Here is a 72,089-nt window from a genome sequence, read left to right as displayed (position 1 = left end):
AAAAGGTGATTTATTTACATTTCTTTGATCTTCACAACCATCCTGAAAAGGCAAAGTGTTATCCCCATTTTAAAGACAAGAAACATAAGCTCAGAGTTGTCTGGTGATTTTCCTAAAGGCATTGAGCTGTGCTTGATTTGCTTTAGAGTTTCTGACAAGCTTTGGAACACACTCTGATATGATAGGTTCATTCAAATTACACCTATTGGAAAAATTAATAACCAGAGTCTTGTTTGTTTTTTAATTTAATTTTTAATAGAATAGGCTTCACTTATTTCTGTTAGGCCTTCTAGGACTATCCAGATGGATTTCCCTGATAGGTTTTATCAAGCTGGTATCCTGAATTCAGGAATAATTTGCCAGGTTCAACTAGACTAGAAAACGTCTGTGTCCCAACTTGTAACGTATTTAAATAAAGGCAGCATCACTGTGAGAAGGGGCAATTGACTGTATGCAACACATGGAGAAAGAAGGTTAGTTTTTACATTTCATAAATAACAATTAAGACTGAAATGTATGCCTGTGGCGGATTCATTTTGATATTTGGCAAAACTAATACAATTATGTAAAGTTTAAAAATAAAATTAAAAAAAAAAGACTGAAATGTGCTTTCATTGTAGAAAAATAAAATTTTTAATAAACCTTCCTCAGAAAAAAAAAAATTGATTGTCTTTGTGATCATGGTATGATTAAATAGACAGTGGTGACATCAGTGGGAGAAATAAAAGATCTGGACTCCTTCACTGTTCAACTGCTTGATCGTTGAGCAGAGTTAAATTTAAAAAGGTATTTTAATATTTGCTTCACTAAATCCCCTCCATGTTTTCAATTAAAGAAACAGAAGTACAGGTGTGGATGTGCTGTGTGTTCATTTGTCTTGCTCTTTGGGGGCTGGCTTTTAAGATGGAAATATTCATGTAATTGTGTTGAAATGAACAATGAGGAAGTACAGTAGTTCAGGAATGAAAATGTTAAATTAAATGGACCATGTTTAACATTGTTGTTGATCCTGAGGAACAGTTTTTCCAGTATATGGAGCATTTCGATTCCATCCAGCATATGTTCTCCACAGTTTTCTCTGCTCTAATTCATCTGTGTTTTTCGACAGCTCCAGATGGCGTGCTGCCTCCGAGGCTTTCATCTGCCACTCCAACCAGTCTTCAGGTTGTCTGGTCTACACCAGCTCGGAACAACGCCCCCGGCTCTCCCAGATACCAACTCCAGATGAGGCCTGGCCACTCCACCCATGGGTTTCTAGAGTGAGCATTCTACTTGTCCATCCTTGTGTCATCTGGGTTATACAGTTTTGCCATTCATTCACTTTACCTTAACTTTGTAACAATAGGTAGGTCAGTTCTCATTTGCAACAAATAAGTCCCCCTTTTAAAAGATCCAATAAACACACACACGCACACACACAAACATCCAAGCAGTACCCTAGGAGATAATTATTTGCTTTGCCAAATAATTATCTTATTTGCTTAAAATAAGATTACTTCAGCCTTTTCATGAACACATGTATATGCCAAAAGCAAGTGTATACCAGAACCCCACAAAAACTGCTGCCTAATTATGGCTACAAAATTATAATACTTATTCCACAAATTCCATGTGGCATCAGTCTCAAGAGTAGAATTTACTCCATATTAATAAAATTTCCATTTCATATAAATGGAATTATACAAACCCTTAGCCAAATAGCTACTTATTTTAAAAGAGATATCACGTGAAGACAGAAAATTGCAGAGCTGAGAGGTACATTGACATCCCCTGAAAATTCTTTACAATAAGAATTTACTTTTGTTAAAATTCCTTTGAATGTCTCAGCCTTCCTAATTTTAGGATTTCATTTTTCATATAGGCTATTTTCCAATCCTTCTGCATCGTTAAACTACGAAGTGAGAGATCTCCAACCATACACAGAGTATGAATTTCGGTTGGTTGCCTCCAATGGATTTGGCAGTGCCCATAGCTCTTGGATTCCGTTCATCACTGCAGAGGACAGTAAGTGGTCTGAAAAACACACAGCTGAATATCTTCTGCCTTAGCACATCTTAAAGTCTTTAATTTTTTCCAAAACAAAGAAATAAGCCTCCTGTATTCTCTTGATATTGAGTGACAGTAATCTTTTCCAGGACCAGGGTGGTCAGAGTCTCCAGAAAGAAGAAAAATGTGAGTTTGGAGGGTTGGAGAGTTAGGCCTACTGACAGGAAGACATAATTCACAGTAAATTATGATATGGCCCCATGCAGTCCTTCAGGGTAATCTAGGTGTCCTGAAAGGAAAATGTTATCCTTGTCTATTCTATGGCCAAGTATTGCAAGTGTTCTCTGCAGAAGAACATGAAATATGGACCCTACTTCATAAGGATGCTTAGAGGTCATTATAGATTGGGATTGTCTCATTCAACCAATACAGGGAATTTTCTAGATTTTTATGGAAGACTTACATTTGCATATATATATATATATTTTTTAACTAGGTTATATAGAGAAAAGAAATACATGGTTATCATATTGAGTTTTATACAAATTGCCTCTTGAAAAAGCATATATATGGAAGTATAACTTTTTAGAAAAGTTAGAAATTAAATCAAGCTATACAGAGTGAAGGAGGACACTGTATCTTTGAACAATGAGGTTTTTAGGGTTAATCTTGTCAAGTCTTTTAATCAGAAGCTTCTTCAAAGATGTTGCTCTGTTGGCCAATTGCCATTCTAGCTCTATATTCAATCAGGACCCAAGTGACTTTCAAAAGGCTGGATATTAATCTCAAAAGGCACAGTATATGAAACAATATCAATTGTATATGAGATAGATTCTTTTATGTCTACAATATCCTTAATTATATTATTTTAGTGAGAATAAGACCTTAAATGAGATAGAATCAGAACTATCTGCCTTCCTTAATGCTTACTTAAAAAAAAAACACACACACACATGAGCAATAATATATAATACTTCCTTCATTTCTCCCAAATTGTAATTACTCCCAGGAAACAGGCTGGGTACTTCACAAGGACACATCCAGGCTGGGTACTTCACAATGACACATCAAGGGTACCATTTAGTAAATTATCAGCACAGTGCAGTAAACGACACCCACGGTCCAAAAAGCATAAGTGCACCACTCAAGGTACCTACACCTCTTTTAGTGAGAACATTACATGCACTCTGGCAAATCTGACAATATGAACACCAACTGTATACAGATGTCTGAACCAGAGAGCTCACAACCAAACCAGATTTCTGAAGAAACATTTCTTTTTTAAATCAGCTGAAAAAAATATTTTTACTATCCTTAGCGCATTCTTAATGGCATGTGATGGAGGTTAACTAAAAATAATTTGCCCACCGCAGAGGTGATGACATCATAGAACTCCACACTAGAAGAGGAGAGAAATGACTCCTTTTTGGCACCCACCATTTCTGTTTCGATAAATTCTGTTCCGATAGAGAGGGGACAGCACTTTTATTTCCTCCGTGGTGATCGTTATTGAATAGGCGCCAGATTCTCCTACCTACAGGCAGGAAGTTAGCGCATAAAGTCCCAGACATTGTAAAGACCTAGTTAGCACAGCGCCCTCTGTTGAGCAAACTTCTCTCCTGCCTCATCTTATCATGAAACAGGTTTTACAGACAGGTTTGACAGTGTTTAGAATTTTCATGCACGGAGACTTGGGCCATCTCTGTGGCTTTTAGGGCCTGAGATCAAAGTGAATAGTGTTACCCTTCATCTTCCTTCATTAAGAATTAGTAGCAATTGATTGTATAGCAGGTCCTAACTAATGAAACCCAGTCATGATTTTCATTGAAATCCTTTCTCTGAAACAATGACCTCTTCCTTCTTCTGCTTCACCTGTGATGTCACATACACCAGCAAAGGACTAAAGGTCGGCCCGTTTGCCCCTCCAGGTTAACTTACCAGGCATGCTCACCCCTGAGACATAATGACAGTGTCCTATATATTTTGGGTGTCAGTGGAGATGGATACCATCTCTGAAAGGAAGTGCAATTGAGTTGACAAAGACTGAGGGATTGGCACTTGGCACAGGCAGTTTTTCTGTCAAGGCTTCAAAGCCTTGATTATAAAACTACCCATGCTGACAGCCCCATGCCAGGATCATACTTCGTACTTGGTTCTAACCAGCAACTCCCATTCAGCAAAGTGCAATTTCCAATGTAGAAATTCTGCATATCAGCTTACAGAATGAAACACAGAAGTCCTCTCATACCCACATTTAAATTTCATACTATCAGTAGGCACCTTTCCACATCAGCCAAAGCCCCCAAACTTTCCAGCGCCAAAGAAAGGTCACCAGTAGCAATATTTTTCATATGATACTGTGATAGTGTGATTTCATCAAGTCTGTGATACAGCTGAAAGCAGAAAGAGAAACCTAAGCAGAAAATGACCTAGAGCTAGAGAAACAAATGCTTGCATGCTAAAACAGGTTCTCAGAGATGGAGAAAGAGGTGTGAAGAATTTTAATAGATTTTTTTTTCAAATAATTTGTCATTTACATCAGTGGGCCACCAATATCCAGTTCCATGCATTTTTAAAAATCTAGTGTGCTTATGCCAAATAATAATAATGCACATTTCCTATGAATATTTTAAATCCAGTTAAACTTGTGTTAATAAAAGATGTTTGTTCCAGCCAACTTGGTCAGTATAGTGTTCGACTATTTGTAACCAGATAAATACAAACAACGCATGATTTTTTTTTTTAACATGCTGCTGGCAATCTAAGTACCCAACATGCCTGCAGTCTACAAAAATGCATTAAGATTGTGATAGATTTAGAAGCATGGGATTAATAACATGAAGACACTTACCTATCAGCTGAAACTTTTTGATGTCTATTAATAAGAAATAGCTATCTCTTCTGATTGTATTATTTGTCCCTCTCTCAAGTATCTACAATTGTTTCCTGTACAGTATAGGCTGTAAAAATGGAAGTTGGCTAGAAGGGAAAATTTCCTCCAACTTCAGTTTAACTGTGCATGCCTTCTTCTGCCCACAAAAACGTAGGCAGATTTTTGTAAAATATGAGATAACTCACTTTTCTTTAAAAATATGGATTCCCTAGACTAGTAAAATTCAGCTTTCTCCCAGCGTTTCTTGGCTACCAAGATCAAAATATGAAATATCTCTTTATTTGAATCATTTAAATAATGAACTTGTATACACAAACAGGTCAATCTGATGAAAATGAGATTCTTTTCTAAAAATCACTTATCTACCTCTAAAACAAAACAAAACAGAAAAGAAAAATTTCTTCCAGAGTTGACCATTTAGTTGTCATATATTTTTTAAAGATGAAAAATTGAATGACTTTGCTAAATTTATAGTTTAAAACTCCACATATATATTTTTAACCATTCATCTAAGATGCATTATTAAGTAAAATTTGTGGGATTTGGCTAGTTTATTCTATAGATTTATTTAGATGATTTTTTTCATGTGTTCATTATTTTGCTAACAGACTCATTGTTCATGATCTTTGACTGAAATCTGCTAAAAAATAGAAAGATATATCTTATTACGAACACAGTGAGATTTTCAGTACTATTAACATACTGTATCTACTTATTATATTAGTTCTTATTGTTATTTTTTTCCCACACTTTCAGTGCGCTGTAAACAAAGGATGTAGTGTCTGGATCCTATTTTACTTTTCTCATTAGCATTTTTGAGCAGGTTTCCCCTCTCATTCATCTTTAAGATTCTCATAGCAATTTACAAAGCAATAGTCTTTCTTCTGAAGTACAATAGAATGACCTTGTGACATTCATTGAAATCTATATCTAGCAGAACACTTTTCTGCCTTGTTTGTTGTCTAACAAAATTCTACTCATCCCTCGAGTTCCAGTTCAAATGGTACGTTCTCTGCGAAGCCTTCCCTCCTCATTTCTACCTTAGGATTTTGGTTTATATCTACTTGTGCAACGTCAATATCTCTTTCTGAATTGTAATTTCTTAGGATCTAGGATTCTGTCTCATTTGTCTTTGTAGATCCAGTGCTTGGTGGTGGATCTGATATAGAACAAGTGCCCCAAATTTTTAAAGTACTGATTAAAAAGAGTTTCATATAAACAAATCCATGAAACTACCGACTTCCCTGGCGGTTCAGATGGTAAACTGTCTGCCTACAATGCCTACAGTGCGGGAGACCAGGGTTCAATCCCTGGGTCAGGAAGATCTCCTGGAGAAGGAAAGGGAAACCCACTCCAGTATTCTTGCCTGGAAAATCCCATGGACGGTGGAACCTGGTAGGCTACAGTCCATGGGGTTGCAGAGTCGGATTTGACTGAGCGATTTCACTTTCACTTTTAAGCAAGCAAATCTTAACTGGGTACCTACTGTGCTGAAAGGACTGAAAGTTACAAGGATGAATAGGAAAGTTCTTGACTTGAGTGGTCCACAGTCTGCTGGGAAGACATAATAAAACAATAAAGTACTGTGATTGAAGATAAGGGCAAGCTCGGAGTAGAGCTTCTCCCAACAACACCGGGTGTCAGGAAAGCCTTCCCAGGGGAGAACACAAGGAGGGGAAATAAGAATGATTTCTATTTGGGGATCACATCAATATCAGATTTCCAATTTACTTCCTCGCCATTGGTCCAGGCGAGGAAAGCTAATGCTGTAGGAGGTGCCCACTGACACAGGAGGTAGGGCAGCTTGTAGAATTCTCTGCCTGTGATGTCAGCCTCTGAATATGAGACAAGAAGGGTGAGGATGAGAGGCAGATGTTAGAGAAGGAAATCCCAAAGGCGATCCTCATTCTTTGCCTTGGTCAGAGGCAGCCTGCTGGCTGTCCCTGTGATTCTGTCTTGACCGGGATAATGAATGTTCTAATCAGAAAGGTCTCTGCTAGCCCAAAACCATGTGCTACTTCAAAAGGGAGACAGATATATACAAAGAGAATTCCAAAAGGAACACGTATTTTCTTCTTATTCTCACAAACTGTAATGAATAGAATACTGAGTCCTGGTGACAGAGAGGGGAAGTAAAGCTTTGGTATGAAACGTGATCAGTTGATGATGTTATTGTACTTCTAGAGGGGGATTTTCCAATCATTTAATAAGTGTCTTTGTGCCTTTAAGAGTACTTACATTTTACAACTAATATTGCATGGGAGAGATCTTTTTATTAGTGTGTTTTAGAATTTAAAGTCAGTCTGCATTTTAAGAGTTTTCTATGTGAGAGAAAAACAGAAACGTTTGTAAATGAGGGTGGCACATATTTATATCGGTAGATTTTATTTTATTTAATGAAGAACTGTGAGCAGTAAGTCTCAGTAGTGCTGCATGATGATTTTACTTTTCTATTCCAAACTTATTTCCTAATTGCTTTAAATATTAACTTCTGAATGCTGATATGTTTATCCTTTCAAACAGTGATATGGTCTCTATTTTACCCACAACAGAAAATCCATGATGCAAAGTAGATCATTCTGCTGATTTTGAGAGCAAAGTGGCTCTGTATATATGTCCCTACAATAGTTTATTTTCCTGTTGCATAGATTTCCCACCCCCACGAGATTCTTGCATTTCCAGAATTTATAAAACAAATTAGTATCTTTATAGTCTTATTTTTATATCCTAATATCAAAAACCAAAGTGACCAACAGAAAAATCATTTGAAAGGATGAACCAATTAATGAAAAATTCTATCCACCTGACTTTCATTTCCCTCTTGAATTCTTGAATCTGTTTTGGGCACATTAAGCCCACTGCTCTTCTAAATTTGGAACTTCTAGTTCTTTTAGGACTTTTTTCTTCCTTCATGAATTTTCACATTAAAATATTTCATTCTCTGCCCCAAACGTTCAAGTAAGAATCCACAGCCGTTCACCATACAACATGTCCCCATTCTGGAATACAAAACACTCTTCCTAACCTTCCTCCGCTGTCCTGGTCTCAGGAGAAATAGAGAAAACAGTTCCCCAATATCGGTTCACCTACTTGCGGACTATAAATTGTATCCTTTCAATTGAAGCAATCTTGTAGTCTTCAGATGTTCCTTTTATTAAGCAACGATGCCCTGTTACACAGCCCTTTTCCTATTTTATCAGTTGTCTGGAAGCTGAATATTCACATACTTGCCAAATGGCAGTGCCCATATGTAATATTTGTTTGGGGATACAATTCTCTTACCTCTGTATCATCACAAGATTAATTATTCTTTATCTTTAATTTATTGGTCCTATTACTTAAGTCTTTTATTATAAGCTGTCAAGAAAACTCCTTTTGGGAAGTAGTTGGGGTATAAATAATAAATTGATAAAAGAATTCATGATTAAAGAGGGAATGGAATCCATCACTCCACTCTTCTGCTAACATTTTCTCAATGAATAGCAAGAGACTGTACAAACAATTAGTACAGAGCATACTGCTATGTATAATTATACATCCATGTATTTGCCACTTTGGTTTTTAATTCTCTGGCAGATTTAGAGGATATTCATTTATAGAGTTAGTGTTACTGAAAAAGAGCTTTTAAGCCAAGTGAGTTTTTAGTTAAAATGGCAAAAAGTTCCTTCAAGGCAGCAATGAGGAAACATTAGGAAAACTGAGTGATTGTGGGTAACTCTTGTAGCAAACGGGTTGTAGAAGACCCATGAAAACCACTGAAAAACAGTTATATACACACAACAGATGTGTCATTGCAACTGTTTATTCTTTCAAATCATTTATACACACACACACACGCACACCCATCCTTCCCAACGTACACACCTGAGTTATAAAAACAAATAAGCAGACCCCTCTGTGAACAATCTTGTTACTCTCTTTTAGGCTGGGGCTGAACTTTTGAAGCTGATGAGTGAAATCGTTTCCCATAAAAGATAATTTCATTTGCCAAAATGAAACTACTTTCCATTATTAATGCTATAATGAAACAGCCTGAAATATGAATCAGTGATCTGAACAGAAAGGATGCTCCCGTTCCCCGCTCCAGGAGGGGAGTTCTCTAAACAATTACACCCATGGAAAGGGCTGTACGGTTGTATTTTCATCACTCGCCAGCTGAGCTGTGTGGCTGTCATACTTCCAGTCTCCCCTCCAGTGACAGCCGCATTGACAACATGTTATACTCCACATTGATTTTACAGTTAAGGAGCTGATTGTGATATATAGGGATTTTAAGAATTCAGCTGAGAGGCTGACTTTTGCCTTTTATCATTCCATTAAAATTTTATAACCATCTTTTTCATGTCATTTCATCCATGAATTCTTACTTTAGAAAGTGATAGCTACTGCTGTGAGCATAACTTTTCTCATGTTCAGAGCTTTTTATTGTATTAGCAAACTACCCCAATTATAGTTATTACTCATGTTTTACATAATTGTGGTGACCCTTTCAACCATGCAGTGGCACGCCAGTTGATTTGTATATAGAATTAGATGATTCGGCTTATCATTTTAAAGCACTAAATTGAAAGCGTGCCAGGAGTCGGGTTTTAACACTTCCTTAGCCAAAGGAGCTAATTAAGCTGCTTTCAGCATCCTCTCCTGAGTCGCCTACTTTAAGGACCCTTCCTGCCACAAGAGCTGGGAGCCTACTCAGCTAGAGCGGGAAGCTAATAAAATGTATTCTGGCTTTTAAGGGGGAAAATATCATGCAATTGAAATTGAACATCTCTTCTTGCCCAAGATAAGAGATCATCTTTAAGGAAAGGCTGTGCTCTGTAGGGGCTTGAAGTACCAGTTCATCTCATTATCCTGGATGTTTCCCTGATAACACTATCATCGTAGTCAAGAGAAATAAAAGGTTTATCCCCATCATAACAGAGAACAAACTGCATCATTGTTACTTTTCCCTGAAGAAGCTCACAGTTTGATAATGCACATATGATGAATAATTATGCAAGACCCCTGTGAAAACCCTAATAGAAAAACATTCTGATTTTTAAGTGTATATTACTCTTTTTTGAACAGGGAAGGGTGAGTTAGGGTTAGACTTGAAAGGCTCGATTCTCCACCATTGATTTTATGGACCCCAATCTCAGAGGATTTCATTTTACAAAACAACATTGATATCTTACAAGACTTGCGCTTGCTTTTCTTTAGGAAGGAACCAAATCTGGATGACAAGTATAAATAAGAAAGGATCTGTATTCCTATTTTGATATAATAATTGCTACCGCTGCTGTGTACCAGAGAGCAAAAGTAAGAAATGTCACAGTGGTTTGACGAAAGCTTCAGAATGAAAGCTAACAACAGACTAAAATGAAAACTGTGATCCATCTCAGGATCATTGTACTTTTAGGATTTTTCTCTTCAGATAGGATGCATTACCAAATTGTCAGAAATGGCTTGATTTCAGGGTTAGTGCAGTGTAACAGCTTTCCTCTCTAAAAGTAATTATGATTCTGCCATCAGTCCAGTTGGTGACAAATATGTGAATCATGTTGTGTAAAAATATGCTCCTATCTACCAGCTACGATTGTGGTCCTTGACTCCGCAAAGCTGTGGTTGCATTTAAAACTTAAACCTTGGTTATAACACTGAATCGCGCACACACACACACTCACATCATCAGTGCTGTTTTAAACAATTACTAAATCCAAGTCTATCTTTTTTAAAGATTTTCCCATAAAATCTAATGTTCACAGAAAAATCTCATAAATGTTCAAATTGCTGTGGGCAGAAAAGGGGGATATAGGATTTTTCTTGATCTGTTGTAGCAATTTATAGATTTCAGGCCGTGGTTTATAAGAATGCTAAATGTTCTGGAATTACAGCTGTTACTGATCAGTGATTGAGCCAGATTTGTGTTATTGCACCATGTTCTTGCTTGTACCTAGAGAGCAGTAAAGCCTCAATATAATAAAAAGCACCTGCATTTTAAATGAAATTTCAATTGAAAAACTTAACAGCCCTTCAAATTGCAGAATTTAACGCAGCCCAGTAAAGCTTAAATAACACTTTGCCTCCGCAGGCTGAGGGGTTTGCATTCAAGGTGACTTGAGTGTGTCGCATGGTGAAATTATTTACAATTAAGGAATTTCTCTGGAGGGCTGCAGGATATTTGCTGCTCCACAACACCTAGGCGGGCATATGGCGGGCCTTTTTCAGTATTCATGGAGCCTCCTGAACCTTTATGATAATTGAATCAGTTAGAGTGCTGAGTGGAGCAAGCATTAAACCTGTTAACCTAAAGGTCAGATCTGTGCATTGTTTATTTATCAGTAGGTGAAAGAGCTAAATCGGCAGCTTCTGTCACAGTCACAGTAAAAAATCACCTATAATATTAACAGGGAGTAGATAAATTGCAAAACATGGATTAGAATGATAAACAGACCCAGGGATAATATGGAATATATAATGAGCGATGCTGAAGGATTTTACTGGGCTATAAAATATGCAGGTTTGTTATGATAATGTTATTGATTATAATGAGTTACCAGAGTTCCAGAAAAATGGGGCGTAAGTTTGAACTTTGGTTACAGCTGCCCTCTGTGTCTTTCTCTCCTAAGGTCTTTATTTCAGAAGAGTCTTCCTGATGTTGGGGAATCCTTTAATCAAAAGAAATGATTTAATAAAGTTATCTTACAGGAGCAAATGGCAATTGAATTCAATAATGTTCAACAAGTACATCTTACACATTTAAGAGGAAAGCAGTCATGAGCCTTGTCTTTATGACACTTGGCCACTTACTCAATGGCCTTTACCACGTGCCCAGTTTCATATTCTAGAGTTAGTTAGTTCTAACTAACATATTCATGTTAGTTCTGTTCTGAGGTGTGGGAAGTTTCCAAGAGGTCTCACTACTTACTTTCTACTTTATAGAACCTGGACCTGTAGACCCTCCAATTATCCTGGACAAGAAGTCAAGAATGATGTTGGTCACCTGGCAGCATCCTTTAAAGTGCAATGGCCTCATTACCCATTATAACATTTACCAACATGGCCGCCTCAGCTTGGAAACTTCTGGAAATGTCACTAATGGCACAGTGACCCATTTACACCCACATACGGCCTATACGTTTCAAGTAGAAGCTTGTACTTCAAAAGGGTGTTCCCTGTCAGCAGATTCCCAGACTGTTTGGACACTCCCAGATGCACCAGAAGGTATCCTGAGTCCAGAGTTGTTCTCTGATACCCCAACATCCGTGATCATATCTTGGCAACCCCCCACCCATCCCAACGGCTTGCTGGAGAACTCCACAATCCAGAGAAGAGTCCAAGGGAAGGAGGCAGTTACCACCCTGGTGACTCTCCCAGGAAGTCATCCCAGGAGGTTTATTGACAAGACTTCTTCTCTTAGCCCGTGGACAAAGTATGAGTATCGAGTGCTGATGAGCACTGCTGGTGGAGGGACAAACAGCAGTGATTGGGCAGAAGTGACCACTAGACCCTCGCGACCTGCTGGGGTGCAGCCCCCCGAGGTGGATGTGTTAGGACCCGATGCAGCCAAGGTAAGAAGCTAAGTGTCTGTCTCCTCTGCAGACTAGGAATGTACCCTGCATTGACTCCGTGTTAAACAGAGCCATCTACTGACAAAATGCACACGTGTTGTTTTAGGCATTCACTGGAGAAACTGGGTTTTTGGCCTTTGGCCCAAACTCTCTCAAATTTGATGTCAGTTTTTCATTTCTCCCTGTATCCCCTTAATTATATTGTTGAGATGCTTCCATTTGCCTCACACACCTGAAATCCTTTGAATGCCACCCTGGGATGCTTAGCTTAACCACCACGTCAGATCTAAATAGATCAGAAAATGAGAAGAGGTGGGGAAATGCGGGGGAAGGGATTAGCGTATTAACAAAAGTTCCAATTACCAATATTCCGATTTTTTTTTTTTAATGATCAAAGAATCAAGAGGATGGGGGAAAGAAAGAAAAATAGCAGATTACGGGGGTATTTAGGAACTGTTCAATTATTCACTTCATTCTGCTGGGAATGAACTCTAGAGGCTAGGATAACTACCATTGTTTTGGCTTGCATACAAACTTCATTCAAGGGAAATTAGTGTAACCAAACAGGAGGGAGTTTTGTAGCTTAGAAGCCTCTTTTGTGTAAATACACACATGCTTCCGTGGATTCAGGCTTGTACTACTGCCAAAAGCATTGGTGCAGCAGCTTGCTCACCAGAGCACAAAACAAAGGACATTTGCATAACAGCAAAGTTCATCTGTTGAAATTATTACTTGAATCTCTGTTGTGTGTTCTCTCGTGCCTACGAAAAGCAAACACTGGGTGATGCTAAATAGTGTAAATCGTTGAAGAAATTTAATTGAACCTACATACTAAAATCTGTGTTTCAAAGTCTGCCTTCATTAGCTTCTGCATGAGATTGGTCAGCGCAACACAGCTTCTTGATAGAAATATCTCAAATGTATAGAATTCTGTTGATAAAACATCAAAAGGAAATCAATTTGAAGGACATGATGTATGGTGTTTACTATATGAATTGGGCAATCTTAAGAATTGTTCTTCATTCAAAGGAAAAGCAGAACAAGCCAAAGGAAAACCCCAAACAAACCTAGAGTTATTAATCATTCCAGAAATGACTTTTCTTTTTAATCCTAAGGGAATTTTGCAAAACTTTGGTAGCAGTACCAATCAATATGATGTGACATAAGCACAGTCCTTCACAAAGGCACAGCTAGGTAATGGACATTTTTTCTGGATTCTTTCTAACAAAGATTTAATAGCTAGGCAAATCTGAAAGATGACAAATATTTTCAGAAAAGTAATAGCTCAGTGCATAGTTCTGTGTGATTCAGCATTTATAAATGATCAAAAGTATTCAAAGTAAGTTGCCTGGCTTTTTCATTCATCCCTTTTTTTCCTTCCTCTTTTGATTTTGTAACCTCATCCAGAAAGTAAACAATGTGCATGGCTTGTCAACCTGCTAAAGTACGATTTAGTTTGGTTTGAGAGCAGAATCTCACAGACACTCACCAGGCCTGGAATCTAAAAGTCTCTAAGAAGGTGCTTAGAATATACAGACAACGTATTCTAGTGGTCATTTTTTAAAAAAATTCATACCTTTTACTAATCCTAACTTTATAACTAGAAAATCAAAAATTATCAATGAAGAGAGTCATCAGGATTATTTAGCTGAATCTAGTATTATACTATATGTATTTAAATAATATTAAAACAACATATTTATGCTTCAGAATTATTTACTCACCTTCAGAAAGGTTCAGAAGGATCTTCAGATGGCCAGAATCAGTGTTCTAATGACACCACTTATCTGGTAAACAGAGGTAGTGTGACAGCGGTACAGTGATTTCTTTTTATAGAAGATAAGATTTGAAAATTAAAATTGCAGATGGATAAAATCTGAGGAACAGAAGAATGGTCTTTAATATGTTGGGTAAAAGGTTCATTCAATATTTATCATATGGAATCATTCCAAATATTAGGATGAGGAAAATTGTCGATAATATTATTGACAATAATAATAATAATTCAGTTCTACCGACATTTATTGAAAATCTATACATCTTAATGAGTGCCTCTTTTAGGCACTGAGGACACGGTAAAGACAAGACAAAATCTCTACCTTCATGGAGTGTACATTTTACACAAAATAATATAATTAAATAAAATGCTCAGAAATGGAAAAAACTTGGGGGAGAAACAAGTCAGGTTAAGAGGAATAAAGACTACCAGTTCATCGGTTGAGAGATAATACAGGAACTGGACTGGCATTTCACTCTAGTTCTTAGCATTTTGCACCATCTGGTCTTTTCACCACCACTCCCCCTATAAGAACTTGCAGTCTGATAGGGAAAACAAGGAAACTTCACATACTTAGACCAACTGGAAAATAACCCAAAGTAACATCTTTGTAAGTGTAAAAAGATGAGCTATGACTTGGCATCAATATGAGCCTTAAGAAGAGAAAGTTGCATAAACAACAAGGTCCTACATAGGGAATTATATTCAGTATCCTATAATAAACAATAATGGAAAAGAATATGAAAAAGAATATATATATATATATATGAATAACTGAATCACTTTGCTATATAGCAGAAATTAGCACAACATTGCAAATCAACTATACTTCAATAAAATAAATTTTAAAAAAGAAAAAGGGGAAACTTGCACATCATATTATTAATATCTTATTTGATTATAAGGAAAACAACATATAATGTCAAAGAGGTTGTATTATCTGAAAAAGTGAAAGCCACACACTTTGATGTTATATTTATTCATTTAAGAAAATGCATTTCATTGTATAAAGTTGGTAAAAATACCAAAACCTGTAAAAGAGAGTTTAATAAAGCTCTAATTTAGAATTATGCTATAGATCCAAAACTTTTAAATAAAATAAAATATTAGCACATTGAACAAGGATACTTATTCTTAGCCCAGTCTCAGCCCGTTATATCGATCTTCATAAAAACTCTTATTCATAAAGTTCTTTTTTTCTTTGTTTTTATTTGAAGGATAATTGCAATAGTGTTGGTTTCTGCCATAGATTGCCATGGATGAGCTGTAGGTATACATGTGTTTCCTTCCTCTTGAGCTTCCCTCCCACCTCCCATCCCAGCCCACCTCTCTAGGTTGTCACAGAGCCCTGACTTGAGCTCCCTGAGACATATAGCAAATTCATATAATAGCATATATCGATTTTATATATGTTAGCTTTATGTAGTTTTAAAATGTGATTAGATGAAGTTAAAGAAATTAGAAGTAAATTACAATGTTTGTGTGTTACTTTTTTCAAGTCTGAAGCCAATCAACTAAACCACCTTCATAAATTTTTGTTTATGACCAGGATCATGCAGGTGCCTTAATTGTTTAGGGCCACACTTCAGAGATCTGAGTGAGTAGGTGAAAGTCAACAGTTCTTTAAACACCTACCCACCTGTCCTATCTTATTCAAATATATAGTAAATAAACAGAGAAATGGAAATCCAAGCAATTAAGAACCACACAAACGAAAGAAACTTTTGTGGTCAACAAAGCATCTCTGAAATAAACATTTTATTCTAAGCCATAAATGAAACTTTATTTTAAAAATTTCAGTGTAAGTCTTGTTTTAGAGAACATCTTTTGCTTATTAAGTCAGGAACATGGTCCTTAGTCTGACTTTTTTGGGCTGCAAGAATATTTTATAATCCTTCATATGAGCAATAGATAAATAAAAGGCCATGGGAAATTAAACTGAAAGTTTTAATCTCACATATTTGGCCATACTGTAATAAATGTAGTCTTAAGCATTGGAAAGAATAGAATCCAATATTTCACTAACTGGCTCCTTAAAAAGCTTGGTCACATTTATTTTTAGTAATAGCTCCAGGATGTTTTCTAGAGGATGATCAAATTAGATACCATTTCTGTTAGCCTACTCACTATAATGACAATGGCCTTCTCCACCTTGCTCTAAATTCCTTCTAAAAATTTTCTGTGAAAGTAGACTCATGTCTTCCAACTCAGTACTGTCAAAAAGATATATATTCCTAAGCCTTTAACTTTTTAAGTGAGAAAAATAGCAAATTTTTGGATGCAAACATTTATAGTAGAGAATACAGGGATTTTTTAGCTCTTCAAATGACTGTCTTCAGAGTCATTACATCACATCTCTTAATCTCTGCAGGTTGATATCTTATTCAGATTTTTATTTTTTGAATGTTTTCTTAGCCTCAATAACCAAGTTCCAAATCAATTCACTCTCAGCTCAACTGCGAACACAGACTACATCCGAAGTTTGAATTCTTTCAAGGACTGCCAAGCCTTGACCTGAACTCTCAGAATATTCTAGTTCCAGAGGCAAGTGGCATTCCACATGTGAGTCAGGTAGAACTGAGCTGTGATAACCCTTCCATTTTTTATTTGCAAGTACCAGGAAGCCCTGTAAGTTTGACCTTGACTCACTTCTCAAGCCCACAAAGAACACTGTACCACCAAAATAAATAGAACCCTATGTCTGCTTTATAAACTTTGCTTAATTTAGGCGTCTTTGATCTCGCCTCCATCCAGGCAAATCCTCTGTGCTCATAAGGAACACATCTAACACTTGTCTTCACCAGCACATTTTGGAACTCTTTTCTCCTAGAAGTTTTTAAAATCAGCAATGACTTCAAGCCATGTAGTAAAATTTCAGTAGATGTCAAGTCCTTGTTAATTATAAATTAGGACTGTAATCATCAAGCAGCTGCCCAAATGACATGTTGTTTAGTCACTCAGTCATGTCCAACTGTTGGTGACCCGTGGACTGTAGCCCACCAGGCTTCCCTGTCTTTCAGTACCTCCCAGAGCTTACTCAAGACTCAATCATGCCCACTGATATGGTGATTCCATCCAACCATCTCATTCTCTGTTGCCCCCTTCTTCTCCTGCTCTCAATCTATTTTGTCTCCAACAATTAGTAAGAGAACCCTACGAAAATCTCAGGTTAGATTGCTCCTGGAGGAAACTTTTTTCCTTTAAGACAGAAAATTTTAGTTCATCCTTCTCTGTTCTAATTTCTCTATTCTACACATTTTAGACTTTGAATTTGTATAGAACTATAAGTGCAGGTATCAATATATCACTTTGTGGAAAACTTGTTTAAATTATCAAAATAGCTGTATGCTAAGGAAAATATAATGCCATCAGCCATGACTGGAATTACTTGTTAAACTCCATCTCTGAGTATTTGGCATTAAATAACTGTACAATTTAGGCTCTGTTCTCATGACGCTTACAGCCTATTTGGGAGATGAAATATACACTCTAAAATTTAAAGAACACTGCAAGGCAAGAAAAAAAGAGACGAAGCAGAATGGCATATAAATAATGGATTTTTAATGACCTATGTGCATTTTTCTAGGGTCTTTTCCCCCTATAAGAGTGTGAGTGGGTTAGCACAATCCCCTTACAATATTTAGTCAGAGAAGAAAAAGAATATTAAACATTATTAGAAAACATTGTTGTTTCTTTCTTCTGACGTTCACGTCTATGACTTAAACAGGATCATTTTTTGCTTGCTTTTTTAAAGCTCTCCACACGTCTCTTTGCAAAAAGGATATGTTGTTATTGCCTCACTTGCTACATTATGCACTAGAGAGATTCAGAAGCTCAATTTCACATTCTCAGAAAAAGCAAAGGATAATTTTTGCACTCCCATCACCACCATCCAAAAAAAGAATAGTGACAGATTTAGAATACACACTTACAATGCAAAACAAGGAATTCTGATATTTCGTCTAATTGAGTTATAAAGAAGGACACTCTCAAATCCTGCTGCTGCTGCACTGATGCGTGTGGATGTGTGAATTCTCTCCATGTGTGTGCTCTGCCTCTTCCCGGACACCCGTGGTGGAGATGAATCACTGAGGTGTGTATTAGTCTGACAGTCTTAGAAAGTCTCCAGACTAACAGCCCAACCCAGGAAACAGCATCTCATTTAGCTCCTGGTGTACTGCTAATTGATCTGAAAACTCTTCATTACTGTCTAGTGTAAAGGGCTAAGTCAAAAGTGGGTATTTCTACAGTGACTTAGCTGAAAACGCCGGGTCCTGTGAACCTCCGCAGTTGCTCTGTTCCTATGTTGTCACATTGGTTCTAATTTTTCTTTTATTTCAGGTCACTTGGAAGCCCCCACTCATCCTGAATGGAGACATCCTTAACTACGAGATCCGCATGCCTGACCCTCACATCACGATCACCAATGTTACTTCTTCTGTGTTAAGTCATGTCGTTACTCATCTGATTCCTTTCACTAATTACTCCGTCACCATTGTGGCTTGCTCAGGGGGTAACGGGTATCTAGGGGGGTGCACAGAGAGCTTCCCTACCCACGTGACCACCCCTCCCGCCCTGCCTCAGGATCTTGGCCCATTGTCCGTGGTTCCACTAAGTGAATCATATGTTGGGATTTCCTGGCAGCCACCATCCAGGCCAAACGGACCTGATTTGAGGTAAGAGACAACAATGACGCTTTTGGATTTTGTTGTAATCTTTCTTTGGGAAGGAAGGAAGGAGGCTCTTCCTCACATATGAATATAGAACTAATTTCTTATTGGATATTCACATTTGTGACTTTTTTTTATTGCCCTAGAGTAGATTTACAATGTTTTGTTAATTTATGCTGACTGCAAAGTGATTAAGTTATACATATATGTGCATTCTTTTTTATATGATTTTCCATTGTGGTTTATCACAGGATATTGAATATAGTTTCCTTAGCTATACAATAGGCCTTGGTTGTTTATCCAATTTATGTATAATAGTTTGCATCTGCTAGCCTCAGGTTCCCAGTCCTTTCCTCCCCTACACACTCTGTGTCAGCCTTACTCATGTAACTTTCATACAGTTTCATCTTATGTATCTTGATGCATGAAACGATGAAAAGTTTATCATGGTAAAAATATCATGATATTGTAGGAACTAAAAATGGTTGAAGGGGCTTCCCAGGTGGCTCAGTGATAAAGAATCTGCCTGCCAGTGCAGGAGACGGGGGTTCAACCCCTGGGTCAGGAACATGCCCTAGAGAAGGAAATGACAACCCACTCCAATATTCTCGCCCAGAGAGTCCCATGGAAAGAGGATCCTGGTGGGCTATGGTCCATGGGATCATAAAAGAGTGAAGACATGACTTAGTGACTAAACAACAACAACAAAAAACCTTGAAACAACAATCAGTATTCTCTAATGATTCTCTACACAATCCGTCTCTTCATTTTCAAAGTATATTCTTACTATATGATAAGCAAGTTTGATGCATGTTCTAAATGACACATTTGCACAAATATACCTCAAAATTCCAAAGCATTAGCCAATAATTCTTTGGTATGTTATTACTGTCTGGAAACTTGTAAAGCATATGGTCAGGAATATAAATGAAAGAAAAGAACTGTGATTCTAAAATGGCTCCATAACAACTCGACATTTAGCCAAGACTATGAAGTCAATATGGAGAAGGCAATGGCACCCCACTCCAGTACTCTTGCCTGGAAAATCCCATGGACGGAGGAGCCTGGTGGGCTGCAGTCCATGGGGTTGCTAAGAGTCGGACACAACTGAGCGACTTCACTTTCACTTTTCACTTTCATGCATTGGAGAAGGAAATGGCAACCCACTCCAGTGTTCTTGCCTGGAGAATCCCAGGGACAGGGGAGCCTGGTGGGCTGCCGTTTATGGGGTCGCACAGAGTTGGACACGACTGATGCAACTTAGCAGCATGAAGTCAATAATATTCTCATTGTTTATAAAATATTGGTGGTAGATGTCTTAGAAAGCCACTAACTTTATAAGTTTTTGTGCTTCTAGTTTGAAACTGACAATAAAGTTTTGGTAAATCTGACATAGAAGAAACCTAAATGTCATCATTTTACTGATAATAGTAAAATGTAAATGGAGCTAATTGTTCCACTTAGCTACAGAGATGATACTTGTGCCAGAAAAAAAAGATTATCAGAAAAAAAGAATATTAAGATGTTTTCTTTATGTTTACACATACACACCACCTGCTCGTACCATGAGACAACCTGAATTTTGGTAATAATATTAGATGAGATAATCCTGATGTTTCTGCTTGTCTTTTGCTTCAGATATGAGCTTCTGAGATGTAAAATCCAGCAACCACTTGCATCAAATCCCCCAGAAGATTTAAATATGTGGCACAATATTTATTCAGGAACTCAGCGGTTTTATGAAGATAAGGGTCTTAGCAGGTGAGATTACAAAAACTATAAAAACAAATGCTGGCATTTAGTTTGGGGCATGTTGAATAGTTTAGAGAATGTGAGTGTCTTCATTGTGTGAGCAAGTTATCAGTTATGCAATAAAACATGTTGGTTATTATCAGTGGCATTAATCATCGAACTACAACAGTCAGCGTGTTTAATATTTGCCACCTTAACTGCACTCTTAAAATAAGCTTTTTGAAACTGAGTTTGTAGGTGTTTGAGTCTTACCCTCTTGCCTTTGTCACAGCTCTAATCGACACTGTAAGAGAAAAATCTGGAAATATTGAACATGTACAGAACTGGGGAAAGTTTGGGGCACTTGTAAAATGCTTGCTTATCTAGGAAGTAATTTGTTGTAACTCATTGAATCAATTCACAAAAATTATTTAATTCACAGGCTTGGGACTTGAAAGAATTCAATCTAGAGTTTGAAGAAACCAAAAAATGAGCATATAGGTAAAGAGCACCCCAAGGAAGAGAAAGGAGGGCCATGTTAGTATTCATCCTGTGCTAGAGAACTAGGCTTGCTGGCCTTGGGGGAGTCAGTAAACTTCTCTGGGCTTCAATTTTGTTGTCTATAAAATGAGGAGATTGGATGGGGTTAAGTGAAGTCTAAATCTTCATGAATCAAGAAATGTAATGAAATTTTGGAGGGTCAGAAGTCACCATGCTGAGGGCGGTGTGGAGGGTGCTGAATTCGATTTGAACCCAGGCAGTGACACAGCCCCCAGTCCTTGAGCTTCCGGGTGGAGGGTGGGCCAAGCTTCTCTCCATCCAGTGGGACCTCAAGTCCTGGAGGTCTCATCCTCCGGACCCCCCGTAGATATGCCACCCAGAAACCACCCAGCAAAGCCAAGAAGATGACCCACCCCTTTCCATGCTGCTGAAGGACTACCAGAACATCCCTGGAACTGCGAAGGTTGACGATGTCGTGAAAAGACTCCTATCTTTGGAAATGGCCAACAAGAAGGAGATGCTAAAAATCAAGAAAGAGCAGTTGATGAACAAGGTTGTGGAAAACCTGAAGGACACCAGCTCCTTGGAGGCTCGAATTGTTGCCTTGATTGTCAAGATCTGCAGTTATGAAGAACACAGGCAGAAATATTGAAAGGACAAAGCCCACAAGCACTATCTGCTGATGAGCATTGACAAGAGGCAAAAGATGCTCAGAAACCTCCGTGAGACCAACTATCCTGTCTTTGAGAAGACATGCAAGGAGTTGGGGATTGAGGACACCTTTCCCCCTCCATACCACTGAAAAGTCCACCACCACTAGGTGACCAAGAAGGCTCTGTGCATTTGAGTTTTCCAAGAGGTTCAAAAGCTGAAGAAGCAAAAAAGGGCCTTAAAAGCTGCAGCTGCAGCAGCCCCAAAACAAGGCCAGAGGAACCCAGAGAGCCCTTCTGAAGTCAGACCAGAGGCAATCAAAGAAACCCAATAAATGTTGTTAAAGTCAAAAAAAAGAAAAAGGAAATGTAATGAAATTTCAAAGAATCACAAGTTATTATTTTATGAAAACTTTTCAGACTTATTTTTCAATAACTTTTCTATCAGGTTACTTTTCTAGACTCACCACTGACTAGCTCTGCTCTGAAGTCTGTTTACAATCTGGCCTTGCCCCCCTCCCTTCATCCCTCCCCTCCCTGGCTTCTATGCTTCAGCCAATTTGTAATGTGTTGGGCACCTCTAACAAGCGACACCCACCCCTAGACTTCTCCTCTGCCATTTCCCCTCTGTCTATCATCCTTCAAGTCTTGACCTAGAAGTCGTCTAGGTCACCTCTTCCTGGTCTGATTCAGCTGCTTCTTTAATGTATTTCAGTAGCACACCCCTGATATACCACTATTGTCTTTGCACTGATTTCACTGCTTATCTGGACACCCCATTATATTGTCAGGTCCACCCTGAGCAAGGCCTTGCCTTTAAGACCTCTGTATTGCAATCCTCACCACAGTGCCTGGCACATAGTGGGGGTTCCAGTCAATGCTAAGTGAAAGAATGTGTTTAGTAATATGTAAAGGATTGATTAGTCACTTCCCTGGGCCTTGGGATTCCTGGTGGCTCAAATGGTAAATAATCTGCCTGCAATGCAGGAGACTTGGGTTCAATTCCTGGTCAGGAAGATCCCCTGGAGAAGGAAATGGCAACCCACTCCAGTGCTTAGCCTGGAGAATTCTGTGGACAGAGGAGCCTGGCTGACTACAGTCCATGGAATCACAAGGAGTTGGACACAACTGAGTGACTGATTTTCATTTTCACTTTCAAAGCATTGATTAGTCATTTCCCTGTGCCTTAGGAAGATTAACTATGGTGTTCTTATCTTTGGGGAATGGGTAAAACTAAGGAAAAGTCTCCTATTCATCTGAAAGTGTCATGGTGGGAGAACAGATATTGTGAGATACTTGAAGGGAGGAATACATAAATCTATTGAAAGAATAAAGTGAACAAAATGAACCAGATAAAATTGCCATTTTTCAAGGCAAAAATGATCAAAAATGGTATGTTATGAGCATATGCTTTTTGTTCAACCTAAATTATCATGGTCACTATTCTCCACTATATTTGATTCACTATTTACTTAATCCAGAATTGCTATAAAATGATGACTTCAGCTGAGGAAATTCATTTTATTCAGTAATTTCGTTTACTTTTACCATATGCTGAGGGACACTGTGATAAGAAACAGAAGATGAGTAGCATAGCCTTTTCCCTCAAAGAGTTCACAGTCTAGTGGAAAAAACCGCTCACACACATATACTAATTGCTATAATATCATCACAATTAACTACAGTTTCACCATCACTCCCTAGGGAAATCATATGGAAAGTAGTTTTCCATGATCTGTGAACTCTAAGTGTCTGAAATACAGTAATTTCCAAAATAAAGAGGACTTGACTATTTAACATTACTGAATGGATTTTTAGCCATGAGACATTTGGCAGAAAAACACAATAAGTCTCAGAAAGTTAATTTTGTTTCTTCATAGAAGCCATGAAAACTTATGAAAGAATTAGGACCAAAGCCAAAATTTCATTATTGAATTTTTAGTGATGCTTGTAAGGATTTTTAATGAGACATCCAAATCAAAGACTTTAGGAAAGAAATTAAGTTAAATCCCCACAAATTATACTGAAACATAAGTTGACATAAACATATTGATAACAGCTGCTTCTAGAAAAGAAGTATACCCGCGTCTCCTGCATTGCAGGCAGATTCTTTATCGTCTGAGCCTCTGGGAAGCCCACCCCAGAACAAAATGTGCTGAGGTGATATTTTGACTAGCCTCATAATACTAAACATCAAATATTTTTCCTTTGTATCTCCATGTGCAGAGTAAAATATTGCACTGATTATTCAGATAATTTAGTTTCTTATGAATATAGTAGGTAAGGGGTAATTTGTCCTGAGTTACACAACTAGTTGCCTAATTGCTGAATTTTGCTCTGCTGCTGCTGCTGCTGCTAAGTCGCTTCAGTCGTGTTCGGCCCTGTGCGACCCCATAGACGGCAGCCCTCCACGCTCCGCCGTCCCTAGAATTCTCCAGGCAAGAACACTGCAGTGGGTTGCCATTTCCTTCTCCAATGCATCAAAGTGAGAAGTGAAAGTGAAGTCGCTCAGTCATGTCTGACTCTTAGCGACCCCATGGACTGCAGCCCACCAGGCTCCTCCATCCATGGTATTTTCCAGGCAAGAGTACTGGAGTGGGGTGCCACTGCCTTCTCTGGAATTTTGCTCTATATAGACACAAATGTGGGGGAACTGTAAGTTTATACTACTTGTCATTTTCTAACTTTTCTTCCTTAATGTACGAAGTGGCCAAGTTATGGTTGTTAGGGGCACCATAACTTTGGATTTCCTGACATTTTCATCACTTGGAAAATCTGAAAAATGTGCTGTTGTCATCTAATGCTTCTTCAGTGAGTCAAGTTGGGTTTAACACACAAGGGCAGCCACCACCTTAATTTTAAACATCAGTCCACCCTTAGGATTTTCAGAGCCTCACTGTGCCTTGTCTCCTGAGTGATCTGATAAAACTTCTGCAAACTTAGTGATGGCATGCCCTCCTCTTTGTTCTGGATCTGACAAGGGAAGAACAAGCTATAAGAAATAATAGCTCTATTTCCAGTTTTTTAAGGAATCTCCACACTGTTCTCCATAGTGGCTGTACTAGTTTGCATTCCCACCAACACAGTAAGAAGGTTCCCTTTTCTCCACACCCTCTCCAGCATTTATTGCTTGTAGACTTATGGATTGCAGCCATTCTGACTGGCGTGAAATGGTACCTCATAGTGGTTTTGATTTGCATTTCTCTGATAATGAGTGATGTTGAGCATCTTTTCATGTGTGTGTGTTAGCCATCTGTATGTCTTCTTTGGAGAAATGTCTATTTAGTTCTTTGGCCCATTTTTTGATTGGGTCATTTATTTTTCTGGAGTTGAGCTGTAGGAGTTGCTTGTATATTTTTGAGATTAGTTGTTTGTCAGTTGCTTCATTTGCTATTATTTTCTCCCATTCTGAAGGCTGTCTTTTCACCTTGCTAATAGTTTCCTTTGTTGTGCAGAAGCTTGGCTGGTGCCCTGGGAGACCCAGAGGGATGGTATGTGGAGCAGGGAGGGAGGTGGGAGGAGGGTTCAGGATGGGGAACACATGAATACCTGTGGCAGATTCATTTCGATATTTGGCAAAAACAATACAATATTGTAAAGTTTAAAAATAAAATAAAATTAAAAAAATAAAGTGAAAAGAAAAAAAAAACGGAGGGTAATGATAGTAATACTTAGTAATTAGTAAAACTACATTAATGTGTGCTAATCTAAATAAATATAAAGAAAATAAAAAAAGAAATAATAGCTTCTATTTTAAGGAAAATGTTGACTTGTAGATTATAATAATTTAGGCTCCAAATCCACTGCAGATTGTGACTGCAGCCATGAAATTAAAAGACTCTTACTCCTTGGAAGAAAAATTATGACCAACCTAGATAGCATATTCAAAAGCAGAGACATTACTTTGCCAACAAAGGTTCGTCTAGTCAAGGCTATGGTTTTTCCAGTGGTCATGTATAGATGTGAGAGTTGGACTGTGAAGAAAGCTGAGCACCGAGGAATTGATGCTTTTGAACTGTGGTGTTGGAGAAGACTCTTGAGAGTCCCTTGGACTGCAAGGAGATCCAACCAGTCCATTCTGAAGGAGATCAGCCCTGGGATTTCTTTGGAGGGAAGGATGCTGAAGCGGAAACTCCAGTACTTTGGCCACCTCATGCAAAGAGTTGACTCATTGGAAAAGACTCTGATGCTGGGAGGGATTGGGGGCAGGAGGAAAAGGGGATGACAGAGGATGAGATGGCTGGATGGCATCACTGACTCCATGGACGTGAGTCTGAGTGAACTCCGGAAGTTGGTGATGGATGGGGAGGCCTGGCATGCTGCTATTCATGGGGTCACAAAGAGTCGGACACGACTGAGCGACTGAACTGAACTGAGCCACCATATAACAATTTAGCCACCATTGAGTTTATGAATGGAGGAATGTTCTAACTCCTATTACTTTCAGTTGTTTATAAATTCCTACAAGTATTTCTTTATCAATGGCAGTCTGGAAAAAGACCTTCATATAAGCATTCAAAAAATTTTTTTTACAAAATTCTATTTACAAAGAATGACTGAACTTGACTGTTTTCAAGTTTAAATGCTTAAGCTAAATATAGTGGAAAATCTAAATTTAAATATTAATGACATAGATTCTAATTTTTTGCTGTACAAAATGAAATGTTTCAAGCCATTAAAGAGGACATAGTTTCTAGAGAATGATAGTCAAAAGAATATGACATTCAATCCCCGTCTTTGTAATGAGATTCAGTCAGTTCAGTTCAGTCACTCAGTCACGTCCAACTCTTTGCCACCCCATGAACCACAGCACTCCAGGCCTGCCTGTCCATCACCGACTCCCGGAGTCCACCCAAACTCATGTCTATTGAGTCAGTGATGCCATCTAACCATCTCATCCTCTGTCGTCCCCTTCTCCTCCTGCCTTCAATCTTTCCAACATCAGGGTCTTTTCAAATGAGTCAGCACTTTGCATCAGGTGGCCAAAGTATTGGAGTTTCAGCTTCAACATCAGTCCTTCCAATGAACACCCAGGACTGATTTCCTTTAGAATGGACTGGTTGGATCTACTTGCAGTTCAAGAGACTCTCAAGAGTCTTCTCCAACACCACAGTTCAAAAACATCAATTCTTTGGTGCTCAGCTTTCTTTATAGTCCAACTCTCACATCCATACATGACCACTGGAAAAACCATAGCCTTGACTAGACGGACCTTTGTTGGCAAAGTAATGTCTCTGCTTTTGAATATGCTATCTAGGTTGGTCATAACTTTCCTTCCAAGGAGTAAGCATCTTTTAATTTCATGGATGCAATCACCATCTGCAGTGATTTTGGAGACCCCGAAAATAAAGTCAGCCACTGTTTCCATTGTTCCCCCATCTATTTGCCATGAAGTGATGGGACAGAATGCCATGATCTTAGTTTTTTCAATGTTGAGTTTTAAACCAGCTTTCTCACTCTTTCATCTTCATCAAGAGGCTGTTTCATTCCTCTTCATTTTCTGCCATAAGAGAGGTGTCATCTGCATATCTGAGGTTATTGATATTTCTCCCGGCAATCTTGATTCCAGCTTGTGCTTCATCCAGCCCAGTGTTTCTCATGATATACTCTGCATATACGTTAAATAAGCAGAGTGACAATATACAGCCTTGGCAGACTCCTTTTTCTATTTGGAATTAATTTGTAATGAGATTAGATATGCACAAATAACATTTTCTGCTTTTCGAATATGGAAACACTGGGTCAGTTCCATGACACATGTTCCTATAACATAAACATATTGAAGCTGTAGGTATTAAGTAAAGGAGTTAGCTTCATGAACATGGAGGGTGAATGGAAGGACCACCAGTGTACGGTGGATCCTGTTATTTTCTTCCTCAATATCACAGCGTGAGTACAAGATGAGTTTATAGATGAGATGGGCTTCTTTGGTGGCTCAGATGGTAAAGAATCTGCCTGCAATACAGGAGACCTATCTTTGGTCCTTGGGCCGGGACGATCCCCTGCAGAAGGAAATGGAAACCCACTCCCATATTCTTACCTAGGTAATCCCACGGACAGAGGAGCCTGGTGGGCTACAGCCCATGGGGTCGCGAAGAGTCAGACACAACTTTCACTTCACTTTTCATTTTATCAATGAAGGCCAACTCTGTTACACTGGTGTACCATCTGTTAGCAATGTACGGATTTCAAAATAAGCAAATATATATCTATTTCACGTATAATTTAGTAGAGTCACAGTGCTTTTTTCCTTTTTTTTTCATTGTTCTAAGTTTGCCTCATTCTGTCCTTTTCTAAGTGTCATCATATTGAAAACTTACCTCATGGAAAAGGAACTCCTAAATCTGAAAGGAATGCTTTTTTTCATTGGAGGCTTTATTACCTAATGTTTTCTTTAAAAAGAAATCGAGTTACTTTGCTTGCATTTCTTTTTCATGTTGATGATACAGTAGAACAGAGACAGAATCACAGTAAGGTTATCTTGGGTATAATATTCTGGTAGCAGAAATATAGATAGCTACAGGAATAGGACAGCTGCAACTTTCACTCACAATCTAAAATGTATCATAATTTTCAAGTGTGATCAGCATTACATTTCAATTTTCAAAAGCAAAAGACCTTCAGCATTTTTAGGGAAAAAAATCTTTCAGCAACAAATACATGAGGAAAAGGTATGCACCATCAATGAAAAATCTATACAGGTTTAAGCAGTGGAAATAATGTTGAATTTTTATTTGTTTGTGTATTTATTTATTCCCACAAAGGATTTGAGGATGTAAGGAATAGTATCTATCAGAGGTTTTGCAAATCCTCTAGTAGGTAAGGTTGTTCTAAAGCATGTGTTGGGTTGTGGCAGAAATGAAGAGTTAGTAGGAGGAGCAACTGAATAGCCTGCATTTTTTGGAAACATGATTTATATTGGTGACAATATTGACACGCGAATTCTGTTAGGACATCAATAAAGTTGACATGTTTTTAATTCTGATGAAAATCACCTGAGGCACTGAAGAATTTTATTGGTTCCCAAAACATCAGACCCTTTCAAGATCTAAGCTGTCCACATATTTGCCCTAAATGATGCTTCTTACTGACCAAATTACTATTTGTGATCCATAGCCCATGTTGTCTCCTCTGTGAAGACTTCCCGTCTAGATTAGGTTAAATTAGATGCTCTATCGGATGCATGTGGAAAGAAAAAGGAATAAATGAATATGTATTTTAGAGGTCCCCATTTAAAAACATGTGTCTGTATATATGTACACACAAACACACACAGACCCCAGTAGGACAGACATTACGTTCACTGTGTTTGGTATCTGGCATGTTGCTGTTGTTGCTCAGTGGCCCAGTCATGCCCAACTCTTTGCAACCCCATGGATTGCAGCACGCCACACCTCCCTGTCCCTCACCATCTCCCGAAGTTTGCCAGAATTCATTTCCATTGCATCAGTGATGCCATCCAGCCATCTCACCATCTGATGCCCTCTTCTCCTTCCGCCCTCAATCTTTCCCAGCATCAGGGACTTTTCCAATAAGTTGGCTGTTCACATCAGATGACCAAAATACTGGGACTTCAGCTTCAGCATCAGTCCTTCCAACAAGTTATCAGGGTTGATCTCCCTTAAGATTAACTGGTTTGATCTCCTCATTATCCAAGGGACTGTCAGGAGTCTTCTCCAGCACCACAGTTCGACGGCATCAATTCTTTGGTGCTCTGCCTTCTTTACAGTCCAGCTTTCATAACTGTCTGTGACCACCAGGAAGACTATAGTCTTGAGCATATGTTGGCAGAATAATATCTCTGCTGTTCAACACACTGTCTAGGTTTGTCATAGCTTTCCAGCCAAGGCATGTTAGTGCTAATAAATATTTTTTGAATGAATGAACAAATTAATTAATGAATAAAATAATGGTATATCAAACACAAGAAAGCAATATAATTTGCAAGGGAAAAAACATCTTTCTAAATTTCAGTAAGGATCATTCCTTTTTTTTTTTTTAATGTATGACCGTAATTTTTATTTATTTATTTTTTGCATTGTAATTTATTTGGGGGGGGTATTTTTATTTTTATTTATTTTTTTAAAATTTAAATTTATATTAATTGAAGGCTAATTACTTTACAGTATTATATTGGTTTTGCCATACATCAACATGAATCCACCACGGGTGTACACGTGTTCCCCATCCAGAACCCCCTCCCACCTCCCTCCCTGTACCATCCCTCTGGGTCATCCCAGTGCACCAGCCCCAAGCATCATGTATCCTGCATCGAACCTGGACTGGCCATTCATTTCATATATGATATTATACGTGTTTCAATGCCATTCTCCCAAATCATCCCGCCCTCACCCTCTCCCACAGAATCCAAAAGACTGTTCTATACATCTGTGTCTCTTTTGCTGTCTCATACACAGGGTTATTGTTACCATCTTTCTAAATTCCATATATATGCGTTAGTATACTATATTGGTGTTTTTCTTTCTGGCTTACTTCACTCTGGCTCCAGTTTCATCCACCTCATTAGAACTGATTCAAATGTATTCTTTTTAATGGCTGAGTAATACTCCATTGTGTATATGTACCACTGCTTTCTTATCCGTTCATCTGCTGATGGACATCTAGGTTGCTTCCATGTCCTGGCTATTATAAACAGTGCTGCAATGAACATTGGGGTACACGTGTCTCTTTCCCTTCTGGTTTCCTCAGTGTGTATGCCCAGCAGTGGGATTGCTGGATCATAAGGCAGTTCTATTTCCAGTTTTTTAAGGAATCTCCACACTGTTCTCCATAGTGGCTGTACTAGCTTGCATTCCCACCAACAGTGTAAGAGGGTTCCCTTTTCTCCACACCCTCTGCAGCATTTATTGCTTGTAGACTTTTGGATTGCAGCCATTCTAACTGGTGTGAAATGGTACCTCATAGTGGTTTTGATTTGCATTTCTCTGATAATGAGTGATGTTGAGCATCTTTTCATGTGTTTGTTAGCCATCTGTATGTCTTCTTTGGAGAAATGTCTGTTTAGCTCTTTGGCCCATTTTTTGATTGGGTCGTTTATTTTTCTAGAATTGAGCTGCAGGAGTTACTTGTATATTTTTGAGATTAGTTGTTTGTCCGTTGCTTCATTTGCTTATTTTCTCCCATTCTGAAGGCTGCCTTTTCACCTTGCTAATAGTTTCCTTTGTTGTGCAGAAGCTTTTAATTTTAATTAGGTCCCATTTGTTTATTTTTGCTTTTATTTGCAATATTCTGGGAGGTGGGTCATCGAGGACCTGCTGTGATGTATGTCGGAGAGTGTTTTGCCTGTGTTCTCCTCTAGGAGTTTTATAGTTTCTGGTCTTACGTGTAGATCTTTAATCCATTTTGAGTTTATTTTTGTGTATGGTGTTAGAAAGTGTTCTAGTTTCATTCTTTTACAAGTGGTTGACCAGTTTTCCCAGCACCACTTGTTAAAGAGATTGTCTTTTCTCCATTGTATATTCTTGCCTCCTTTGTCAAAGATAAGGTGTCCATCAGTGTGAGGATTTATCTCTGGGCTTTCTATTTTGTTCCATTGATCTATATTTCTGTCTTTGTGCCAGTACCATACTGTCTTGATGACTGTGGCTTTGTAGTAGAGCCTGAAGTCAGGCAGGTTGATTCCTCCAGTTCCATTCTTCTTTCTCAAGATTGCTTTGGCTATCCGAGGTTTTTTAATCTCCACACAAATTGTGCAATTATTTGTTCTAGCTCTGTGAAAAATACCGTTGGTAGCTTGATAGGGATTGCATTGAATCTTTATTGGATAGATAGAGTTTTATGTTACTAGTCAAATTATATGTGACCTGAAAGTTATGAGACTGAATGCTTTAGTAACTATTTAGTATTCATTAATTTATTTATAAAATTATCTACTCAATAAACAGATTAAAATCTTCATCATCTAAACTAGTTTTCTCATTCATTCATTTGAGTAATAACAACTGAACCTTGAAATGAGTCTTGTTCCATAAATAAGATTTTAATATGTATTATCTTTTACAAGGAAGGATACCAGAGTCATGTCTATTTTACAACAAGTTCATCATTTTCCATGTGGATGAAGGGAGGGGCTGGAGAATGATCTAAATCAATCATTTAGGGGATGACTAGTACAACAGCCTAGTATTCCTAAGTAGACCTTCAAACAGCTTGTTTTACTGGCTACAATATATACTGAATACAAGTTTTCATTTACTTTGCAGATTTCAAAAGCTATATCTTACAGGATTTGCAGTGGCACATTTTTCAAAACATACCCAAAAACCATAATTAGTATTTAGAGAAGATACTGATTGATATACATAAGTTTTGCATGAGTATATGATGTCAACTGAAGGAGCATTTTTCTTTTAAAAGTATTTTATCATTAACTAAATGGAATATCACATTTGATATCAACACTTAAGTCTATCTTAAAAAAATCAATAAACTAGAGAAAATGAACAAAATACTTGAAGCAAATGAATATTTTCTTTTTTGACATAAAGTGGGGAAATATATGCCGACCCATGTAGACAGAGGTATATGTACTTACTGACAGAGATTAGGTTTCAGATGTCATGAAAACTATATTTTAGTTCATTTTAAAGAGTTCAAGATCTTATTACTTAAAATTTTAACTGAAAAAATGAAAATTAAATAAAATACAAAAGACAAATGCATGACATCCAGTGAAATGCCTACTGATATCTCAATTCAGTAAAATAATATTGAATAGTGGAAATAATTTAATATTAAAAATGAATAAAGTACAGGCCCACCTAATCTTCTTAACTAGCTCTGTGACATTAGGCAAAGGCTATTTACATAACATTCACATTGTGATAATAATGTTACATAGTGTTTACATTATATTATGTATTATAAGAAATCTAGGCATTTAAAGAATGAAAAATATGCATATATCCTATGCAAAGATGATGCTATTTTTTATAAGGGACTTGAGCATCTTCAAGTCCCTTATATAAATAGTCAGAACTGGACGTGAAACAATGAACTAGTTCCAAATTGAGAAAGGAGTACGTCAAGGCTGCATAGTGTCATCCTGCTTATTTAACTTATATGCAGAGTACATTATTCAAAATGCTGGGCTGGATGAAGTGCAAGTTGAAATCAAGATTGCCAGGAGAAATATCAATAACCTCAGATATGCAGATGATGCCACCCTTATGGCAGAAAGTGAAAAGGAACAAAAGAGCCTCTTGATGAAGGTGAAAGTGAAAAAGCTGGTTTAAAACTCAACATTCAAAAAACTAAGATCATGGCATCCAGTCCCATCACTTCATGGCAAATAGATGGGGAAAAAATGGAAACAGTGGCAGACTATTTTCTTGGGCTCTAAAATCCCTGCAGATGGTGACTGCAGCCATGGAATTTAAAGACACTTGCTCCTTGGAGGAAAAGCTATGACAAACCTAGACAGCATATTAAAAAGCAGAGACATTACTTTGCCAACAAAGGTCCATCTAGTCAAAGCTGTGGTTTTTCCAGTAGTCATGTATGGATGTGAGAGTTGAACCATAAAGAAAACTGAGAGCAGAAGAATTGTTGCTTTTGAACTGTGGTGTTGGAGACTTTTGAGAGTCCCTTGGACTGCAAGGAGATCCAATCAGTCAATCCTAAAGGAAATCAGTCCTGAATATTCATTGGAAGGACTGATGCTGAAGTTGAAGCTCCAGTACTTTGGCCACCTGATGCAAAGAACTGACTCATTGGAAAAGACCCTGTTGCTGGGCAAGATTGAAGGTGGGAGGAGAAGGGGACGACAGAGGATGACATGGTTGAATGGCATCACTGACTCAATGCACATGAGTTTGAGTAAACTCTGGGAGTTGGTAATGGACAGGGAAGCCTCATGTGCTGCAGCCTGTGGGGTCACAAAGAGTCGGACACAACTGAGCAACTGAACTGAACTGAATTTGAGAATCCTCAAAATTTTGGTATCCATGGGGGTGTTGTAACCAATTCCCTGCAGATACTAAGAGGCGACTGTACTTTGAAAACAGGCATTCCAATTATATATATCTGTGTGGCCTAAATTTCTTCTGTGTAGACATAAATCATATATTTCATCATACCTAAATTATGATGAAATAGTTTCAAGTAACACAGGAAGAACTAAGGCCCTACAGAACTTATTTGCAATTCATCATTTTAGCACTGCCTGATGTTTTAAATTCCACTTGTAAAAAGAACCATGAAAATGATATCACTTTAAAGCCATCAAGATTACTAACTGTATCATAGAATAAACATGTAGAAGAACAATTTAAATATTGTAGTGAGATTAGGCATCCAGACTCTAGCTAAGTTTCTTTTAAGCCATTTTGGGGAACAAAGCACAATTAAAATTATTTTACCCAGAGACAGAACTAATGACAGCAAGGTCACTGGTTCAGTGCCCATGAGAGCCATTAGCTGTGTTTCATTTGACTGTCACAGACTTGCTCCCCTCTTAACCACGAATCACCATCCTTCACATTCATACTGGTGGTTACAAAGGAAATTTGGCAAGATTATTTGGATGCGTAAGGAAAAGTCTCTCCCATTTGCCATAAAAAAAAAACTCAGAGATCAAGCCCCAGTGATATGACATCATGTAGCTGACCATGGTGTTTTTTAATATCATCATCATCGCCATCATGATGATGCTGGCAATACAGCATCATGGGCAAAAGAGCAGGCTCTGGAATCAGATTGTCCAAATTTGAGTCTGTACTTCCCATTTCCTAGCTCAATAACTTAGACTGGTTAGTTATTTTCCTAATGTTCAAAGCAGGTATTATAATACTATGGTGAAGAATGAATGAGTAAATCATGTAGAAAATTCCTGATATGTATTATGTATTCAGTAAATACTGTTATTATTATCTTTCAGTTGTCATGGTCATATAGGCATTTGTTGTTATTATTGTTTAGTTGCTAAGCCATGTCCTATACTTCTTTGACCCCATGGACATAGCCCGCCAGGGTCCTCTATCCATGGGATTTCCCAGGAAAGAATACTGGAGTGGGTTGCCATTTCCTCCTCCAGAGGATCTACCCGACCCAGTGATGGAACCCAAGTCTCCTGCTTGGCAGGGGGATTCTTTACCATTGAGCCACTTGTGAAGCCTATGGACTATTTAGCACTTGCTAAAAAGCACATGTGTGAGTTTTCTACCACTGCTGGGTGGCTTAAAACAGCAGAAATGTATTCTCTTACAGTTTTGGAAGCTGAAAGTTTGGAATATAAGTACTGTCAGGACTATGTTCCCTCCAAAGTGAAAGTGAAATCGCTCAGCCGTGTCCGACTCTTTGTGACCCCATGGATTGTGGACTACTGGGCTCCTTGTATCCACAGGATTTTCCAGGCAAAAGTACTGGAGTGGGTTGCTATTTCCTTCTCCAGAGGATCTTCCCAACCCAAGGATCGAACCCGGGTCTCCCACATTGTAGGCAGACGCTTTACCCACTGAGCCACTAGGGAAGCTCATGTTCCCTCCAAAGCCTCTAGAAAATAACCATTTCTTGCCTCTTCCAGCTGTTAGTAGGCCCAGTTGCTCCTTGGCTTATGACAGCATGAAGCCAATCTCTACCCCCCATCTTCTCCCTGTGAACATTTTCTCCCTGTGTGTGTCTGTAACAAAATTTCCCTCTTCGTTCTTTTATATCAGTCTTTTGGATTTAGAGCTCTCCCAAATCCAGTATAAACTTATGTTAACTTGATCACATCTGCAAAGACCCCATTTCCAAATAAAGTCACATTTGCAAGTACCAGGGGTTAGGACTTAAACATATCTTGGTGGGTGGGGGCACAAACCCACAATAGCATACAAAATGAAAAAAAAAAGAGAGAAAAGAAGGACACATGGAGATGAGGTAAAGCAGAGTAGAAGATCTGATGGTAGTATTTATTTGGGGAAATAGATAGTAAATAGCTTAGAAAATATTAGTAAGTCTTTACCTATAGCTACAATAACAGAGCAAATGTGCCTGAGGACAAGCCCTGCAAAAATACCTTTGGGCCGTGAGTGAGAAAGTCAGGCAAGCAGACTTCTTCTGTGGGTAGTGGCAAAATTCTGTGAGCATCCTGATGTAACTCCGGCTAAGTTACTTAGCACAGTCCTGCAAATGGCATCCTCTCTTTTTTGTCATTACTGACGCAGATTCCATGGGCCCTGCATTGGATGTGATGATCTTTGAAACCCAAAGAAAGTGATGATCTGAGGCCAGCAGTTGCCCTAAGGCCTGGATACCCCCTGGAGAGGGTCTTGTGTTGTACAACGTGTTTAAGCAAGCTCTTGGTCTAAGCCATAGTCCAGTCAAAGCTTGACTGTGTCTGTAAATAGTATTTTCCTACCTGGGCAGTTTGACCCCCAAAAAAAGAGAATGTCTGATAAGTCTTCTGCCTGAAAGAGCCAAAACGGATGAGGAACTGGTGGCGTCAGCCCATCGATTTAATATATGATTTGGGAAGTCTGCATCTGGTGGCTCAGATGGTTAAGAGTCTGCCTGCAATGCAAGAGACCTAGGTTCAATCCCTAGATTGGGCAGATCCCCTGGAGAAGGGCACGGCAACTCACTCTAGTATTCTTACCTGGAGAATTCCATGGACAGAAGTGCCTGGTAGACTAGTCCATAGGGTTGCACAGAGTTGGACATGACTGAAGCAACTTAGCATGACTTAGGACATCATATCACATCACCATGTCTAGTTTTCTTCTTCTGAAAATCAGTGTTCAGCTTCCACTGTACTGACTCAAGTAAACGTGTTCTCACAATGGCAAAATGCAGTTCACCATAGCAAAACCTCAGTGGGAGTATGTTGTATACTTTGGTCACAGTTTTATAATTTAATTTAGGAGTTAATCTCTCTGCCAGTGAGATTATGGGACAGGACTACAGGTATAGGCAAAAAATGGTGATGAGAGAATCTGGTATTTGAAATGGATCCGTTTCCCAAAAGAAGAGCATAAAACTCTCTGGATCAAATTCAGATAGAAAGCTGGCAAAATGCCAGATGTGTAATTGCATCTTGAACTGAGCTGTAATCCTCACCACTTATGAAAACAATAAGGATGAGAAAAACAATAAACCACATTTATTTTGAACAATGGTATTTGCTTAGCATTTCTTGTATAATATTTCCTTAACACTTTGATTAAGAATCGAGAGTTAGAATAATAATGCTGTTTTTGTGCGAGGATGCAAAAGGAAATGTATTTGGAGGAGGGACAAAATAGTTCATTCTGCAGGGGGAAGTCTGTATATTGTGATGAAAAAGAAAATGTGTGTTGTTTTCTAGAAAGAGAGATTTATTTATGTATTTTTTAAAAACAACTTTTTAGGTTTACGACGTATGCGTATAAGGTCTTTGTACACAACAGTGTGGGTTTTACACCAAGTCAAGAAGCGACAGTGAAAACATTAGCTGGGCGTCCGGAGAGAGGAGCCAATGTCACTGTGACTGTTCTTAACCACACGGCCATAGACGTGAGATGGGTGAAACCAAGTAAGTCAGCTTCGTGCTTCTTTATTTCCCCTTCCTGTGTTTGTATCAAAATGAATTTTAAAAGAACAGATTTTTGAAATGACAGTAATGAAAAGCCAAGTTCCCTGTGCTTTTCTTTTTCAAAGGAAGTTCTTTCTCCTCCTTTCCATTCTTGGACCTTCTCTTCCTTCTTCTATTCCTTTCGGATTGGGAATGTGGTTTCTGTCACACCAGTCAATTTTGATACAAGCCTCCATGTGTTAATTTTTGTAGTAGCAATTACCACCGTTCCTATTTTTAGTGGAGTAGAGTTGGTTTATGACGCTGTGCTAGTTTCAGGTGTACAGTAAAGTGATTCAGTTGCTGTGGTTGTTCGGTCACCCCCTCGTGTCCAGCGCTTTGCGACCCCAGGGACTGCAGCACACCACGCCTCCCTGTCCCTCACCACCTCCCGAAGTTTGCCACAGTTCATGTCCATTGTATCTGTTATGGCATCCAGCCATCTCATCCTCTGATGCCCTCTTTCCCATTTGCGCTTAATCTTTCCCAGCATCAGGGACTTTTCCAATGAGTTAGCTGTTCATATCAGATGACCCAAATCCTGGAGCTTCAGCTTCACTAACAGTCTTTCCAGCGAGTTTTCAGGGTTGATTTCCCTTAAGATTGACTGGTTTGAGCTCCTTGCTTTGCAAGGGACTTTCATGAGTCTCCCTTGGCACCACAGCTCGAAGGCATCAATTCTTTGGCACTCTACCTTCTTTATGGTGTAGCTCTCACAACCATATGTGGCCACTGGGAAAACCATAGTCTTGACTATAGGGACATCTGTGGGGAGAGTAATGTCTCTGCTTTTCAGCACTGTCTAGCTTTGTCATAGCTTTCCTGCCATGAAGCATTTGTCTTCTGATTTCATGGCTGCAGTCACCATCCACACTGATTTTGGAGCCCAAGAAGAGGAAATCCATCACTTCTTCCACATTTTCTCCTTGTATTTGCCATGAAGTAATGAGGCTGGATGCCATGATCTTAGTTTTTTTTTTAATATTTAGTTTTAAGCCAGCTCTTTCACTCTCTTTCTTCACCCTCATCAAGAGGCTCTTTAGTTCCTCCTCACTTGCAGCCATTAGAGTGGTATCATCCTCATATCTGAAGTTGTTGATGTTTCTCCCACCTATCTTAATTCCAGCTTGTAACCCATCCAGCCTGGCATTTCTCAGCATATAGGTTAAACAGAGTGACAGCAGACAGCCCTGTAATACTCCTTTCTCAATCTTGAACCAATCAGTTGGTCCATACAAGGTTCTAACTATTGTTTCTTGACTTGCGTACAGGTTTCTCAGGCGACAGGTAAGATGGTCTGGTATTCCCATCTCTTTAAGAACTTTCCACAGTTTGTTATGATCTACACAGTCAAAGACTTTAATATAGTCATTGAAACAGAGATAGGTGTTTTTCTGGAATTCCCTAGCTCTCCCTATGTTCTAGCGAATGTTGACAATTTGATCTCTGCTTTCTCTTCCTTTTCTAAACCCAGGTTGGACATCTGAAAGTTCTTGGTTCATATAATGCTGAAGCCTAGCATGCAAGATTTTAGCATGACCTTAATAGCATGGGAGATGAGTGCAATTGTCTGGTGGTTAGCACATTGTTTAGTGCTACCCTTCTTGGGAATTGGGATGAAGATTGACCTTTTCCAGTCCTGTGGCCACTGCTGGGTCTTCCAGATTTGCTGACACAGTGAATGCAAAACCTTGATGTTATCATCCTTTAGGGTTTTGAATAGTTCTACTGGAATCCCATAACATCTACTAGCTTTAATTAACAGCAGTGCTTCCTAAGGCACACTTGACTTCACTCTCCAGAATGGCTAGCTCTGGGTGACTGACCACACTATCATAGTAATCCTGTTCATTAAGATCTTTTTTGTAGAGTTCTCCTGTGTATTCTTTCCATCTCTTCTTGATCGCTTCAGTATCTACTAGGTGTCTACTGTTTCTGTCCTTTATTGTGCCCATCTTTGGGTGAAATGTTACCTTGATATCTCCAATCTTCCTGAAGAGATTCCTAGTCTTTCCCCTTCTGTTGTTTCCTTCTAGTTTTATGCACTGTTTGTTGAAGAAGCCCTTCTTGTCTCTCTGTGCAGTTTTTTTGGAACTCTGTGTTTAGTTGGATATATCTTTCCTTTTCTCCCTTGTTTTTCACTTCTCTTCTTTCTCTAGCCATTTGTAAAGCCTCCTCAGGTAACCACTTTGCCTTCTTACTTTTCTTTATCTTTGGGGTGGTTTTGTCCACTGCTTCCTGTACAGTATTATGGACCTCCACCCATAGTTCTTCAGGCACATGGTTTATTAGATCTAATTCCTTGTATCTACTTGTTACCGCCACTGCATGTTCATATGGAATTTGATTTGACTCATACCTAGTGATTCCCCGCTTTCTTTAGTTTAAGCCTGAATTTTTCTATGAGAAGCTGATGCTCTGAGCCATAGTCAGCTCCAGGTCTTTTTGTTGACTGTATACAGCTTATTCATCTTCAGCTACAAAGAATGTAATCGGTTTGATTTCGGTATTAACCATTTGGTGATGTCCACGTGTAAAGTCGTCTCTTGTGTTGTTAAAAAAGGGTATTTGCTATGACCAGTGCATTCTTTTGGCAGAATTCAGTTAACTTTCACCCTGCTTCATTTTGTTCTCCAAGACTGAACTTGCCTGTTACTCCAGTTATGTTTTGACTTCCTTCTGTTACATTCCAATCGCCAGTGATCACTGGAACATCTTTTTTATTTTTGGTGTTAGTTCTAGGAGGTCTTCTAGGTCTTCATAGAACTGATCAACTTCAGTTTCTTCGGCATCCATGGTAGGGGCATAGACTTGAATTACTGTGATGTGGAATGGCTTACCTTGGAAACAAACCAAGATCATTCTGTCACTTTGAGATTACACCCAAGTACTGCATTTTGGACTCTTTTGTTGACTATCGGGGCTACTCAATTTCTTCTATGGATTCTTGCCCACAGTAGTAGATATAATGCTTATCTAGATTAAATTTGCCCACTCCTGTCCATTTTAGTTCACTGATTCCTAAGATGTCAATGTTTATCCTTACCATCTCCTGCTTGACCACATCCAATTTACCTTGATTCATGGACTTAATATTCCAGGTTCCTATGCAATACTGTTCTTTGTAGCATCAGATTTTACTTTCATCACCAGACACATCCACAACTGAGCATCGTTTCTGCTTTGGCCTAACGGCTTCATTCTTTCTGAGGCTATTAGTAGTTCTCCTCCACTCTTCCCCTGTAGCATATTGGACATCTTCAGACCTGTGGACTCATCTTTTGATGTCCTATCTTTTTGTGCCTTTACACAGTTCATGAGGTTCTCACGGCAAGTATACTGGGGTGGTTTACCATTCCCTCCTCCAGTGCAGCAGATCATATTTTGTCAAAACTCTCTGCTATGACCTGTAAGTCTTGGGTGGCCCTACATGGCAGGGCTAATAGCTTCACTGAGTTATGAAGCCCCTTCACCATGACAGGGCCGTGATCTGTGAAGGGGATAGTTGATTTACGATGTTGTGCTAGTACAGTAAAGTGATTCAGTTATGCATATATATATAAATATATTCTTTTTTATATTCTCTTTCATTATATGTTATCATAAGATATTGAATATAGTTCCCTGTGCTACACTCTGTTGTTTATCTGTTTTATATATAGTAATATCTATATTTTAATACCAAATCATAATTTATCCCTCTCCCAACCTCCCCTTTGATAACCATATGTTTATTTTCTACATATAAGAGTCTGTTTTGTAGATAAGTTCACTTTTATCTTGTTTTAAGATTCTACATGTAAGCAATATTATATGATATTTGTATTTCTCTGTCTGACTTACTGCACTTAGCGTGGTATTCTCTAGGTCTGCCCATGTCACTGCAAATGGCATAGTTTTATTCTTTTTAAGGGCTGAAAAACATTCCATTTTATATATGTAACACATCCTTGTCCATTCCTCTCTCAGTGGACATTTAGGTTGTTTCCTTGTATTGGCTTTTGTAAATAGTGCTGCTGTGAACATAGGGGAGGAGTGCGTGTATCTTTTTGAATTATGTTTTTCTCTGGTTATATGCCCAGGTGGTGGCTCAGATGGTAAAGCGTCTGCCTGCAATGCGAGAGACCCAGGTTCAATCCCCGGGTCGGGAAGGTCCCCTGGAGAAGGAAATGGCAACCCACTCCGGTACTCTTGCCTAGAAAACTCCATGGATGGAGGAGCCTGGTGGGCTCCAGTCCATGGGTCGCAAAGAGTCGGACACAACTGAGTGACTTCACTCACTCACTCACTCACTATATGCCCAGGAGTGGGGTTGTAGGGTCATATGGTAGCTCTATTTTTAGTTTTATAAGGAATCTCCATACTTTTCTCTATAGTGGCTGTACCAGTTTTCATTCCCACCAATAGTGTGGGACAGTTCCCTTTTCTCCTCACCCTCTCTAGCATGTAATATTTGTAGACTTCTTGCAGACGCCATTCTGACCAGTGTGAGGTGCTACCTCATTGTAGTCTTGATTTACATTTCTCTAATAATTAGTAATGTTGAACATTGTTTTATGTGCTTTTGGCCATCTGTACATCTTCTTTGGAGAAATGTCTTTTTAGATCTTCTACCCATTTTTCGATTGGACTACTTGTTTGTTTGTTTGTTTTTTTAATATTGAGCAGTATGAGCTGTTTATGTATTTTGGAGATTAATCCCTTATCAGTTGCACTGTTTGCAAATATTTTCTCTAATTCTGCAAGTCTTTTTGATACAGTATAATACTGTGCACTTTCCTACAGAGGTCTGTCCCCAGTCTTATCCATAACTCATCATTGATTAGCAAGATCCATTTACTAGAATTGCGGTAAAGTGATGGATCTTTCCAAGTGAATCTTCATCAGTACTGGTGATAGCCAGGGTTCCAGCTTGACACAGCCAACAAAACCTGGCCACCATCACTGAACTTGATTTGATAACACAGGGACTTACCCTTAGCCCATTTATAACATGACTTTACAGGCAGTTAGAAGAGCTCACATATGGTCTAGTCTGCTTCTGCGTCTTTGCTGCTGCTGCTGCTAAGTTGCTTCAGTCATGTCCAACCCTGTGCGACCCCATAGATGGCAGCCCACCAGGCTCCCCCGTCCCTGGAATTCTCCAGGCAAGAACACTGGAGTGGGTTGCCATTTCCTTCTCCAATGCATGAAAGTGAAAAGTGAAAGTGAAGTCGCTCAGTCGTGTCTGACTTAGTGATCCCATGGACTGCAGCCTACCAGGCTCCTCCGTCCATGGGATTTTCTAGGCAAGAGTCCTGGAGTGGGGTGCCATTGCCTTCTCCACCTGCATCTTTAGAAACCACATAATTGAAATTTCAGATATGGTTGGTCAAAAGAGTAGCATTTACCAGCTGATCTGTTAATTTTTAGTGATCCATGGTTGGATGACATCACTGACTCAATGCACATGAGTTTGAGCAAACTCCAGAAGATAGTGAAGGACAAGGAAGCCTGGTGTACTGCAGTTCATGGGGTCACAAAGAGTCAGACACAACTTAGCAACTGAACAACAAATGTCACAATCAGACAAAAACAAGACTGAATATATCATGGCACTATATATTATAATCCTTCTTAGAAGTATCACTTTTGATCTGGCAAATAGTTAATCAGAACTTGCTAGGATACTACCAAATATTAAGAAATATCTGACTTGGAAATCCCTATTAAAATATGTGTTTTATGAAAGTAAACTGTATCTATTAGGATAATCATCTGCTAGTATATAAAAAGACGAAAAATGATGCCTGGTTGGGCAATTGCAACCTTCCGATTTTGATTTTATTATAGCCTAAGAGAAATGCTTCCTATTTTATTTAGAACACCTTGAGTGAATTTGCCCCTGTTATATCAGTTATGGATTAAAACCAGTGTCAGGTGACATTAATTGTAAATTAAAATTAGCATTGGTTATGTTGATCTACATTGCTACTAAATAAGCCATTTTTATAAAAAACTATTTACTAGGGTTTTATAAGGTTGCAGATTTCTAATGATCTGTGTCACCTCTGTTGGGATCTCTTAAGCCATTTACATGGAAGAATATAAGTTAATTGATGCTTGTGATTACCTCCTGAGACACTTCTAGGAAAAGATACAAAAGTTTTTATATGGAGATGGATTTTTATGTATAATATATTTTCACTCATCTCCTTTCTATTTCGCCCTCGATACCTGAATCATCTTAAAAGCCTACTCGGGAAGGTGGATGCCCTCCCCACATCTGACATTTGAATACTTCTGTTGAGATCCAGCGACTGAATTTTCACCAATATAGTTCCTTTATGTTATAATTGCATGCCTGAAGTAAGCATGCTTATAAAAACTGACAAACCTAATAGATCTGAAGCAGCTCACTGAAGTTTCATTACCTTGGTAATCTGAACCTCTGACCTTCGGGATGTAGGTAATGCAATCTGCTGTTATTTCCATTCATACCTTAGGAATTTTTCAGATAACTATTTGTGAGTACAAAGGTTAACTCTCAGAAGAGGGTCAGCTCTGTGAAAGCGTGTTGCATTATCATTTTCTTTCTTCTTGCAACCGGCTATCCTAAGTAAATTAACAAGTCTCTCGGCTGTGAAAGAGCCACCTCTTTTTTGCAATTTTAATTTCAATTGTTTTCTTGATTTGTGGGATAAAATGGCATCTTGTCTAACATGCTAAAAGGAACAAAACTGTAAGTTGAAAGTCATGAATAAACAACGTTTATTTAATAAAAACCATAAAATGCATTTTTAAAGTATATTTTCTCTTAATTATGACCCTCCACATGCTCACACCATTTTCCAAGTAAAATATCTCTGGTAAATTTTCACCAACCACAGATTAATGGGGATAAGTTATTAAAGTTTTAAAAGTGCCCACTTTAAACGTTTACATCACTATGTGAGGTCATGTGAGGAAAATGCACCCTGCATCTGTTCAGTTAATTTTTTAGGGCAAATATTACAAACCGGTAGCACATGGGCCATATTTACTTCCCCATCCTCCACACATTCTCTTGCTGGCAGTATTTGAAAAATAAAATAATATTTTGCTGCTGCTGTTGCTTCAGTCATGTCCGACTCTGTGCAACCCCATAGATGGCAGTCCACGAGGCTCCCGAGTCCCTGGGATTCTCTAGGCAAGGACACTGGAGTGGGTTGCCGTTTCCTTCTCCAATGCATGAAAGTGAAAAGTGAAAGTGAAGTCGATCAGTCATGCCTGACTCTTAGCAACCCCATGGACTGCAGCCTACCAGGCTCCTCCATCCATGGGATTTTCCAGGCAAGAGTACTGGAGTGGGGTGCCATTTAGCAATTAGAAGCTTCCACACAAAGATGATAAGTTTGGAATTGATTTGAAAAACCCAGTAATTGATTGAAACTCTTCCCACATTGCTGAAGGGAGAATATCCCCTGACACTGGCCTCCCCTTTCTACAGGCTGCAGCCCCCTTCTCCCTGGTCCTTAGAGAAAGATGTGGTTCTTGTCCCTACTTTCTATATAAAAGAAAATAGTTCAACCTAATGAAATATGATGAAAATAAATGATTTCATTGGAGAAAATTCACATTTTTATAGGAAGAGATACAAAATATCACTTAAGTTATTCATAGAGCCCCAGGAGTTAGCAACTGCACCTTGGTGACTTACCCCAAATTACAGTTAGTCAGTAGCATTTCTCCAACGTAAGCATCCCATTTTCAGCTATTTCTCCTGCATGTGACCTTAATGGTTATTAGCACTTTGTCAAGAGTGATTTAGTGAGATCCTTCCCATTTTGACTGCTCACTCTAAAATAAATGGTGAAAAATGCCCATGAGGGAAAAGTGTAGAAAGGCAGCACCTCTTCTGAGGTCTCCTCACTAATGAGGTCATTGATGGGCAGAAAAGAGCAAGAAAATACTGGAGGTGGTGAGGAGAGGAAGGTATTGAAATAAGAGGAAATGAAAAAAATTATCCAAATACTGTCCACTTGTCCATCTGTCAAGAGCTCCCCTCAACCTTCAGACGTTCACGCTGTGGTTCATATTGGGTTGGCCAAGAAGTCTGTTCAGATTTTTCCATAAGATGTGACAGACAAACCCAAATGAACTTTTTGACCAACCCAATATAATCTTTTTTGTCCATCTCTCCTCTTTCTCTTTTCCTTCCCTCTTTCCTTTTTCTCTTTTAGTTTCCTCCCTCTCTTTCCTTTCCTTTTTCCTTCCATGAATATTTATCCTTGACTTTTTCGTCCCAGGCACTGGGAATGCAGAGATCAATGACATACTTCCTTCCTTACATTGTCTCACTAAACTCTGGAAGATTCGTAAAGTTGAAGGCATCACTTTTCAAAAAGTTTAAATCCACACAAAAAGCATATGCCTCATCTTGATCTCTTAATCAGAAACCACCAGATTTTGCAGCTAGAAGTTTGACTTTGAACTTATCCTGTTCAGGTTTTAATACATACAAATCATCCCAAAGCGCACCTCTTTTAAAAGCACCCACCATCATTGGCTCACCTTAGAGACTGCATTTACCAGCCTCCTTTGCAGTTGGTTGTATCCATGTGACTGTGTTCATGCCAATAGAATGTGCAAAGAAATGATGTGTGTCTTTTAGGGTCATAACCACGAAACACCAAGGACGTGCCTCTTGTTCTGTCTTCTTCTGTCGGGACTAGACCATATATACAGCAGTGTTCTCTGTTTAAACTCTGCAGGCATGGCCAACACCCTTACAGATCCAAAGCCACATAAGAGAAAGAACCTGGCTTCTTGAATGACCACATGGAACACAATCTGATTCACCTACTTTGAGGCTATTGTGTGAGATATAAATTAATATTTATTTCATTTATCACTTTATTTAAGGGTTCCTTGGTTACAGAAGCTTAGGTGACTAACTCCGTCCCTGTTTACCCTTATCAAGTTCACTTCCCAAGCAGGAATGTGCTGTCCTTTTTCCATTGCCAAATATAGAATAATGAATAATTAACACATTTCATATACATTTCCTTTAAATAGGATATTCCCTGGCAGATTATTGAAAGGAGCTGGAACACAATGAGAGACGGAAGGACCTGGGGGCAGGGAGGGTTGCAAATACAGGTATTTGTTTTAGTTGCATAAACTAGATAGAAGGCATCTAGATATCTTGCTGGGGAAGATAAGGAGCCTGACTTGGATGTAGCTCTGGAGAATTTTCCCACTTCTTCATGTGAGCACTTTTACCCTCAGCCAGAGTAAAAAAATTTCTCTAGAAGTGATAAAATCAAGTTTTCCAACAAGTACTTAGTTGATGACACAGAGCTCTTCCCCATAGAATTTGGGAATCTGGACTCTAAGAATCTATGAGCAAGATAAACCCTTCTTTTATAAAATAGCCTTAGTAAGGTCCTTCCAGATTTTTACACTGAGGCCAAGTTACCTCCCATTGAGCCTACTAATGAGAAATGACTGAGAAATTCAATCCTAGACAAAACTGGAGATCCTTTGAGTGGAGGGGTTTACTCTAATTGCTGGAGATTAGGGCCACAAACTTTTTTATAAAGTGCCAGACAGTAAACCCTTCAGGTTTTGCAGGCAATATACATTCTCTGTCAGAACTACTCAACTTTGTCATTGTAGCATGAAAACAGCAATATACAACTCTTCAACAAGTATGCCTGTGTTCCAATAAAAATTTATCGTGAACAGTGAGATTTCATTTTCACATGTCATGAAAAACTATTCTTTTGATTTTTTCCCCCAACAATTTAAGAGTATAAAAGCCATTCTTAGCTCACAGGTTATATACAAAGAAGTGGCAGGCCAGGTTTGACCAAGAGGACAGATTTTTACTCATGGTAAAATCCTGAGTTTGCTGACCCCTATTCTAGCTGATAAAGATCTAAAGGACATAATTAATATTGATAACAATCTCTAAAAATAATCCAACAGGGCTTCCCAGGTGGGGCAATGATATGCAAGAGACATGGGTTTAGTTCCTGGGTCAGGAAGATCCCCTGGAATAGGAAATGGCAACCCACTCCAGTATTCTTGCCTGGGAAGTGCCATGGACAGAGGAGCCAGGAGGGCTACAGTCCATGGGGTCGCAAAAAGTCGGACACGACTGAGTGAATGAGCACATGAGCTCACACAACACAAAAATAATCCAACAGCATGCACAGAGTATAATCCTTTTGCAAGAGGACTTTCAACAAGCCTGTTTAACAACTGTTTTAAATTATTTGAAAAAGTGGCATTTAGTAACAAAGATTGTATCCATGGCTTATAACCTTCTTTTTCCAACTCACTGAGATTGACCTGATGTGCTATAGTAAAGCAATACCTACTCATAAATTTCTGTGGTCTATACAATATGGACTACTCAGAACAGGATTAGAATACCTGAGAAATACTTCCCAGTGTACACATATTTAATGTAATCTCATAGGAAACCCTCATTCCATCCTGTTACTTCAAATACAATTAGTATTCATAGCTTAACTCCAAATTACATGTATAACTCTAGTTCAAACATTCACACTTTAATTTAAAAGTAAACCTGGTGGTCACAAAAACACTTCAAACTCAAGAAGTCTCCAGTGAAACAACAAGTTTCAAATCCCCCATCCCATAGTTACATCTATATTTTCTGTCTTGTTTCCTAGGATTCACACGAGAACCAAAACCGAAATCTGAATTTTATTTAAAACTTTTCCTCATCTCTTTCTAGACTCATCCTGGGTCACTTAAGGACCTTGGCTCTCTCCATTCAGGACATCCACATTCCCTTGTGCCTTGAAGTCCTTCTCTTGCTGGGAAAATCAGAGACAGTCAGAGACGGCCAACTGGTCCTTAATACCTCGGGTCAGAAATGGCACAAACTGATCACATGACTTCACTCAGATGCAAGGAGCCCAGAAAATGTAGTCTCCCTATCTGACAAGAACAGAATCACATGGGTGTTAGTAAATGTTCTGGATCTTCACCACAACTTTTATCTTCTGTAGTGATCTTTCAACTTTCATTGCTAACATTGGTTAGTGATGTCTTTCTCTACTTTTCTGAGTCTTTATATTTTATGTTTGATCAAGAATTTTGTATACTCTTACTTTCCTTGCCCTTCTTATCTGCTGCTTTCAATGTGTGGTGAATAAATTATTATATAATCATTTTTACATAATTACTGTCTCTAGTTTTGATATTTATCATCAATTCTTAAACTTCTCCAATCTTAAGTTCTGGAGCTTGCTTCATCTCTTTGTCTTTTAGATAACATTATTGGAAAATTTTTATGATTACAGTTAAATAAATAAATGAGCTACATGTTCTTTTAGTACTCGTATGGTCAGTTGTGTCTGACTCTTTGTGACCCCATGGACTGTAGCCTGCCAGGCTCCTCTGTCCATGGAATTTTCCAGACCAGAATACTAGAGTGTGTTGCCATTTCCTTCACCAAGGGATCTTCCCAACCCAGGAACTGAACCCACGTCTCCTGAGTCTCTTGCACTGGCAGTCAAATTCTTTACCATTATACCATCTGATTTTTGCTTGAATGAACATGTTTCTGCTATCTTTGTACATTCTCTTAATTTTTACCTACATAAGAAAACCTTTTTGTTATATTTGCACATAAATATAATGACTTAGATGTGTATGAAATTCTTGGATTAAAATATTTTACCTCAGAACTTCTTGAAATTTTTCCATTGTTTTCCACATTTAATGTTTCAGAGGATAAGTCTGAAAGTTGCCTGATTCTTTTTCTCCTTTGCAGATTGTCTTTTAGATTTAGTTGATTTTCAAAATGTCATAAGTTTCTGTATGTCTTTGGATATGTTGCCAGTATTTTCACTAATACTGTATATTAATCTACTCAATTTCTGGATATAAAATTTCATTTTGAGTTATGTTTTATGGGATATTTTAGATCTATGATTATTTATCCCATTTATTTTTCAAGTCAATTAGATTTTTTATTCTCTATTCTCATTATCAATAAATTTTGACTTACATTGCCTTCTACTTACTCATTTTCCTTTTTATTTTTTTTCATATTGTGCATTTTTAACTCAGTATGTTTTCTGCTTTCAGTGCAGATTTTAATTCTGAGAGGCTTTTTAGGTTTTCTTGCTTTCCTTTCTTCTTTAAGAAAGTCATTTAATATCTCTGTTTTCATGTCTGTCTTTTCATGATTACAGGTACCTGTTTTTCATAATTACAGGTACCTGTTTCCTAAAGCACTTTTTCACAAAGGCATGTCCCTTTTGTTATTTTTAAGAACACCATGCAAATGTTTTATAACACTTTCACTGATTCACATAGAAGTAGTATATGAAAAACAAATTCTCCTTTTAAGGTTCTAGAAAATGTTTCACTTGTGCTATTACATAAAGAAGCCTTGTAACTCATGTTTTTCTCTTTTAAAAAGGAGAAATATATTCAGGTCCAGTTTTTATCAATCCACAGGGAGGGTGGGATTTGCTGGGACACTTCTCATTCCAGTTATTTCAATTCTAACAGTGTTCCACTCAGAGTAGACTCGAGGTCAGCAACCTTGAATTTTGCGCTGGCCTGTAGAACTGAAGATGTATCTTCTGTCTCTAAGATGGTTTGCTATCTTAGAGCCCATGATATTTGAAACCTTTGTTTGAACCATGTAAAAGGACAGTTCTGTGCATGTACCGCTCCCAGAACTTTTCATAAAACAACTAGGAATATGAAGATCATTTAATCTGTTTAATGTATTTCTACTAGTTTTCTGTGTTTTGGCCTCTGCACTGTAATGTCAATGAAGGGAGAGAGTGGCAAGCTGAAGCAGATGTTGGTGGGAAGCAGAGTGGTGCATAAATCTGGCATTATTGTCTGGAGATGCTGCCTGCCTCTGGTTAGAGGAGCCTCTATCTCATGCAGTAAGATATACTAGTGGAACTGAATCCCATCTTTTCCTCTCTTCTCTGGGACAACAGATTTTGTTCTATTTCAAGGAGTTGACATATGGCACATGACTAAGAATGAGCATTTAATGGCATTTCATCCACATATTGATATACGATCCTCACTCATCTTGAACTTACTGTGCTAGTCCCAATATTTTCAATGTATATACGCAGTTCATTCATTGGAACTTGACAGAGGAGATTTCAGGCACATTTAATAACTGTGATTAAAGACTCATTTATATTTTTAAGTAGAATTTGAAAGTACTTCCTTAATATTATATTTTTAGGACTTGAATTTCTAAACAGCCTGCTCATGTAGCAAACTAAAATACAAGATGAACTTCAAATCTAGCACAATTTCTTTTATATCTTTGCTACCATAAATTAATGAGGAATAGTACTGTAGGGCAGCAGAAAATAATTCTAATGATAGAAGAAACTTTTACTCTCACAGAACCCAGTTGCTTTGCTACACTTGAGGAATGTTATTATTTGGAAAAACACTGAGAGATATGAATAGCTGATTCCTGAAAATGCATAATAATGACCTCATTATTAAAGGTGCTGACATTTGTGACAGCAGAGAAAAGAAACATCTCAATTCCCAGAGTTTTCCAAAGTAGTTACTAAAGATTGCTTACTATAAATTCTTTCAACTATACTGATATACCAGACCTTTCTAACTATTGCTGGATATTAGGTCAAAGCGGTAGTGCATTCAGGAAATAAAACAAAAAATCAAATCAACATTCAGTTTTTTTGCAAGGCCCCCAAGATCTTAATGAACAATGATTCTTAAAGTCATACAATCCCCCAAACCATATTCCTTTCCATGGCCATACCCCAGGATCTCATATACTTGAGACACTGTACTTTAATAACCATAAGAGAAATGCCACCTTTTCCTCCCCATCCTTGCTTAATTTTGTGGAACAATTTTAACACAAGCTTTTACATACAATTTCAGGAGCTTTCACATACAAAACTCCACCTTTGTAATCCTGATACAAATCAAGGTGATAGATCCTGCTTCACGTCTTCAAAAGCAATGTTAATGTAAGCAGAGCAGTAATAGCAGAGCTAGTAATTACATTCCTAGCTAAGAAAATATGGGTATGGGGTGTTCTATATCTTCTTTTCAGAGCTTCATGGTAGGAAGATCACAAAAAGCAGAACTTAGTGCAAGAATGGAGAAATTGTGTGAAAAGGGAAAAAGAAAACAATAGACTGAACTTTGAAAGAGCTTGTCTACATCACAGAGATACAGGAACTAGGAGGAAAGGATGAGAACTTTGATCAAAATTCAGATATCATCCTAGGATCCTTAAGGAGAGCATACTACATTACTCTGGTACATCAACAGTGCACATAATAGGGTAGCTGTCTAAGCAATCTTCCAGGTATCTATCAGCAGATTTTGTTAGCAATTTTAAAAATCCTCAAGTTTTAGCATCTGTGTCAGGACATGCCCTTGTGTATATTAGCATAGATTTCTTCTTTAGAACCATTACTTATGAACAGAGAGGGTTTTTGTTTTTTTTCCCCTGTACTGCATATTTTTACTTTACTCTTAATTTCATTTTTCAAGTACTAATCAAAGTTTTGAAGATTAGTTGAATACTCATAAGTAGCATAATTAAAATACTTAAAGGCAATTTAAAAGTTTATTTTCCTGTGAACTTAAGATTCTAGGCAATTAATTATGAGATATGGATAGAAACAACTTTGTTAACAAAACAATAATAATAAAATACAGCACTTTTCCAAGGAAAGTTCTGTAAGCTTTCCCCTTTTCTCATTCTAGGAATAGCTAATGATAGAGTGTATGCTCTGTCTTTCCCCCCCCGGGCCCTTTTATATCGGCTACACTTGCAGTGTTCTATGTTTATTGTTAACAGCTTTTCAAGACCTACAAGGTGATGTTGAGTATTATACACTTTTTTGGAGTTCTGCTACCTCCAATGAATCTCGAAAAATCCTCCCAGATGTACACTCTCACGTCATTGGCCACTTAAATCCAAACACAGAGTATCGGATTTTCATCTCTGTTTTCAACGGAGTCGCCAGCATCAACAGTGAAGTGCTGCATGCAACCACTTGCGATGGGGGTGAGTCCAGATTTCAAGGGAAACTCGGCTTCAGAGACGCGAATGAAATTGATTGATTCTTGCTGAGGTTGAGATCAGTCATCCTTCCATTATAAAATTTCCGGTGTTGGAGGGAAGGGGGTTGGAGCTAAAATGCTTAAGTGCTGGCTGTCATCAAGTGGCAGATCAATAAGTGGTCCCACAGAGACAGCTGCAAGGCTCCAATCACTGGGTATTAGCCCGGTTTGTTCCTGTTCTTTTCAGTGTGTGCTTAGTTGGGCGCTGAATTCACGTCAGTACATGGTGACATTTAGAAACATTTTTTTAAGAATTGCTTTCAGAAGCAGGATGCTTTTCACAACGACAGCCAAGCACAGGGAGGGCCCTCCCTGAGTCACCAGAAATGGTAGGTGGAAGTTCAGCCACTGAGAAAAATTGCCTGTGACTCATTTCTAAGCCAGTTAGCAAGGGGGAGGAAGCGAGGGAAGCAACTTGTGAATCTGAAATGTGTTTGGAATGGTCTTTCTAATCTTTTTGGCTTTATAAAGTCTCATTATAAACATTATAATATCATTACCTCCCAAGCAAGTGTTCCAGGTCATTAGCAGAGCACTTTAAGTGTGGAACCCATTTCCCTTCGTGGTGCCAAAGGTCGACACCTTTTGTTTATAAAATAGAATGGATCACAAGGACAATTTTTCAACTAGTTAGGATGGGCTCTTATGATAAAAATAGGTCTTCGCATAGTTATTTCTGACATGCTTGAATAATTGTGTAATTTAACGCCAAGCAAGATTTTTTTTCCTAATGTTAGATTTCATCATTACCTATGGTAATCAACATTCAAAATCATTTACATAATGACAATATTGCATTATTGCTTCATATTGCTTGAGTTACAAGCTAGTAACATCAAATGATTTTTCACGTTCCACCAGCCGCGATGTATTTGAGTTTTATTTTCTGCTTAAGGAGCAAATTTTCTTTTCTTTTTTCCTGGGAGGTATGGAGTGAAGAGATGGGAAAAGAGACAAATAATAGATATGTGTTAGTGGTGCAGATGGGTGAATAATTTATCATCATATCCCACTGGTCACATAGTATTGAAGATTAGCACTATGATGGTGGTATAAAGCATTTTACCACCAGTTCTTATGGTTTCTAACTGAGAGTATAATAAGCCAATTTACAGAGGACTACAGACTGTGATAACTTCATCAGAGGAAAGCAGATAAGCAGCAAACCCTTTGCTCGACCTAAATACTAATCGGCATTTAGTTTAACAAGTGCTTTTTCAGAGACAGCTGGAGTTTATTCAGTTTCTTCCTTTAATTCTAGAGCCTCAGGGCATGCTTCCTCCAGAGGTTGTCATCATCAACAGTACAGCTGTACGTGTCATCTGGACAGCTCCTTCAAACCCAAATGGTGTTGTCACTGAATATTCCGTCTATGTAAATAATCAGCTCTACAAGACTGGAATAAATGTGCCTGGGTCTATCATTCTGAGAGAGCTGTCTCCCTTCACTGTCTATGACATCCAGGTTAGAATGCTGTTTTCCAATGGTTAAGCTTATGGGTGTGTTAAATAAAACTTGCTGGGTTATGTCTCTTAGTGGATGCCTTCCACCTTGGTTACAGATTATTTATTTGGTGGGGAAGAAGAGAGAAAAGAGGGAAATTGATTGTTGTGGGCAAACACAGGAGTCATTGGAGAGGAGATAATAGTAATATGGAAAGTGATGGTGAGGATGGTGATGGTGTTTTCACTGGCAAAATGAAGCAGCTCATGTGTTTGCAATCAGTCTTGCCAAGCAGCTTGCCTTTGTCCTGGTTCTTTTACTGACATCAGAATCAGAGTTAGCCTATGATTAGAGAGACATTCCTTCTACTCCAGTTTCACCATTTACTAAATTTAATTGCTTTAGGGAAGTTATATAACCTCTCTTGGTGTCAATTGTCTCTTTTGTAAGAGCAAAGGACTCTATGATTTAAAACATTCTATTAACCTCTAGAATTCTGTACTTCTGGATGCAACAACAAAAATAAATGAATATGTGGCAGATAAAAATATTTAAAAATTTCATTCAAGCGTGAACGAAAAATGTCTGTTCATCCTTCAACAAATGTTCAATGACCCTCACCTGTATGAAAACAATTATATTTAAATTTTTTGCATTTGGTCCTCTTTGAGGATCTAATGAAGTCAGTGTACACTCTCCTAGAAAAGTGTGTATATATTTATATGACAAAAGTTAACACGCAGTTTTGGAGAGCCCATTGACCATTTGAGAGTGAACTCCTAGGTCTCTTTGAGATCTATTGATCTTAAAAATAGAGAAAATATAAAGGACACCAAGGCATATAAAACAAGAAACTTATCCTCAAAAAATTGGAAATCGTGTTAGAGCAGGAGAATATAAAAGATAGCAAGGCTAAATGCAAAAATTAATGATGAAAACAATGTTTCAGAAGCTCAAAGTTTATAAAAAAGGGTTGCCATTTAGTAAATTTTTGAATAAACTGAACTTCTGGGGCTTCCCAGGTGGTACTAATGGTAAAAAACTTGGCCGCCAATGCAGGAGACATAAGAAACACAGGTTCAGTCCCTGGGTTGGGAAGATTCCCTGGAGAATGGCATGGCAACCCACTCCAGTATTCTTGCCTAAAGAATCTCATGGACAGAGGAGTCTGATGGGATACAGTCCATAGCGTCAAAAATAGTGGGACACCCCTGAAGCGACTTAGCATGCATGCATGCGTGCTAGTCCGACTCTTTGTGACCCCATGGACTTTACAGTCCATGGAATTCTCCAGGCCAGAGTACTGAAGTGGGTAGCCTATCCCTTCTCCAGGGGATCTTCCCAACCCAGGGATTGAACTGGGGTCTCCTGCATTGCAGGCAGATTCTTTACCAACTGAGCTGTTGGGGAAGCCCAAAATTTATAACTTTGTAAATAATTTTCAGAAGATATTAAGCATGAAATTTTTATTTGACCATAGAAAACTTTTCACTGGCTCTGTTCATTAAGTGAACATTTCCCCACCCCCTGTTCCCCCCACATTTGAAGGTGAAACATTTGTAATCATCTAGTTACAACCAATGCATTAACCTCTCCCACTACTAGGCTTGGCATCCTAAGAAAATGACATACAAAGATATTTAGTAAAAGAAGAAAGGTACATTGCTTATTTTTTAGTACACTCCATGATTTCCATCTACCCACCTGAGTGTATCTTAGTATGGGTCAGTGAACTGCTGTTTCTCTTGATGACACAGGGGGAATCTGTGTAGGTATAGATCATTGATCACATTATAAAATAAAAATCACATTCAAAATACTTAGAAATGCAGCTTAATGGATAAATTAACATAGAAGGTTATGAAAGATTTGCTGTATTTTCCTCTTTGGAGCCCTGGTGGAGAAAGCCAGCTGAGTCCCCATTCATTTGCTTTATCAGGACTCAGAATACATCCGGGGCGGGGGTATACATAGGTGGGCTGGGGTTGGGGGTGGGTGGTTATGCTGAGATCACTGGATTCTGTGCATGCATATCCAGCGCCAGCCTTCTGACCATGAAGCAGGAGTGGATGTGTAAGCATTCCAGGCACGTTCCACTCTGACAGGCTTCACTCAGATCTGTTTGTATGAGTTGCTAATGGCCTGAAGTGAAGAGAAGTCAAAGTTGCTCAGTTGTGTCTGACTCTTTGCGACCCCATGGATTATGTAGTCCATGGAACTCTCTAGGCTAGGATACTGGAGTGGGTAGCCTTTCCCTTCTCCAGAGGATCTTCCCAACCCAGGAATTGAACTGGGGTCTCCTCCATTGCGGGCAGATTCTTTACCAACTGAGCTATCAGGGAAGCCCACTAATGGCCTGAAGAGAGTGTATTTTGATCTGATACAGGGAAACAGATGAGGAGACAAAAAACCAAATTAGAATCTAGTACTTAAATTTTGTGATTGGTGACTAAGATATTCTTATTCTTAATAACTGTAAGTATATTTTTGTGACTTTCCTCCAAGTCCTTAAATACTGTACTTAAAATAGTTATTACTGGAAATTTGATTTTTATCAAATTTCAAAGATTTTTATTTATATCAAAGATAATTGGTCTCCATTTAAAATGTGCACTTAACTGATAGGCCTAGTACTTTAAAACTAAGATTCTCTTTACTGCTGCTGCTGCTGCTAAGTCGCTTCGGTCATGTCCGACTCTGTGCGACCCCAGAGACGGCAGCCCACCAGGCTCCCCTGTCCCTGGGATTCTCCAGGCAAGAACACTGGAGTGGGTTGCCATTTCCTTCTCCAATGCATGAAAGTGAAAAGTGAAAGTGAAGTCGCTCAGTCGTTCCCAACTCTTAGCAACCCCATGGACTGCAGCCTACCAGGCTCCTCTGTCCATGGATTTTCCAGGCAAGAGTACTGGAGTGGGGTGCCATTGCCTTCTCCGTCTCTTTACTAACCCCCTCTATAAAACAGCCATTGATTTTAAAGCAGACATGTAGATGCACCACAACATCTGTTTTTTTAATGAATCAATCTGCGTAGACCTTTCTAAATGGACTGCTCATTCAAATTTTTCTTAAATTTTTTCTCTTTAGTATTAATATGTAAACCTTTATATTTGTGTTTCATCTCCATGTTATACAACATAGCTGTAACACCAGAAATATGCCCCAAAGATGGAGACTTGGAATATTACATTAGTAACAAAGTGAAAAAATATTGACACATTTATCTAAAATCAGAGTAAAAGCTTTCTAAAGAATCATTTGAATAGACCTAAGTAGTTTATCAGAGAAGGCGATGGCACCCCTCTCCAGTACTCTTGCCTGGAAAGTCCCATGGACGGAGGAGCCTGGTAGGCTGCAGTCCATGGGGTCGCAAGGAGTCGGACACGACTGAGTGACTTTCCTTTCACTTTTCACTTTCATGCATTGGAGAAGGAAATGACAACCCAGTGTTCTTGCTTGGAGAATCCCAGGGACAGGGGAGTCTGATGGCCTGCCGTCTATGGGGTCCCACAGAGTTGGACACGACTGAAGTGACTTAGCAGCAACAACAAGTAGTTTATAACTTAAAGATGTGCTTATTATTTAGATAATAAAACAATTAGGGTACAGTAAAGCCTGAATCAAATAATTTCATATCTTATCAGCTTGATCATATTCCTTCTCTGATCCCTCTACTTGCAAACTTCTGAAAACAGAATTGTGAGGATTCATTAAATTATTTGTTCAAGTACCCATCATATTTGGCACATAAGAAGTTCATTTGAGCTGATTTTGAGTTACCTCACTATGCATCATATAGTCAGATATTTCCCAATATGTGTGGTTTTATTGTCACTAATACTATTACAGCAAGTATATTCATCTACTTGTAAGTTATTTGGAATTTACTGGACATGATTTAATGTTAGCTCAGAATACTATATAGCATAAATAAATCACTCAACAGCATTATAAAAATATGCCTCAACTCCCAATTAGGTGCCCCATGAAACAAAACAACATTACCATATACAACAAATACCACACTTGTCTTTCCTCAAATGCCCATGGAAATTCAGAGAACTGCTTTGCTTTAAAGTTCAGTATTAGTGTTTAAGATTCATCAGCATGTAATATCCTCCATTTATGTATTAGATACAGAAAGTAAATCATCATTGATAAAAGTGCAGTTCCTCTTTGGTTTAACCTTTAATGGAGAGCAGAAGGGTGTCACTTTATGGATGGTCCACAAGCAATCTCTTACATGTTCATCTGTCTCTCCCCTGCTCTTGTTGAAAATGTTTTCTGTGTTACTAATGCTTGATGAACTCAATTTCTAATCTTTAGTTATTCCACCCTTCTTGGTTTTTATTCAGATTAGGTGGCAGAATTAAAGGGTGAGTGATGAGTTTCTGCTGTGATTAAGGTAGAAATACAATTGCAGCTGGAACAAATGGATATAAAATAGCTCAGCCATATTGGAAGTCTTCCCTAGACCTCATTTTTCTTCCATTAGAGATTAGCATTGAGGCTATTTGTTGTCAAGTGTCAAGGCTTCCGGAAAATATCATCATTACCCTACCTGGTTATAGATCCAGAGAGTAGTATGCAGTGATAACATATTATGCTTGCCAACTGTCAACTAAGTATCTTCCCTTCTTCCTTAGTTGTGCTCCAAAGAGATGGATATGTCTGTCTGTTTCTGAATAGTTGGAACTAGAAACTAAACATTACCATTTGAATCACTATGTCAATTATCCCAAGCTCGTTTCCAGACTCTATTTTGAGTTTGTTCCATTGGACTCAACATAAAAAACTAAGACTTACTAAACCCCAAGATGCCATAGAGAACTACAGGAAACACCTGTGAAATGAGAGTGGGTGGGTTTCAGTCCATCAGCGGTCTGTATTTTGAAAGTAGTTGCAATTATTGTTTTCTAAACTAACATTTGCAGGTTGAAGTCTGCACAAAATATGCCTGTGTAAAAAGCAACAGAACCCAAATCACCACTGTGGAAGATACTCCAAGTGATATACCGACTCCCACAATTCATGGCATCACTTCAAGGTACCAATTCTTTATCAAGTAATCTAAAGAACTGACCATAAGCAATTAAAATAAAAATCAAAGCTATCATTCCTGCCATGACAATCTCATTTAGTAGATTACTATAAATATGTGTGTAAATCAAATTTTTTATATTATTAGGTATTGATCCTCAGTGGACACATCCCCTAACATTTAAGCTTTGATTTTTCTGATTGTCCAGCTTCACTTCCTTTTACTTAGTAATCTGTGAAAAATGTTGGAGTGCATGGAAAAGTTGTCCTTCAGTAAATTCTTTTGTGAGACAAATAATACAATTTTAATTAGAATGACTACCTCCTAACTTAATCTCTTTGAAAAAAAATTAGACTTAGGTATATCAGATTTTCCTAAAGCTAGAAATAGCTGTAAAATAATTAGGGGAGATAAATTATTGGATAACCTTTACAATTGTATCAGATTCTTCATGGAATCCCTTTATTTTTGTGTACTCTTTTGTTGCTGAGCAATGACCACGGTTTGAAAGTGATCCTCTTTCAATTCAAAATTAGCAATTTAAGAGAAAAACGATGTAACATCAAGATTTCCAAGTCAAAAGTAATATGAAATTTTCACCTCTCTGTGTCAAGTCAAGGGCAGAGAAAGAAATCTGAGTATTCCCGCATCATATTTTTGCCCTAACCAAATGAATTGCCTTTCATCTACGCACACACTCGCATACAGACAATTACATCCCATATACACACATGCACACTGACTGAAACAATCAACGTTATAAAATATTTCAATTCTGAAGGATTCCTTTATGACATATTGAAAATTATCGGTCTTTTTAAAATCATTTCAAAAATAACCTATACCGATTTGGAGAACTAGTGATTGAAATAATTAGAAAAACCCAAATGATTGAATTCTTAGATGTTCAGGGCAAAGATAGTCCTTTCTTCTTGAGTATATCTTCTATCAAACACATGATGATATCTGTCTAATGTGGGGTGCATGCATGATAAGTCATTTCATTGGTGTCCTACTCTGCGATCCTATGGACTGTAGCCCTCCAGGCTCCTTTCTCCATGGGATTCTCCAAGCAAGAATACTGGAGTGGGTTGCCATGCCCTCCTACAGCTCATGTGGGATATGTTAATTAATTGATAATTCCCTCAACAGATTTTTGTCATCTATCCACATGATTGCCTACCTTTCCAGGGGAAAATGGTCAACTTTAAGGGACACTAGAGACCTTTATTTATTTTTTTCAGCAAACATACTTGTGGGTGTAATAATATAAGAGACAAAGGTAATACAAAGTAGTGTAATAAAGGGCTCTAAATTTTCACAGTTCCAGTCAACTGTGGAAGACATTACCCTAAACAAACATTTATAGAACAGAGTGAAATTCACTATAATAAAAGTTTATAATGTGAAAGAAGTGCATTAAAAAAAAAAAAAAAACCTCAGCTCTGCCCATAATTATCAGTGAAGACATCATGAAAGATGTGACATTTGAGTTCATTCTAAAGAACTCCAGGAAGAACTATAAGTAAGTAGGTGGATGTTGTCAAATGTCTTGTCTGTTAGCATCCCCATGACTCAAGCCTAGGTGAATGGCATAGGGAATATGTCTTAGATTACATATTTATATGTGGCTAAAAATATGTAAGGGTTTTCAGAAATTGGGCAAATATCCATTTGAGACTCTGTTTCTAAGATATCTTTAAGAAGATTCTTGTGGATGATAACAGAAAAAATATTTTTAGTTGGGTTTAAAGATTGCTTCTCCCCAAATATATTAAATTGGTGCCAAAAACAATTAAAAGGGCATATTTGTTTTTTTAAAAGAGCAAGAAAAATGACAAAGCAGATGAGAACAAGAGAAGATAGATTTTTAACACAATTATGAAAGCAACACTTGCCTTGGGAGAGGCACTTGCCAAAGTGGTAGTTGGCAGAGGGAGATGATGACACAAAACAAACTATTTTGCTCTGCAGAGAACCTCAGTGTCTGAGCACCTAACAGACTTTCAGGACTGTGAATAAGGGCAAGACGGAATAAAGTTCAAAGCTGAAATCGTGGGATTAGCTTAAAGTCGTAAAAAAAAAAAAAAAAGAGTGACTGAGACCTATAATTATTTAGGGTTCTCCAGGGAAACAAAACCAAATGTGAAAACTCAGGAAACCTTGGGGTCTAGTCCCAGATCCATGTCCAAAGTTTTGAGAATTAAAGGAGCTAATGGTATAAATCTTGGTCCAAATCCGAGAGTGAGAGAAGATTGATTAGATCAAGTAGTCAATCAGAGAGGAGGAATTGTCCCTTCCTTCAACTTTTTCTTCTACTCAGCCCCTCAACTGATTGGAGGGTTGAGGGTAGAGCCCAACTACACTGTGAAGAGCAATCTGCTTTACTGAGCCACAGATTCAAATGCTTACCTCATCAAAAACAACCCTGCAGACACACCTAGAAATCACTTTTAACCAGATGTCATCAACTTGGTGGCCCGGTCAACACAAAATTAGCGACTACAGAATTCAAGGTCCCCTACCTCTATATTATTCATCAAAATGTTGATTTCTATTTCTCCTTGTGGCATATTCCACCAACAGGAGATCAGAAGTTTTTTTTTATTCTCAAGAAACTGAACAGAGGTATTTAGGAATTAGGGCTACTAGGTGCAATGGAGAAGGAAATGGCAACCCACGCCAGTATTCTTGCCTGGAAAATCCCATGGACGGAGGAGCGTTGTAGGCTACAGTCCATGGGGTCACAAAGAGTCGGACAAGACTGAGTGACTTCATTTTCACTTTCAGGCACAGTGGAAATCTGGGATGAAGGGAAAAGGTAAAAATCATGATAAAGGGTAGACTACAATTAGAATGATGGCGCCTCAGCTTCTTTCCCCAGTTCTGGTTTTACAAACAAATATCCAGTCATAAATGTTTCCATACAGAAGGGCATTCTTCTCTGAAAAAGTCTGAGTGACTCCAGATAAAATACTTCCATAAACTAGCAGATCAGGATCCCCTAATAGAAAAGATAACTTGCCAACTGGTCACACAGTAGGGAATTTCATCAATCAACAAGCCCCACTCATACATAAATCTTCTTGTCACCTTTTTTATCTCAAAGGTTAAAAGAAACAAAATTAAAACAGAAATAATTCAACAGACATAGAGAAAATGCAGGATGAGGAAAAAAATACATAACAACCTCAGAGGGATAAAAAGACATCCTCTATCTATAAAACAGCACTAAAAAAAAAATCCTACTTGGAAAAAATCAAAGTAAAGCAGGACTTTGGGGAGGCATATCTCATGGAAATTAAAAGTTTTAATTTTTAATTAACTGAATTAAGACTTTAGAAGAAAGTTTAAAGTCTCTGAAAGTGAAATAAAAATCAAATATGTTACTAAAAAAGAAATTAAGAAAAATCTTAAAATCGAAGAAATCAACGATTTGGATAATAAGAGTTCCAGAAAGAGAGAACAGGAAAAAAAGTGAAGAAAATAAAGATGACAAGAAAAGATTCCCAAATCAAGATACCAGTAAGTAGATTCCAAGGTGTTATAGATGCCAGGAAAATGACTGAATCATAACCATATAAGGGGATATCATCTGGAAATTTCAAAATACCAGGTTAAAAAATTGCATTCAAAAAGCTTCCAGGGAGAGAACAAGATGGCAGAGGAGTAGGTGGATGTGGAGTATATCTCTCCCCACGATACATCAGGAATACACCTTCAAACACAGAAGTGCATGCAGAACACCAGCTGAGAGTAGACAGGAATACCTGACCAGCAGAAAAGAAAATATAGAACCACCCAAAACTCGGTAAGATGGAGGAACTAGGGGGGAAAACGGGAGTGTTAGTAGGATTGGACCTGCCCTCAGTGGGTGGGGGAACTGAAACAGGAGTCCGATCCCCACACTGGGGCAACTGTCTGAGTCAGAGGAGGAACATTTAAGGCTGAGAGTGAAACAGCTGATCTATGGCAGCCTAAATGGAATGAGAATCAGACAGTCCTTGTGCAGCCATACATTCCCCGGACAGGGATGCAGGTCCACTAGAAGGCGCAGCGGCTGGGAGCTGAAGTTTAGGGATTGTGGAGCAACCCCAGGGCAAGGGCTGCTGTTGACTGCGGAGACACAGGTCAAGAGGATGTGAGGGAGGAGATTGTGGTGGAAATGCCTGTGGAGGAAAGCCAAGCAGCCATGGAAACAAGTCAAGATACTGCTGAGTCATGCAATGGGGTGGAGCCATCACCATAGCCTCTCTTTGCCCACACGCCAGCATTGGCGGCTGAGCAATAGAGAGGCTGGCCCATCAAACGCCTGATGCACCGAACTACAGAGCAGGACCCCATTCAAGTTGCCCTTTTAAGTGCCTGACATGCAGATCCACAGAATAGGACCCCAGCCAGGGGGGCCCCCCTATGTGACTGAAGTGGTGAACAACAGAGAAGGACTCCAGGAAAGGGAATCTTCTAAGTGCCTGATGGGAGGAGCTATGGAGAAAGACTGGCCAAAGAGGCCTTCTGAACGCCAGCTACAAGAGGCTCAAGAAAAGACTGATAGGGCCATAACTCCTGTGGTGGAGGCAGTCCATATCCCTGCACACTTAGCATTGCCAGGATCCCTAAAAGCCAAGCAGCTGTGCTACCTTCACGCTCAACTTTCACTGGGGCAGAGCTGCCACAGGCCAAAAATGTCTTGTGTCTGTGTGTGCAGGCTCACTTTCAGTTCAGTTCAGTCACTCAGTCATGTCCAACTCTTTGTGACCCCATGAATTGCAGCACACCAGGCCTCCCTATCCATCACCAACTCCTGGAGTTCACTCAAACTCACATCCATCGAGTCGGTGATGTCATCCAGCCATCTCATCCTCTGTCATTCCCTTCTCCTCCTGCCCCCAATCCCTCCCAGCATCAGGGTCTTTTCCAATGAGTCAACTCTTTGCATGAGGTGGCCAAAGTACTGGAGTTTTAACTTTAGCATCATTCCTTCCGAAGAACACCCAGGACTGATCTCCTTTAGAATGGACTGGTTGGATCTCCTTGCAGTCCAAGGGACTCTCAAGTCTTCTCCAACACCACGGTTCAAAAGCATCAATTCATCAGCGCTCAGCTTTCTTCACAGTCCAACTCTCACATCCAGACTACTGGAAAAACCATAGCCTTGACTAGATAAACCTTTGTTGGCAAAGTAATGTCTCTGCTTTTGAATATGCTGTCTAGGTTGGTCATAACTTTCCTTCCAAGGAGTAAGCGTCTTTTAATTTCATGGCTGCAATCACCATCTGCAGTGATTTTGGAGCCCCCAAAAATAAAGTCTGACACTGTTTCCACTGTTTCCCCATCTATTTCCCATGATTTGCGACCCTATGGACAGTGGCCTGCCAGGCTTCTCTGTCAAGGGGGTTCTCAGTAAGAATACTGTAGCATATTTGCCAATACTGATTGCCATGCCCTTCTAGAGCACTGTATTTCCTGTGCCCTATCCGCCAACCTTCCTGAGTACCTGGTGCTGCCAGAACCTCTGCAACTCAAGCAGCTGCACCATCTCCACAACTGGCTCTCACAGGGGCAAACCCAAGTCCTCCAGGGCAGCCTCAGGAGCAAATCCCAGTGGATGACCCACATGCAGAGGTGGAAATAAATCCACAATTGAAATCCAGGGGCAGTGTGGCTAAGAAGACCCAAAACCTTCCCACCAGCTATACAAGCTGCAGATTAAATCCACGTGATCAACAAGGAGGGCTCTGTGTCTATGTAATATATAAAAGGACATTGAGAGCTCCCACAGAAAGAACACACAGGAGAAGGATCAGGTTAGAATCTGAGCTGCCCCCCCACAGCAGGCCCAGAGATCACCACAGTGTTGGAGGGCATCCTAGGGAGGTTAGGTTGACTGTGACTCCCAGTGAGGGAGAGAACTCTGACAGCAGTGACTCCAGAAAAGCATTTATTATTCTTATGTTTTGACTTGTTCTGTGGATTCTTTTCTTTCTTTTTTCTCCCCCTGTGTTGTAGTTGTTGATTTTATTGAATTAGATTTTTATGAAATCTAAGCTTTGGAGCTTTCTTTTTTTCTCAGTCACATTTTTAAATTGTTGTTATAAACCTTTTCCTTTACATTGCTCTTTTGCAGTTCTGTGGAGTTTTCCTTTTTTCTTTTTCTTTTCTCTTTTCTTGATTATTTAGACCTATTATTTTTTCTACATTTATTACTTTGCTTTTCCTACTGTTCTTTCCCCCTTGCAGTTACTTTTTAATGTATATAAATGTTCTTTATCTATATCTATTTAACTCTGTATACTATTCTTTCTTTTCTTTCTTTCCATTTCTCGCAACATAGTTGTTAATTTTATTTTCATTGCTTTATTTCCCCAATTGGCACCTTGCTTTAGATTTGTTTTCCAGTTTGTGCTTTAGTTAGTTTTGTTCTTAACTGTTAGATATAATTTTTGGTTTCCTTCATTTCCTGGGTCAATCTATTGTACCTTATTTTTGTCGAACTGTTTTGACTTTGCGTACAGGTATATATGTGTATGTGTATATTCAGTCACACTTTTCATTGTTGTTATAAACCTCTGCCTCTACATTGGGCTTTTGCAGTTCTGTAGAGTTTTCCTTTTTTTTCCCCCCCTTTTTCTTCTTTTTTCTTTTCTCCTTTTTATAATTTTTAATTTCTTTAAACTTATTATATTTTTTCTACATATATTCCTTTGTTTGCTTTTCCTTCTGTTCTTTTCCCTTGCAGTTAATCTTTAAAGTGTGTAAATCTTCCTCATCTACCTCTATTTAACTTTGCATATCTGTTTTTCTTTCCTTTCCTCTCAACATATTTGTTAGTTTTGTTTTCATTGCTTTATTCCCCATTTAGCACATTGATTTAGTTTTGTTTTCCAGTTTGTGCTTTAGTTAGTTTTGTTCTTAACTGGTATATATAATTTTTGATTTCCTTTGTTCACTGGGTCAATCTAAGGTACTTTATTTTTGTTAGACTGTGACTTTGGTCATGAGTGTATATGTATATGTGTTTATTCCAATATTTTAATTATTATTTGCCTGATTTTGTGACTGCCATTTGGCTGGGGTTCATCTTTGGTTCCTCATTTTTGGTTCCTCATTTTGGGGTATTTGTTTTAATCTCACTTAATGCTATAACGAACCATTTGTGGAATCTTCATTCCTGACCAGAGATCAAGCTCTGAGTCTTTGGAGTGGGAGCACTGACTCCAAGACCCTAGACTACCAGAAAACTAACCCTAGGAATTATCAGATAGTGAGAACTCACACCAAGGAAAACCACCTGAATACAAGACATCACCCAACAACCAGTAGCAATCTGTGCAGGAAGCCTCATGTCAACAACAAACAAAACAAAATACAAAGCCAATCATCAGCAGACAGGATTACCTCCTCACCCAGCCTTACCCATCAGAGGAAGAAGAAACAAACAAGCAAGCAACAACAACAACAAAAACTCAGCACAAATCTCAGCCTATATGAAGCTTACACAAACCACTAGACCAGCCTTAGGAGGGCAGAAACCAAAAGGAAGAAAGAATTCAACCATGAAGTCTTGGAAAAGGAGAACTCAAATACAATAAGTTAAAAAAAATTAATGAAAAGGCAGTGAAATATTACACAAATGAAGGAATAAACTAGAAACACAGAAGTCCAAATAAATGAAGAGGAAATAGGCAAACTACCTGAAAAAGAATTCAGAATAATGATAGTAAAGATGATCAAAAACCTTGAAAACAAATGGAGAAAATGCAAGAATCAATTAACAAAGACCTACAAGAATTAAAGGATAAACATACAGAGACAAACAACACAATTACTGAAAAATTAAAAATACTCTAGAAGAAGTCAACAGCAGAATATCTGAAGCAGAAGAAAGAATCAGTGAGCTGGAAGATAAAATGGTAGAAATAACTTCTGAAAAGCAGAATGAAGTCAAAAGAATGAAAAGAATTGAGGATAGTCTCAGAGACCTCTGGGACAATACCAAATGCACCAACATTCGAATTATAGGGGTCCCAGAAGAAGAGAAAAAGAAAGGGTATGAGAAAATTTTTGAAGAGATTATAGTTGAAAATTTCCCCAACACGGAAAAGGAAATAGTCAATCAAGTTCAAGAGACACAGAGTCCCATACAAGATAAACCCAAGGAGAAACATAAGACAAACACTAACAGACATAAAAGGAGAAATTGACAGTAACAATCATAGTAGGAGACTTTAACACCCCACTCACACCAATGGACAGATCATCAAAACAGAAAATTAATAAGGAAACACAAGTCTTAAATGATACATTAGATGAGATGGATCTCATTGATATCTTCAAGACGTGACATCCAAATGCAGAATACACCTTCTTTTCCAGTGTACATGAAACATTCTCCAGGATAAACCACATCTTGGATCACAAATCAAACCTCAGTAAATTTAATAAAATTAAAATCATATCAAGCATCTTCTCCAAACACAACAATATGAGACTAGATATCAATTACAAGAAAAAACTGTATGGAACACAAACACATGGAGATTAAACAACACATTTCTAAATAACCAAGTTACTGAAGAGCTCACAATGGAAATAAAAAAATTTCTAGAAACAAATGCCAATGAAAAACGACAGCTCAAAACGTATGGGATGAAGCAAAAGCAGTTCTAAGAGGGAATTTTATAGCAATACAATCCTACTTCAAGAAACAAGAAAAACATCAAATAGACAACCTAACTTTACACTTAAAACAATCAAAATAAGAACAACAACAACAACAAAAAACCAGAGTTATTAGAAGGAAAGAAATCATAAAGATCCAAGCAGAAATAAATGAAAACGAAATGAAAGAAACAATAGTAAAGATTAATAAAACTGAAAGCTGGTTTATTAAGAAGATAAACAAAATGGGCAAACCTTTAGCCAGACTCATCAAGAAAAAAAGAGAGAAGAATCACAACAAAATTACAAGTGAAAAGGAGAGGCTACAACAGACAGTGCAGAAATACAAAGGATTATGACTATTATGAGTGACTATACGGCAATAAACTGGATAATGTGGAAGAAATGGACAGATTCTTAGAAAAGTTCAATCTTCCAAGACTGAACCAGGAAGGAATAGAAATTATGGACAACACAATTACAAGCACTGAAATGAAGCTGTGATCAAACATCTCCCAAAATATAAAAGCCCAGGACCAGATGGCTTCAAAGGAGAATTCTGTCAAACATTTAAATAAGAGCTAATGCCTATCCTTCTAAAACTCTTTCAAAAAATTGCAGAGGAAGGAACACTCCCAAACTCATTCTACGAGGCCACCATCACCCTGATACCAAAACCAAAGACAGCACAAAAAAAGAAAACTACAGGCCAATATCACTGACGAACATAGATGCAAAATCTTCAACAAAATTTTAGCAAGCAGAATTCAGCAACACATCAAAAAGCTTATACACCATGATCAAGTTGGGTTTATTCCAGGAATGCAAGGATTCATCAATATACACAAATCAATCAGTGTGATACACCATATTAACAAATTGAAAGATGAAAACCATATGATTATCTCAATAGATGCAGAGAAAGCCTTTGACAAAATTCAGCACCCATTTATGTTAAAACTCTTCAAAAAATGGGCATAAAGGAACCTACCTCAACATAGTTAAAGGCCATATATGATAAGCCTATAGCAAACATTCTCAATGGTGAAAAACTGAATGCATTCTCCCTAAGATCAGGAACAAGACAAGGATATCCACTTTTACCACTATTATTCAACATAGTTCTGGAAATCCTAGCTACAGCAATCAGAGAAGAAAAAGAAATAAAAGGAATCCAGAGCAGAAAAGAAGAAGTAAAGCTCTCACTGTTTGCAGATGGCATGATACTGTACATAAAAAACCCTAAAGATAGTATCAGAAAATTACTAGAGCTAATCAGTGAACTTAGTTAAGTTACAGGATACAAAATCAATACACAGAAATCACTTGCATTTCTATATACTAACAATGAAAATTCAGAAAGCAAAATTAAGGAATCAATCCCATTCACCATTGCAACAAAAAGAATTATATGTCTAGGAATAAACTTACCTAAGGAGACAAAAGATCTGTACACAGAAAATTATAAAAGACTATGAAAGAAATCAAAGATGACATAAACAGATGGAGAGATATTCCATGTTCCTGGGTAGGAACAATCAATATTGTGAAAATGACTATACTATCAAATGCAATCTACAGATTAAATGAGATCCCTATCAAATTACCAATGGCTTTTTTCACAGACTAGAACAAAAACTTTCACAATTCATATAGAAACACAAAAGACCCAAAGTAGCCAAAGCAGTCTTGAGAAAGAAGAATGGAGCTGGAGGAATCAACCTTTCTGATTTCAGATTATACTACAAAGCTACAGTCATCAAGACAGTATGGTGCTGGCACAAAAACAGAAATATAGACCAATGGAACAAGATAGAAAGCCCAGAAATAAACCCATGCACCTATGGGTACCTTATTTTTGACAAAGGAGGCAAGAATATGAAATGGGACAAAGAAGCCTCTTCAATAAATGGTGCTGGGAAAACTGGATAGCTACATGTAAAAGAATGAAATTAGAACACTTCCTAACACCATACACAAAGATAAACTCAAAATGGATTAAAGACCTAAATGTAAGACCAGAAACTATGAAACTCTTAGAGGAAAACATAGGCAGAACACTCGATGACATAAATCAAAGCAAGATCCTCTATGACCCACCTTCTAGAGTAATGGAAATAAAAACAAACATAAACAAGTGGGAACTGATTAAAGTTAAAAGCTTTTGCACAGCAAAGGAAACTATAAGAAAGGTGAAAACACAATCCTCAGAATGGGTGAAAATAATAGCAAAGAAACAACTGACAAAGGATTTATTTCCAAAATATACAAGCAGCTCATACAACTCAATACCAGAAAAACAAACAACCCAATCAAAAAGTGGGAAAAAGACCTAAACAGACATTTCTCCAAGGAAGATATACAGATGGCTAACAAACACATGAAAAGATGCTCAACATCACCCATTATTAGAGAAATGCAAATCAAAATTACAATTAAGTATCTCCTCACAACAATCAGAATTGCCATAATCAAAAAGTCTACAAACCTTCTGGAGAAGGTGTGGAGAAAGGGGAATGCTCTTGCGCTGTTGGTGGGATGTAAATTGGTACAGCCACTATGGAAGATGGTACGGAGAGTCCTTAAAAAACTGGGAATAAAACCACCATATGATGCAGCAATCCCACTCCTAGGCATACACTCTGAGGAAACAAAAATTGAAAAAGACACATGTATCCCATTGTTCACTACCGCACTCTTTACAATAGCTAGAATATGGTAGCAACCTAAATGTCCATCGACAGATGAATGGTTAAAGAAGTTGTGGTACATATACACAATGGAATATTCAGTTCAGTTCAGTCGCTCAGTTGTGTCCGACTCTTTGCGACCCCATGAATCACAGCACGCCAGGCCTCCCTGTCCATCACCAACTCCCGGAGTTCACTCAAACTCAACGTCCATCAAGTTGGTGATGCCATCCAGCCATCTCATCCTCTGTCGTCCCCTTCTCCTCCTGCCCCCAATCCCTCCTAGCATCAGAGTCTTTTCCAATGAGTCAACTCTTTGCATGAGGTGGCCAAAGTACTGGAGTTTCAGCTATAGCATCATTCCTTCCAAAGAACACCCAGGACCTGTCTCCTTTAGAATGGACTGGTTGGATCTCCTTGCAGTCCAAGGGACTCTCAAGAGTCTTCTCCAACACCACAGTTCAAAAGCATCAATTCTTTGGCGCTCAGCTTTCTTCACAGTCCAACTCTCACATCTATACATGACCACTGGAAAAACCATAGCCTTGACTAGATGGACCTTTGTTGGCAAAGTAATGTCTCTGCTTTTCAATATGCTATCTAGGTTAGTCATAACTTTCCTTCCAAGGAGTAAGCGTCTTTTAATTTCATGGCTGCAATCACCATCTGCAGTGATTTTTGGAGCCCATGGAAAATGGAATATTACTCAGCTGTAAAAGGAATGCATTTGTACCCATTCTAATGAGGTGGATGAACCTAGAGCCTATTATACAGAGTGATGTAAGTCAGAGAAAGATAATATTATATTCTAATTATATTATAATTATAAGCAATAAATATTATATTCTAATGTATTTATATGGAATCTAGAAAAATGGTGCTGAAGAATATATATACGGGGCAGCAATAGAGAAACAGACATAGAGAATAGACTTATGGACATGGGGAGAGGGGAGGAGAGGGTAAGATGTATGGAAAGAGTAAGATGGAAACTTATATTACCATGTGTAAAATAGATAGCCATGGGAATTTGCTGAATGGCTTAGGAAACTCAAGCAGGGGCTCTGTAGCAACCTAGAGGGGTGAGATGGGGAGGGAGATGGGAGGGATGTTCAAAAGGGAGGGGATATATGTACATCTATGGCTGATTCATGTTGAGGTTTGACAGAAAACAGCAAAATTCTGTAAAGCAATTATCCTTCAATAAACAAATAAATAAATAAAAAAGTTTCCAGGAAAAAAAGACAGATCATGTACATACAGCACTAGTAATTTGGATGATATTATCAGACTATAAATAGCAAGATTCATTGCTAGGAAAACAATGAAATAATAACTTAAATTCTGAATTAAAAAAAAAAAACTTTCATCTTATTATTCCATACTTCATCAATATCAATTATATATTGGGTCAGAAGAGAGGCAACTTAAGGCATGTGAAGGGAAAAGAATATAGATTTTATTGAAACTAACAAGAATGTGAAGAGAACTATATAGTTTTAACAATAAATTAAGCTTCCGAAAATGTTCTGGGTTTTCTAAATTTGTTTATTTTTTAGTTATTCTCTAAATTTTTTAAATTTGTTTTTAATTTACATACAGTAGAAGACATTCTTTTTTGCTTCACATTTCTGTAAGTTTTGACAAATATATCGAGTTGTGTGAACACTGCTACAATTAACATATAGCACTGTTCCATTATGTCAAAATACTTCTTCACACTAGCCCCTTTATAGTCAATCCTCCTCCACCCGCCCCCATACTGAGGGAGCACTGTTTCATTTCTGTAAGCATGAAACATGCCTGGTTCATGTTGTCATTTAATTGGAGTCATACAATATGTA

The 72,089-nt window shown here is 38.3% G+C and overlaps 1 protein-coding gene and 1 pseudogene across 1 annotated transcript; both read left to right on the top strand.

Moving 5' to 3' along the window:
* The first annotated feature begins 20,393 nt into the window (after nt 1-20,393).
* Nucleotides 20,394-37,349, top strand: LOC133228282 (usherin-like). Its single transcript, XM_061383794.1, has 2 exons — nt 20,394-20,637; nt 37,109-37,349. Exons 1-2 carry the CDS (start codon nt 20,489-20,491, stop codon nt 37,347-37,349), a joined length of 390 nt encoding a protein of 129 aa, XP_061239778.1. The 5' UTR covers nt 20,394-20,488.
* Nucleotides 21,157-22,109, top strand: LOC133227580 (small ribosomal subunit protein uS15m-like; annotated as a pseudogene).
* Nucleotides 37,350-72,089: the final 34,740 nt, after the last annotated feature.

Source organism: Bos javanicus, chromosome 16 (genome assembly GCF_032452875.1).
Source record: "Bos javanicus breed banteng chromosome 16, ARS-OSU_banteng_1.0, whole genome shotgun sequence".
In the NCBI taxonomy this organism is placed as follows: domain Eukaryota; kingdom Metazoa; phylum Chordata; class Mammalia; order Artiodactyla; family Bovidae; genus Bos; species Bos javanicus.
This window is presented reverse-complemented; position numbering and strand designations above follow the sequence as displayed.

Excerpts from the sequence above, each read along its gene's own strand:
- LOC133228282 (XM_061383794.1), top strand. The coding sequence starts at position 20,489 with ATGTTTCTGCTTGTCTTTTGCTTCAGATATGAGCTTCTGAGATGTAAA. Across the intron at positions 20,638-37,108 it reads GAAGATAAGGGTCTTAGCAG|GTTTACGACGTATGCGTATA; the intron begins GTGAGATTACAA and ends ACAACTTTTTAG.